The sequence below is a fragment of the Uranotaenia lowii genome, chromosome 2 (assembly GCF_029784155.1).
Source record: "Uranotaenia lowii strain MFRU-FL chromosome 2, ASM2978415v1, whole genome shotgun sequence".
Taxonomy (NCBI): Eukaryota; Metazoa; Arthropoda; class Insecta; order Diptera; family Culicidae; genus Uranotaenia; species Uranotaenia lowii.
Window position 1 is genome coordinate 106,404,042 of NC_073692.1, and position 72,089 is coordinate 106,476,130.

The window sequence follows — 72,089 nt, forward strand, 5'->3', positions numbered from 1 at the left end:
CATCATTATCAATCAACAAATGTCAACAGGTTATATCAACCGGAAAGAAACGAGTCACACCTTCTTTTTAACAGCAAAAGTTGAAGGAAAAAATTCCTTCGTAACTAACAATTACCACCTGGCTTAGGGGATAACTTTCTAACTTTCTTACTTTTAATGCCACTACCTGCTTCCGGACCGGAGAGAAATACACTTATGCCTATGCAAGAAAACGGTGATTTGTTTGTCTGAATCGTCATCCGTCTTGTCATGCCTATAGCGACTTCTTGTTTTCCTTCCATCAAACCTGATGGAGTTGCCAGTAGCATGGTGATGAAATAATTCTTCCATAAAGCGAGCTCCTAATTGGCTTGTTAAGAAGAACTTTTCCACCCGATGAAGCGCACTGCCTAGCCATCCGACTGTAACGTAGAAGGTACCAACTGGAGCCAGCTGGGGTCGGGTTGTGAAAATAGCTTTCTTTTGATTTGTTTCTTTTTTCACCTACATCTTTCTTTCATTCGTTTTGAGAGATTACGAACTCAAATAAGGCGACAAGTTTATTAAAATAAATTCATGTAATAACTCCGAGCAAACATCGCAAATGCTGGTAAACGATTGAACAGATAAAAAATATAATGGCCATTATAGGCAAAGCAACAGTCCTTAGAAGATAATTAATCACCTGTATGCTTTTCATGTGAAAAATTATATTGCCTGCGTTAGATATTGTCTGTTCACAACATAATGGGGTGACAAAAATGACGAAAATAACAAAAAATGAGAAACAAGACAAAACGGAAAAAGAAAAAACAAAAAAAAATTTAAAACGACAAAAATAATAAGAATGACAGAAATGACAAAAATGAGAAAAACGACCAAAATGATAAAAATGACAAAATTTCCTAAAATGTCTAAATGACAAAAATTTAAAAAAAAACACGAAGATGACTAACAAAATTATAAAAACGACAAACTAGAAGAAAATCATAAAAATCAAAACATGATAAAAATGACGAAAAGAAAAAAAAACCAAATTGCCAACAATGCCAAAAATGACAAAAATCATTAAAATAGCAAATTATGACAAAATTTTTATCAATGTCAAAAATGACAAAAATTTAAAAAAAAAATCACTAAAATGACAAAAAAACTATAAACGACAAACTAGACAAAAATGACAAAAATGAATAACATGATAAAAGTGACGAAAATGAAAATAAAACAAAAATACAAAATTTCAAACAATGCAAAAATTAAAAAAATTACAACAATCATAAAAATTACAAAAAAAATTAAAAAAAAAATTTATACAAACGACAAAAATGACAAAAAATCTTAAATATGACATGAATGACAAAAATGAAAACAATGACAAAAATGACAAAAAAATACATAAATGACAAAATCATAAAAATGACAAGAATGACAAAAATGACAAAATTGCCAATCATGCCAATAATCACCAAAATTACAAAAAAAAATCACAAAAATTACTGAAAAATTATAAAAACGACAAAAATAGCAAAAATTATAACAATGACCAGAATAACAAAAAGACGAACAAGATAAAAATGTCAAAAATAATAAAAATGGCTAAACGACAAAAATTGGAAAAATTGCCAAATATGCCAAAAATAAAAAAAATCACAAAAATCACCAAAATAACAAAAAATTTTAAAAAAAATTAAAAACCACAATAATGACCATCATAAATATGACAAGAATGACAACAATGACGAAAAGGAAAATAATGACAAAAATAACAAAATATCAATGACAAAAATAAAAAAAAAACAAAAAAAAATAAGAATGACAAGAATGAAAAAAGTGCCGATCATAATAAAAATGACGAAAATGACAAAAACGACAAAAATGACAAAATTGTAAACCATGCCAAAAATGACAAAAATCACTAGAATTACAAAAAAAAAATAAATCTCAAATATTACTAAAAAATTATAAAAGCATCAAAAACAGCAAAAAGCATAAAATGATAAGAAAGAAAAACATGAGAAAAATGGCAAAAATTACAAATTTCCAACAATGGCAAAAACGACAAAATGACAAAAATCATCAAAATGACAAAAATTATACATATGACATGAATGGCAACAATGACGAACATAAATATAATGACAAAAACAGCAATGTCAAAAAATACAACATAAAAAAATGGCATAAATGACAAATGACAAAAATTAAGAACACAATTAAAATGACGAACATGACAAAAATGACAAAAATTACAAAAAAAAACCATTATAAAAATGACAAAAAATGACATAAATTATAAATAAGAGAAGAATGACAACAATGACAAAAATGAAAATAATGATAGAAAAAACAAAATCGCAAAAATTAAAAAATATATGAAAACGACAAAAATTATTAAAATGACAAAAATGACGAATATGATAAAAACGACGAAAATGACAAAAATGACAAAATTGCCAACAATGCCAAAAAATGACAAAAATTACCAAAATTAAAAAAAAAACTGAAAAAAATGTAAAAAATACAAAAATTACAAAAATTACAAAAAAAATTACAATGACCAAAATGAAAATAATGACAAAAATGATAAAGATTACAAAAACGACAAAAAATGACGAAAGTTTTTGTAATTTGGTTATTTTTGTCAATTTACACTTTTTTTTATAATTCTTGGAATTTTCGATGATCTTGGTAGTTTTGATCAAATTTGTCATTTTTGTCATTATTTTAAATTTAATAACTTTTGTCACTTTTATAACTTTTGAAACTATGTATTGTCATTTTTGTCTGTTTAGGGGAATATTTTTTATTAACTGACGGGATTGTGCCGGGGGTCTCCAGATCTTAACCCAAAATTGAAAATTTAGTTCATTTTTACGACTTAAAAACACGTTTAATTATTCAGTTGAGTGATTTAATGTCATTTTATCTTTCATAACTCTCAAAGACCTACTTTGGTGTCTTCAGATGAAATTAGCATCATAAATTAGGCTATACAATTGTATTTTTTGCAGATTATTCGGTGATGTCATGCCGGTGATGACACCATTTGAAGCGTATTTACAATTTTTCACGTTAAAGGTCATAACTTAAAACTTTTGGAATATTTTATTTGAAAAGTTGATAAAATTTCAATGCGTTTTGATATGCTTGTTATGATTTCCAAAGAAAAATAACAGAGTTATGTAGCTTTGAAAAACGGTTTAATTTGAATTACAAAAATCTTACCGAATCTATCATAAAAATTTAAAAAAATTATAAATCTGAAAAATACATGTGTTTAAGTCGTAAAAATGAACTAAATTTTCAATTTTGGGGAAGATCTAAAGACCGCCGGCGCAAATTGTCAGATAATAAAAAAGTCCTTTTGTTATTCATGGTATTGTTGTCGGTTTTTGGTAAAAGTGTGGTTTGGAGTGTTTTTTTTTTCTTTTCTAAAGACTGCTCTGAAACATTTCATAGAAAGTCACCGGTTTCGAATAAACAACTAAGTGTCAAAAAGTCCCCTTCGATCTTTTTTTTTTAGATAACACCAGATCTCTATGTTTTGAGCATTTTTTTGTCATTCAGCATCAACATTAAAATTTCGATTTCCCCAATTTCCTTTGGTCTCCCTTAGGAAATTTGAGAGGGGTCAAAATATCAAATCCGATTGTGCTAAAATTTTACACAGGTCACAATTTTCGAAATTCGACATAACCCTTTTCGCTGTCTCCCTTATAAGTCGAGCTCAGACGGCTCTTTTTTTAAAGTATTTTTTACGTGCATTCGAGCAAAAAAGCATTCTTGAGAAATAAACCTTCGCTTTAAGAATTTTTGTATCCTAGCCATTTAATGGCTGCTCAAGTGCAAGGTTAGGACACTAAGCTAGCCACAGCTGAAAACCCCGAACCAATGTTCGTGCTGAAATTTCCGAACGATTTAACCTTTCTCGCAAACAAAATCAAGAAGGTAAACGAACTTCAAATGAAACGTAACATTTGGTAATTCGTCAAACCAGGTCAACTGATTCAAACTAGTAACCTTCTATGGCCCATTCATTTCTGACTTTTAGAATGGTTGAACTGCTTCAATTTCTTCAACGACAAGTGTGCACTTGAAATGAACAACAGTTTTCGCTCCTTCCAGTGAAAATGGCATTTGATGTGACTCCTTCCCTGAACTCATTTCACCATAACGGTATGAAAACTTGAAAATGGCTAGCAAAAAAAAAAAATATCCGCCAGTAGAAAAGCTCTCGGCTGCGCGATGGCATTTTCACTCATTTAATCCTTGAAGCCGCTCATCGAAACAGACCCGCACGTGCCTCATTGTGGCCGGAATTTATTGTTATTTATACAGCATCATCGGCATGAACCCATTTTTCAAAAGGTTACGCTCATCTGTAGTGTTTTATTCATTAGGGAAGTCAAACGTAACACTGTAGTAAAATGTCTTCGCCTTAACGCTGACTGTTGATCTAATAATCTTACAGACAGCTTTGAATTCTCAAAGAAACTTACCAATACATCCCCCTTTATTCGAGGAAAGCTTCATTAACAGATTCTAGCTAGTTCAAACACAGTTCTTATCGGTGGATCCGACGACGGTTGAATGGCTCGAAAGCCCGCCCCATCATGACGTCATGGAAAACTCTAAACCAAACGAATGACCCCCGGGTCCCAGGCCAAACGCCACCCACTGTCTTTGGGGAGTTGATACCTACTCCAAAATAACAGCAAAACAACAACACAAAACAAACTATGTGCACGTCCATCAGTAGAGGTGTTTACTGAACTCAGAATTTTCTTCAGACTTTGCACTTGCTGCGGGTTTACACCGAGAAAATGCGTGGGCGCTTTCGGTTGCCAACATACATTAAGGTGGGGTGGGATGCTTCTTTGTGGACAAGTTTGGTAGGTTGTGAATAATTGATATCGTTTGCACCAGTTTTTTTTTTCTTGTCAGGCACTGCCCACTGATTTGTTGGACAAACCATGGAATGGGTGAGATTTCATGACGTCATTAAATTGTAAAGCTGTTCTCAATGTTTCAATACATGGTAATACAATCGCTCGACTCTGAAAAAGCTGACTGAAACTGACTGAAAAACTAACAACTATATCAATCATAGTTAGTAGGTTGAAGAGAAAATAATTTCGCTGTACACATTATAGATAAAAAAATTAAGATGTTGACGTCGAAACTTCGTGCTTAATGAAAAATTTCATTTAATATTGATTTTTGATCTTGATCAATAAAACAGTTATGTTGAATTTATTGCATAAATGCTGAAAGTTTATACTTGATTGACATTGAGGTTCTTTCTAGACCACCTTTTACCTAACGCTTATAATCTAAAAAAAATCAGATGATAGTGCATTAATTTAGGCCAAATCAATTTTTTTGTTTAAAAGGCCAATACGTTTTTGGAGGCCCTAAACCCTAGAAACCCTAGATATGTTCATCCTATTTTCCCATCGAAGGATGTCGTACGAAACCTGAACTAGGATAGAAAACCACATCAGGCTGAAGTTCACTGGAGAAAATATCAACTCCCACTTGAAAGGATGGTGTAAATAGGAGGGTTCTAAGGACGGTGAAGCTCCTCTCATCAAGAGATACGCGCGTCTCCATTCATTAGTGTGGAATCCACCCACCAGAACCAGCAGCAGCATCAGTGCTGGAACGTGCTTTTCGAAAGAATGAATTCTAGGAGGATCACTAATTCAGTGAAACTTGAAACACTCGCTTCTGCCTAAATTGGGTCAGCCTCAAATTTGAGCTTCAAAGGAAACACCTCCGAAGTTTAGGTTCTCCTTGTGTGTGAGTTGATTAGTAGTTGCTCTTCTAATAGTATGGATAAGGTTCTGTGAAAGAAATGTAAAACCAATTAATGCCATAAGACCAATTTTGCATTTCTGTGGAAAGGCATTTTTGAAAGCATTTTTAGTTAAACCGACTCAGAACAAGAATTCAATCATTTTCTGGCAAATTTAGCCATCTACCGTCGATATTGCGAACCTGCGGAATTGAAAAATCAGCACTGAATCCACTTGTTTTGCCCGATTCTATCGAAATTGCTCATTTTTCCGTAAAAGTCGAGTGGCACTTCCAACTGGTATAACATTTCATAAAAATTGATCGATGACACTCTGGTATCGACATTTCACACTGCTGGAAAGCTTAGCCTCTCTTTCGAATCATAAATATACGGCGATTAAAATCTTATAGCAAACATCAGGAATTTGATTAAATCCTATGTAATCAAGGGAAATAAAATAACTGATTTTTTTTGCTCGGTATATCGAAAAATTTGAAAAATGGTGTACTGACATTTCAGAAAAGAAGCAACAAATTATCGGCAACAATAATTTTCACACTCAAGGAAGCTCACTCATGGCTCGTCGTCGTTGTTATGATAAACGTCATCTCATGTGATGACGATTCGACTGGTGCCAGGAGCGATGTCAGTTCAGTTCAGCTGTTGGGGAGAAATTAAACTCAAGTTAAGGTTTATTTTTTGATTTTCATTTTCGCATTCGAGAATCCACCGTCATGATGTGTAGACTCGTAAAATTCCTTCAGATATTCTTCCACCCTTTTCACTTTGTGGGAAATAGTTTCTGAGAAAGTTTGTTTCTTGATTTCGTTTTGAAATTTTCGTAATATCATTGTGGTGGATGAACCAGTACGTGTAGCTAGGAGGGGAAGGGGATTAAATTTATGTTGTTTTAATTGCTTGGCATTTCTCAAGCCAGTCTGTTTCTGTAGCAAATTCTTGTGATTGACTATCTTTTGAATTCAAGTCAGCTCAGTTGAGTTGTATTTGGGATATGAATTATCGTATGTGTCCTGATTTTAAGATTCTTAAAAATTTCAATTCAGAGATTCACTTAGACACGTCTCTCGATCACAAGAATAGATGAATGACTGACTTTGTTTTTTTTTATTTGTCTTGTGTTGCCAAAATAACAAACGTTGCAATAGAAATTTATTTTATTTTATCAATCTTCAGTGTTCGAAACAAAAAAAAAATCTTCAGTATTCCGAATACAATTATTATTTTATTATATATTTTTTTATTTCCTTAATTATCTGCATATCCTTCAGCTCATCTCTACGTTCCTTCTCACATCCATTCTTAATCGAAACTTTTATTTAGCGATTTTTGTTTTTCTCTCAAACAAAGTACTATTTTTCAAATACCCTTCATTACAAATCTGCGCCAATCTGTCTTTTTACATCGGAAAGCCAAATTAAAACAAACAATCATCAGCAATAGTCTTAAAAATCTGCACTTCCCACGAAAATTCCGTCTTTTTCCTCCGGAAGGCCAAATCAAAACAAACAATCAACAGTAACAGCCTTGAAAATCTGCGCTTCATAAGCCATTTCCGTCTTTTTCCACCGGTAGGCCATATCAAAACAAACAATTAGCAGAAGCTGCCTTAAAAATATGAGCTTTCTGACAGAATCCGTTTTTTTTCCTCCGGAAGGTCAATTCTCAGCAAGAAATCAACAGCTGCAGCATAGAAAATCTGCTCCAATCCGTCTTTTTCCAACGTAAATTAAAACAAACAATCATCAGCAAAGGCCAATTCGTCTTTTTCCACAGGAAGGCCAAATCAAAACAAACAATCAACAGAAGCTGCCTAAAAAATCTGGCCAAAACTTAAAAAGCAATCAACAGCAGCTGCTTTAAAAATCTGCTCTTCCTGAGTCATTTTTTTCCACCGAAAGGCCAAATCAAAACAAAATTCAGTAGAAGCTGCCTTTACAATCTGCGATTCCTAAGCCAATCCGTCTTTTCCTTCGGAAGTGCAAATCTTAACGAGCAATCAACAGCAGCAGCTTAAAAAATCAGCGCTTTCTGAGCCAATTCCTTATTTTTCTACCGGGAGGCCAAATCAAAACAAACAATCAGCAGAAGTTGCCTTAAAAAGTTGCGCTTCCTGAGGCAATCCGTCTTTTTCCTCCGGAAGGCCAAATTAAAAGAAAAATCAGCAGAAGCTGCCTCAAAAATCTACGCTTTCTGAGCCAATCCGTCTTTTTCCACCGGGAGGCCAAATCAAAACAGACAATCAACAGCAACAGCCTTTGAAACCTGCGCTTCCTAAGCCAATTCCATCTTCACCGGAAGGCCAAATTAAAACAAACAATCAGTGGCGACAGCCTTCAAAATCTGCGCTTCCTAGTCTAATTTCGTGTTTTTCCACCGGAAGGCAAAATCAAAACAAAAATCAGCAGAAGCTGCCTTAAAAAATCTGCGCTTCCTAAGCCAATCCGTCTTTTTCCTCCGGAAGGCCAAATCTTAACAAGCTATCAACAGCAACAGCCTTTAAAGTTTGCGCTTCCTAAGCCAATTCCATCTTTTTCCACCGGAAGGCCAAATTAAAACAAACAATCAGCGGAAGCTGCTTAAAACATCTTAGATTCCTAAGCCGATCCGTCTTTTTTTCCTCCAGAAGGACAAATCTTAACAAGTTATCAACAGCAGCAGCTTTAAAAACCTGCGCTTCCTGAGCCAATCCGTCTTTTCCACGGGGAGGCCAAATAAAAAAAAAACAATCAGCAAAAGCTGCCTTAGTCATCTGCGCCTCCTTAGCCAATTCGTCTTTTTCCACCGGAAGGCTAAATCAAAAGAAAAATCAGCAAAAGCTGCCTTAAAAATCTGCGATTTCTTAGCCAATCCGTCTTTTTTCACCGGGAGGCCAAATCAAAACAAGTAATCAACGGCAGCAGCTTTAAAAATCTGCGCTTCCTGAGCCAATCCGTTTTTTTTCCTTCGGGACGCCAAATGAAAACAAACAATCAGTGGCGACAGCCTTCAAAATCTGCGCTTCCAAGTCCAATTCCGTGTTTTTCCACCGGAAGGCCAAATCGAAAGAAAAATCAGCAGAAGCTGCCTTAAAAATCTGCGATTTCTAAGCCAATCCACCTTTTTTCCGGAGGCCGAATCGAAAAAAACTTTCCTAATAACAGCAAATACTTAGCAAAAAGCCAATTTTAGTCTAGGAGACTGTCATAGTTATTTATAATCCTTTTTATCTACATAGTTATAATCCTTTTTAATTCCATCCACTGTTTTTAATCTACTTCTAAAAAGGGAAACGGGTACCACAAACATGTGCCTCGATTCGTTTCGAAGAAAAAAAGGGCAATTAATCGCATATGTAACGTGTGATTTTTTCCCTCCCACGCAAATGCGTGGAATGTTTCTACTTGTTTCAAATGTTTCTTGTGAAAGCTGATATCAGCGTCAAAAGTAGTCTTCGCTGAATTTTGAAGGTAAAGAGGGGAAATCTGTTCACTGTCACCAGCACACGAAATTAATACTGCTCTACCGCAGCACGTGATAACCGCATATCAAATTTCGAATCTACGCATCAAACGTGCCACGTCGGCCCAATCTAGTATGGCTGCTGGGAAGCAGCACAGATTTTCCGGATCCGATCAGTAGCGCAAACCACAGTAAAGTGTACCGATTCTTGGATGAGCGAACATCCGGCGAACGCCTCCCACTCCTTCCGGCCAGCCAGGAGCCAGGTGGGTTTTTGTGTTCTCCTCACTCACGTTGTCGGTTTGAAAATTGTGGTATGTCTTTTGTTTATCTATCTTATCTCACATGATTCTGGTTGTCGTTTAGGTGGGGCACGTGCCCTGGGGGAGCAGGTCTCCCCAGATTGAATTAATTGGCATCATGTAACGATTTCCCTAGAAAACCCTGGATGAAACTGAAAGAAAACTCACAATAAGGCAGCAAACGAATGCACTTGTAGAGAATAGTTGCGAGGTCTCATCGGAATCCAAGTATAAGAGCGAAAGCACTGGCTTAGAAAGTTCAAACGTACCTATCTTAAATTCTTGCAAATTGGATTTGGTATAAGCAGGAAATTCAACGTTTGGAAAGCATTTATTCAGTGCTGATCCAGGTTGTTTCAATGATTATCTGGAAACAAAAGATGAAAGAACTTCTGCTGCTTATCAATTTCCCAAAAGCACGTGCTCATCTTCTACAGTCTTTCAGATAAATTGATTCTTCGTCGGAAAACACGAAGAAAGGAAATTTACATACATTCTAACGAACAAAGCTGTTTAATTTAATCACTTAAATCAAACTTTGAATATCGGTTCAATCAAGGAGCATTTTTTTTTTCGAACCATGTCCCATCAATCGGTTGATCAAATTTTCGCATTCCACCTACACATTTACTCTAAAAGCTGTCGTTCACCGAATGGGAGAAAAGGGTGTTGGCTGCCTACGTAAAACGGCTCCCGATGACAGGAGGCAACCAATCTCAATGAATCTCGCTGCTCAATGAACAAAACGGCAGCAGCATCAGTAGCTCAATTTTCATCACGTGCTATTTGTATGTTTGCTCCGAGTCTGACACGTTCTACTCCATGGTGAGCCACTGCTGCTACTGACTAATGAAATCGTTTCTGGCACTGGCACTGGAAAAAGCGGATTTATGAATGTGATTGTTTTTTCTAACGAATCCATTTTATGCTCGTTTCAATGAGACGTAGTTAACGGATTATTATCAAAAATTTATTTGAAAATATGTTTCAGTAGAAAGCAAAAATTAAAAAAAACCTATGAAATACCATAAGAAATTGATACCTACTAAATTTGATAACCAAGCTAGGAACCGTAAGCTTCCACCGTCCGTTTATGCTGATTCAATTGAACCTTCTTAGAAACAAATCTTCAATCATCTCCCCTTGTGATTGGAGTCAGTTCTATTGGCCAAGTCAAAAGTTTTTCTCAGTAGAGGCGTTTTTTTTCACTAGCCTGACGTAAAGAGCCCAATTTTCATATCGTCATCAACCGCTTATCAATTGCTGACCATTAAAAGAAAAAGCCTGGACGGCAACAAAACGTAATTTCCGGAAAACTTCGTATGTCCAAAAATTTTCGTGGGATTTACTGGGTGTTTTCTACGTCAATTTGAACAATTTTCATAATTTGTCACCTACTCTAAATATTATCATTGCAGTCAATCCTTCTAGAAGTCGACAATCCAAAAGCATCAGTCTCAAGAAAGTAGAAATCACTTATCAAAAATACATTTTAATGAAAACACAGCTTGTTCACCGTAATTTTCTAAATCACCGTCGAAAATTCTAGAAAATTACAACTACCTACCTATAGTCTATGAATAAATTTGTCATAAGCTAAACTTATCGATCAATGTTTTCATAAGCAGTAACATGAGTAGTATTTTATTATTATCTTACGGATTTGTGCCGGGGGGTATCAAATTTCCTCCAATTTTTTCCAGAACTTGATTAAGGTGTTTTATGAAAAAAATTTTAAAGAAAGATTACACGGTATTGAAACAATCAATATTTTTGTTTTAAAAATTTCTGTTTGAAAGTATTGTCAATGGAGCTTTAAAAAATATATACTAGTATATGTTATGGAAACACTTGTAAAAAACATTTATTGCACAACTTTTGAATGAAGACATTAACATAGGTAATTTACTACTTCAAGAATTATGTATAATTTTTTTTTTAAACAATGCGCCTCTCTGAAAAAAAATGTTTCATCAAACACGCATTATGCAACAAGAGATTGTTGATCATTGTCTATGTTATACAAAGAGTTAAAGGAAACTTTTTCTTTAATTTTTTTTATCGAATACCTAAACTAAACTCTGGTGAAATTTTGAGAAAATCCGGGACCCGCCGGCGCAAATTGCAAGATTGGAAAAAGAAATTCCAATTCTATGCATCGAACCATCGTCAAAATGAGTCTAGTTTTACTTAACCTTCCCAAAAGTTGAAGAGGTTTTTGAATACATTAAACCATTTCTTTATGACAACTCGGGTTGTGCGCCCAATCTTGTCATGTCAAAATTTGCCAATTTTGTGGAAGTCAGTCAAAAATTGATCGAAAAGTTTTAGGTTGATTTTCTATGGGAGTTTCTTACTAACATTTTAACTGGAAGAGGTCTCAGTTGATGAAAGCACTTGGAAATCGATTCAGTTGTGTTATATTTATAAATTAATTTTATATTAGAACCGCTATTAAGAAGTTTGAAGATAATTTTGTATGGGAGCCTCGTCCAATGAGGATATGACAAATTGCAACTTTTTTCGAATTTCAAAACGCCTGTAGTTTAGAAAGTTTTCTTCTTGGTCAAAACGAATGACAGGTTTTTTTTTATTTTAAAAATGAGATTAAGGTATACGTTTTTTGAAACTTTGTATGGAAAAACGCGAAAATTTGTTCAGAGAATGTCACTTTTGGTTTTTTTTAAATATTTTGTTCTCATGCAATGCAAATGATACTCCAATATATGGAGCTTATTTGAAAATTCTCTGGCTATAATATAATTTTGGGCGGATGCATAGATTTTTATTGAATAAAATTTTGTAGAGTACTTTTAGGAGAAATACCTAATCAGAGATGAGAAACGAACCAGCTAGATGCTAGTTTCTGGTATAGTTTTAGAGTTTTTTTATGATCATTCTATGATAATTTTTGTATAAAAAACGGACATTTTTTATGAGAGATCCTGTATAGAACAAATGGGTAAAAACCCTATCAAAGGTAAATTTTGAATAAAAAAAGAACATAGGAACAGTGGGAGGATCTAGGGAATTACATGAAGGCAACATTTCATTTGTTTTTAAGGTAAAAAAATATTAAGAAATGTTTATATTTTTGCCCCTATATGCAGCAACATTGTCCATCTTTTAAGTATATTTGTTTTTGATAGAAAACGTTGAAAACTTTTTATAGAACTAGCAACTTTTCAAATTGAAGAACTAGATAAAAAGTTTGAGCATGGCCGTGTTCAATATTGCAAACATATTTGAAAGTAGGATAATAGGTTCTGAAGTTCATCGACATCCAGCCTCAGGAGCGTGGCAAGTTTCAGCTTTCAAGTGTTTTCTTCCCAGGCTCCATGGCAGCTATGCAGCTCGATAGCTTGGAGAGACAGGTAGGACCTACTTCGTTCCTGCAATCATTAATCTATCGGACCGGAAAAGGAAAACCTCTATCCTATTACCTGCTTCCGGGTAAAGGGGGCACTTCAAAGCGCAAGAACCGTTTCACGTGCAATGGATTGCAGTTGTTGTTTTCCTCCTTTCCTGAAGGCAGCTAAAGGAACCGAATGGAGAATGGCAAAATCAAAGGACCAAAGCTGAATTCCGGGATAAAGTTATTTTTTCAATTTTCCCTAGGCTCATGTCAATGCCATTTATTGGTTTTGAACTGAAGTGAAATTTATGCTGGTTTTTTGAGGTTCCAGTTGAGTTCGTTCCAAATTTTCTAAAATTTGTGTTTTAGCAGACCCTTCAAAGATTTAGTCATTCCACAAAAAAAAAAAAATCGTGAATAATACAAAATATCTCTCAATTTTCTCTCTCCACAAATCCACAGATATCGTTCCGCAGCAAATCCATCCCCAAGGACTCCTCCTGTCCCCCCGGAACCTCTTCCTGTGCGTCCTCATCAACGGCCCAGGCCAGTGGCAGTAGCGGCAGTCCAGGAGCTGTGGCCACCAACGGCAGTGGCGGCATGAAGACGGAGGAGAAAACGAACGTCCCCCGGGTGCGGATAGCAGTCCTCGGCAACATGAACGTGGGAAAGTCAGGTTAGTAAATCTATCTATGAATATGTTCATTCATACATTTACAAATATTGGGGGAAGAGAAAACAAAATTCGAAAAAATAAACTAGTGCTGTGAGTTATTCCAGTCCAGCAGCCAGACCACACCGCACGATTGGCAATGTTTCAAATCGCAAACGATTCCCTATAAATATCTCTATGTAGGCACGTTACCCAAATTCCAGTAGTGGAATTTCGCGCCGATAAGCAGCTCGGCGTACGCATTCTTCCGTAAATTCGGGGTCTGGAATGTTGGCTGATTCATAGCCTAGATATGTTACGCAATTCGAACTGATTTGAATTGAACTCTAGAGCACACATTCACACACCTAATTTTAATCAATTATTTTCTAAGTTGACAAGAGCGACATATGTACCTTTTTAAACATTTAGATTAGTACACAGGTTTTTGCAACTAGCAGGGGTTTTTTTTTTTCAATCAACACATTATTAGAGAAAAAGTAGGTAAAAGGGTAAGTTTTGTAAAAAATAAGCTTGGACTGATCACAGACTATAAAACTTTAACACGAAGCAGGAACTCTGTTTTAACCCTCTAGAACCCAATTTTTTTTTTGCAGAAAAATTCATAGAAGCTTAGTTTTATGATTACAAACAATTTCCGTTCTACGAAAAAAATATAGATAGGGAGAAAAAATTCAATTTTTCCTAAAATTTTATAACCACAAGGGCTAAGAAACTTGGCTTTCAGTACCTTTTCAATTGTAGTTTTTATAATTTTCCTTCCTAGTTTTTCCTTAATTTTAAAACATATTAAAACTGATTCATAGCTATACTTTTGAGTAGTTTTTGTTAAAATTGTTCCACAAATACCTGAGATATTTCTTCTTATATGAAAAGTAAATATTGTCCATATTTTTCGAGTGGTTGTCGAACTTCCCCAACTCTGCCTTTACAAGGTGTCTACTCATATCTGGTAATAAAATTCCCTGATTTTCCCGGATTTTCCAGTCGTTTTTCCAGAAAACTCCAGGTTTGAAAAACAACCTGAGGAAGCAACTTATATAAACGCACAGAAAGCTTTGAGTCGAGTATACTAATTTATTAAGATAATTTTTATGGAAGTATTATTTGTGATATTAAGATAAGTCAACCAGTTCGGATCCACTTGTAGAAATTCTTATGATTTCAGCATAAAAATTTTCTTTTGCAAGCTATCAGCCTTCTTCTGTGCGTCTTCCAAAATTTTCCTCCGTTTCACCTCAAGCGATTTTGCTTCCGCTTCTCGATTACGCTTCATCAGCTTTGTTTGATATGATTCAAGAGCTTCCTTTTTGCGGCGATCTTTGTCTTCCAAATACAGAGCATGTGAATTTCGAACTCTCTGAATAAGTTTGTTGGAAATTTGGACTGATTTTATCCCTCCAGCATAAAGAAGAGCATCATAGATTTGTCGTTTAGCCACCACTGATTCATCACGCATATTTTCGAAGAGACATTCGGAATTTACTGAAAACATTCGCGTTGCCATGCGAAAGACAGCAGATCATCTTGACGATGTTGAAGAATTCAGGACACTTGACATTTGCTAACACTCCACTCCAAAAATGATCCAGCCTTTCTTTGCTACGGTCATAATTATCAAATTTATCGCCTCTGGCAATCACTCCGGAATACTGCCGTATTGCTAAATCTGCCGAGGATCCACTAACGCGATCCACTAACAGTATCTGTCAATATAGTCAAAGTCTTCACAAATCGTGTTTTGGCCAATTTGGTATCGCTGCTGATAACTGCCGGATCAAGGCAAAAGGCGGCCTTGGTTAGAGGATAAGTTAATGGCAATCGCTTCATTAACTTATTAATGATTATATTATTTTTTCTCTGATTGGTGGAAAAATTCCCTGATGTTCCCTGATTTTCTCTGATGCAAATTGAATTCCCTGATTTTCCCTGATTTTCCAGGTTTTTCCAGGTAGTCGATACCCTGCTTTAGACGGGATTTATGTTTCATCGCTCCTACCTAACTTAGAAAAAAAATCTCAAATGATCAATCCATAACGGTGGTAGCTGGCTCTTTGACCTTACTGATAATAATTTTTTTAGATCGTAAAACTCATTGATCAAGGATATCTGAGGCTACCAAATTGATCAGTTTTCGAAAAATAGGTCGAATTTCAGTTTTCTCATGTTTTTAAGCTTCTTTTAACTGTAGCTGTAACTGCTCGTCAAACAGTTTTCATTAGTATGGATTGTTAGTTTACCATTAAATATTTGAAATATTCTGCGCAAAAAGTAAATAAAAATTGTCTTTGGTGTTAGTAGTATTTTTAGATTACCAGGATTTGGAAGAAGTTCGGTCCAGCTCTGTTGCCCGGATTTCATTAAAAATGGACCAGATTTTGCCTGGATTTATTTACTTTATTCATCAAAACCAAATTAAAATAACAAATTTTGTTATAAATTTTTTATTCATGTATTCAAAATTATATTTTTTGAGCGAGCTTAAAACAAATTATCATGGAAGTATTTTTGAAGCCTAAAACAGATTTAGAAAATCATTAATTATGATACCTATATTAATTTTTATGAAAAAAAAAACAAATTGCTTCAAGTTTTTTCTTCTTGATTTTTGTTGAGAATTTGCCTGAATTTTTTGTCGAAAATTTTGAAATCAAATGCCCGGATTTTCCAGATTTTTATATCAAATATCCCGGATTTGTCCGGCCCGGATACGTGAGGAAAAAAATCTGGCAACCTTGCCCTAGAGCAGGGGTGGCCAAGATTTTCAACAGGCGGGCCAAATTTTAGTATCGAGACTTGCTTGCGGGCCACACAACAACGTGGGCTTGTGATATAGCTCAGTTGGCAAGTCGATTGCTTCCTGAGCCGATGTCCGTGAGTTCGAGCCCAAGAGTAAACATCGATCACAGTTGTACCGGATAAGTTTTTCAATGACTTGTCCGCCAACTACATCGTTGATATAAGTCGCGAATGACGTAAAGATGTTAAAACGACTATAATCGAAAAAAAAAGGGCCACACAACAAATTTTTCTTTAGTATTAAACGCAAACAAATTGCAGTGGTTTACCTTAAGTATAAATTGAGCCTTTTTTTTTTAAAGACATACACCGTCTTAGCCGATTTAGGCTTTACAGACTGAATAAATGACGTGGACAACTTAAGATTAACATTTAACACCCAGTACCGAGATGGGAATCGAACCCATGCCATCAGTGGACCAGCGATTACCGTCTTACCACGCTAACCACTCGACCACCGAGACGTACGTGTTTAAAAAATAAATATTTTCGGGATTCAGTACAGATTTTTACCAGTTCTTCTTTTTTTGCTCAAAACATAAATTTACAAGTGTTTAATATACTTTTAACAAGCTAAAAGGCAAGATTATACCTTCCAATTCATACTCAATACATAGGTTATGAATTAAACTTAATTTCTTCGGGAATACTTCACACACAGCGTTATTAGAGATTTTTAACTTTCTGGACTTATTCATCCCATAAAGATCACTCTGCAGAACGGGATTGTTCAAAACAAAATTCCCTTCCTAAGCTTTTCACATTTCAGATGAAATTTTCTTAAGCTCTCCAATTATAATAATAAAAAATAATATAAAAAGAGTTCTTCCTTGTTATATTTTTGTGCTGTTCTTTGGGAAACTTTTAAAATTTGCTCAAATCTAATCTAAAAGTTTCAAATTTTAACGATCGTTTATAATTTTGATCAAATTTATTTTCAATAAGTGGGAAAGCCGTTCATAAAAAGGAAAGAAAATAAGATTTTTTTTTCAAATTATCATTGTCATTTTATTTTTTTGTAATGAAAAAATGAAAAGGAAAAACAAATAATTAGGGAAAAATATATTTTTATTAAAGTCCCCCTTCTCCGTGATATGCAAGTACCAATTAAGTTCAAGTTGAAATTTAGATAAATTTTACCTAACTGAATATTCTCATTGCAGAGTCTGGCTTTAAAAATATGACCACTTACTAGGTCGCTGATTTTAGATTTTCTAAATTATTTTCTTTCTCAATTTTTGGTGAACTGACAGATAAAAAAGTTCCACAATCTGAGCGAAACTTTATATCGGTCATCTTGCTTGTCAAATTATCTTTGGTGGTGCTTGTTTACCACTAATTTGGAAAAAAAATAATTTTCTAACAAAAAACAAAGCACATTAATTTGCGATCAGCGTTTTAATGCCCAAGACTTACTATTAGTGTATATACCTACTATTGCCCGTTAATTAAAAATACGTTACTAAAACCAAGATATATCATTTCGATTTAATTTAAAAAATGTTACCTTTTTCTGTTGAAGTTAAGTACAAATAAAGTGCAGAGTTTCTATATTTTTAAAATCAATTTTAACAAGCTGAATAATTTTCGTTGGTGAACAAAGTTTCGAAAATAGAATTCGAATTACAAATAGTAGAAGTTTTGTACCAATATACTCTGATCATGGTGGGATTACAATATAATGTGATTATTGAACAAACTAGATTTCAATTATTTTGAGTTTGAGTTTTTCTTTTTTATTTGTTTCAATCGAAGTTGACAAATGAAATTTCGGACAACAAAGTCTAATAAATAATAAATTGAAGTTTTGAAAAAATCTTGTGAGTGATTTTGAAAAACCGTGAGTTTCCAGCTCAAAATAAACATACATAAATTTTTTTTTACTTTTTCATCATCATTTTAGTGTACTGAGTTATTCGAATTATTTCGTAATATATGAGCATATCTTCCTGACGCCTTTCAAACTCTTCAAAATTTCGCTTGAAGACTCTCAACGCTCCCAGAAAAGTGGAGGCCACTTTCAATACCACTTGTATGAAGTAACTAAATAACAAATATTTATTGCATAATACGTGAATGCAAAGTACAAGTACAAACATGAAACAATATGTAAAATGTTGTAAAAATTGAAGATCTTTTAAATGTTTAGCTTCTGCTTGATATAGTCGGTTCTTTTAAATGATTTAGAAGGAAAGCATTAAATTCTGAAAAAAGCTTCGCGGGCCACAAAAAGTCCGACGCGGGCCACATGTGGCCCGCGGGCCATGGTTTGGCCACCCATGCCCTAGAGGGTATTTAAAACGCTCGCTACCAAACAGTGTCCCGAAACTCACTCAAATGAAACGCGTATGAAATGTTTCCAGTTGGAAAAAATTCAAGTCGCTATAACTGCTATAGCCTGTCGCCCCCAAGAGAGTCGGGAGAGCGATGTGCGATATCCATTTTAACAAGATTTATAAACGAGAGATGACTGCTGAGACGCATCGAAATCGATCACTCCCACGCAGAGATGCCAAAGTGCCTGATTTTTCAAAATTTGCCTGATTTTTGAAGGTCCATCCTGATAACCAGAAACAATTGATTCGCAAAACTGACGCATATGCATTTTCATAATTCTCGTTTTGTCCCTGATTTTCGGAAATAACCTGATTTTGCCTGATTTTTTTGGTTTTCACATAAAATTTGTACATATCCGTTCAAAACTTTACAGAAATTCGGTACTGTCGTCACTCCAACCTTGAACTCAATAACTTCACACTCTTTTGGATTCAAATCTTCTATCAATGTTTTATAGAAGATTTTGGCGTCCTGAACTTGAAGTTTTTGTCAGATTCTGTCTATCGCCTCCAGTTTTACTGATAAGGCATTTAAAGAAAAATAGTTTTATGATAAATCATTCATTGATATCTTTTTATTATTTGTTACTTTTTTGTTGTAGACTGCAAAGCGTTTTAACTTATACTTTGAAAAATATTAATAATTCATTTTGGTTTGAAATTTCACTGGAATTCCATTTAAACGGAAAAAAAAAGATTAATGAGTTTCTATAACTTTGAAGTCGAAATAACTTGCAGTATTCGCGAAAGTTGATAAGTGCGTAAAAATTTTAATTTTTAAAATCATGTTTTATTCTACAGTTTTGCTGCTAAAGTGCACAAATTTTTTAATGAATTTTTACCTACTTTCAAAAGTTATTTCGAAAACCAGAGCTGGTAGAAAAACATACGTAAATAACTGCATATCTACTTAAATTGTATCTCCAAATTAATCAAAACCTATTATTAAATTTTTGGCACCTCGGGAAAACTGGAATTTTGATGCCATTTGTTATCGCACCTTTATCTGAGTAAATTGGCATTTCTAAAATATACGTGACATTATACGTAACAGTACTTGTAAGAAAATTAAAATTCACTCAAACTGAAAAATATTTTTCTTAGATGTTGCGAAAATCCTTATAAAAAGCTGGACCTTTTACGGAAAAACATATCATGTTTTCACCCAACAATCAGCCAATTGCATAATGTTCAAATAATAAGTGTGTTTTAAAGTCAGCAACTCAGGCAAATGTACTTTTTATTAAAATTATTTGACTAGACGATTAATGACAGGAAAATATGATTGTCGTATGCAAACATTCTTTCACATTTGTATTGAAATCGGAATAATTGTTTATAGAACTGTTCATGCCTCTATTTTGGTGAGATTTTTTTTTTAATTTGCCACATTTAAGCTTAACTTCGCGAGAGCTACTATGCAAATGGATGTGGTCAGTATCTCAAATATTAAAATTTGAATAAAACAAGTCCAAAAAAGTAAATTCTTAATAACAGAGTTTCATTATAAAAATTATAGCTTTTGAATTATGCTTCTGAGAGAAGCGCATTTGCGGCAAGCTAAAAAACGAGAACTCTCGTATTTGATACGCAATGTGTTAAGAATGACTCTTAACTGCTTCTACTAAAAAATTTAAAGGCAACGTCCAATGAACATTTTTTTACAGTTTTTCTAGTGATTTATTTTCATGTCAAGCACCCTTTTTTGTGATTTGATATTCTTATGTATTACATTTCAAAATATTGTTCTCTCACGTCTCACGTCTTCACGGTCTAAAATCTCACCTGCCTGTACTCAGACTTACATTGCACCTCTCACATCGCCTAACTTTCTCACGTCTCAAGTTTTTCGCCCTCACTCGTCTCAAGTCTTATGTCGCGCTCTTCTCGTTTTATCTTCTTCGTTTCTTCTCACGTGGCAGAATGAATATTTTATGACATGATACTTTTAACTGGTAAATGTTCGATTTTTCAAACAGCGTATCACAAAAACCAGAAATGATAGTAAAAATCTGACAAAAAATTCGAATGCAAATTTCCAAATTAAAGATCCATCCAAAATCAGGATTCAACATAAAAATAATGTTCATTCGTTTTATTAGAAGAAAAAAAAGTAAGACTTTGGATCTCTTTCAACTTTTTACATTAAGGCAGTTTTGATGTAAAATTGCGCCTTGAATGTGCAAAATAATATCTTCGATGTGTAGTACGATTCAAAATACATTCATTTTAGTGTTATTTTAATTAACATTTTTTTTTTGAAAAAAAAAAAGATTCCAACCAAATTTTGTCAAAACAAATCATGAATTTTAACCATTAACAGCAATAAATGGTGAAAATTTTTCTTTCTGTCCATTACTTAAATTTCTGCCGAGTGAAGCAATACTGAGAAAAAAAATATAGACATTGTATAAAGGTTTATGTTAGCATAAATTTCTTCGGTGGCTTGTGATATAGCTCAGTTGGCAAGTCTGTTGTCTCCTGAGCCGATGTCCGCGAGTTCGAGCCCAAGAGTAAACATCGAACACAGTTGTACCGGATGAGTTTTTCAATAACGATCCGCCAACTGTAACGTTGATAAAGTCGCGAATGCCATAAAGATGGTAAAACGACTATAATCGAAACAAAAAAAAATTTCTTCAAATTCAGCATTATTTTTTTTAAATATAAATAAATTCTGGAAACAATCCCCCCAGATAGAAATTGCCCTATTAACCTTAAAAGTCCGTAGCAGGTCATGGTCAATCAAATAAGCTATTAGAGAAAGGATACTTACCTTGGAAACAGTTTGCACCAAAGCACGAATTTCCCTCGACGGATAGACAAAATATTTCCTTCGTTAAAAAGTTGCCCAGAAGCGAACGTCTTCCACATAAATAAAGTTTGCTTAATGGCATTGTCCACCCGCGCGCTTTTCGTGTTTGCCGAAGTGCGACCACAGCACAGCCACCAGCCAGGGATCATTGCAAATACGCGAGAGCACGTGCTCCCGGATAAGCGGCACACAATGAATGAAGGTGGGTGCCGCGGAAATACGGGAAAACCACACCAACCACGCTCTGGGATCCACTCGGTCCGCTTGCCGGTCTCTGGTATGATCTGTTTGGTTTGGGATAGTACACGTTTAAAACACAAAAATAACAGGAAAAACACACCTTCCGCTACACTTTTACACAATCAAATAAGCGCACACATTCAAAATTAGTTAACCCACACGTGTTGGACACGGTTCGAATGATGAATAAATGGCAAGTATGGAAAGACGCACCGGAAGTATGAGGGTGGATTGGGGATTCGTACGTGCTGACAGCGGGTTCCAGCTTTGACCCGGTCGCTGTGCCCTGGCTAGTCCCGTGGATTTGTGGGGGTTATGCTGGCTGGTGCAGCTTTTGTGTGGCAGCATGTGTTGTGAATAAAAGGCGGAATTATTTATAATTTACAGTCATAGGTCGGGAGATGAATCATCTCGTTCCATGACATGAGATGCAATGAATGGGTTGAATTTTATTGTGTTGTTTGGAAACAGACTGGGCAGCAGTGGACAACATTAAAAAACCAGAATTGAAAACTCAAATTTTGCAATATTACGAACTTGCCTCTTTCCTACACCCACAAATCAGATTCTACTCCAATACTGACCTTTGCATGGAGGTGGAATTATCGGCATAAGATTCCATGCCGAACCGGCATTAACAAGCTTTCTAATAACTGGTGTTCCTAAAATTTACTCGGTCTCCAATTTTTCGGACATCCCACAATCGCCAGATCACGCTCCATCTGGTCTAACCACTTCGCTCGTTGCGCCCCTCCTCTTTTCCTAGCGATCACCCGTTTTTCAGGACAGTTCAGAAACTTCGCCATCTTTTGGATACTGGGTTCGCCGTAGAGTCGCGAGAGCTCGTGGTTCATCCTTCGCCTCTACACTCCGTTATCCTGCTAGTCGACAAAGATGATTCTTAACACTCGTCACTCAAATACTCCGAGTGTACGCAGGTCCTCCTCGAGCAATATCCATGTCTCGTGCCCGTAGAGAACAACCGGTCTAATGAGCATCAGAGTACAGGTTACACTTCGTTCGAGAGCTAAGTCTTCTCGACCGCAGTTGCTTGTGGAGTCCATAGTAAGCACGACTTCCGCTGATCAATAGCCGCCGGATCTCACACCTCATGTCGTTGTCTGAGGTCACCAGTGACTCAAGATAGACGAAAAATTCTTCGAAAATCTCCGCAACCCAGTATATTCTTCGTCTTGAACGTATTCATCATCAACCCAATTCTTGCTGCTTTGAGTTTCCTTTTGCGACCTCCTCCACCGCCACAGATGATCTGCGGACTATGTCAATGTCGTCGGTAAAACAGATAAGTTGCTGCAACCTCGGGTTGCTTCAGTCGTGCGATGTTTATCCTAGGCGGGCGTCGGTTTCGTATCTTGTTCACTACGGAAAGTTTTGGGCGCATCTTTATCATCACCATTTGATGTTGGCCCCTCGGCAGGGTCGGACGTCGATGATTTCCGAGAAGTGCCGACTGTCTACCCTGTTACTCAGCTGATTTCTTAGACAAAATCCATCTGTAAATATACAGTTAGTCTCAAAATTGATCGTACACTCAAGCGCTGTGTCTTTAACTTTGCACTTCCATCACTTATTACTACTGCAAATGATATTTTATCATCAAACTTTCTATTAAAGTAAGAACTTGTGTGAAATTTTTTCTGCAACACACTGACAACCTCACGTCATTTTTCTATAACTGACAGTTGACAGCAGATGGTTTTTTGAAACACGAAGTTCTCCAAGTTCCACAGTAAGTAGTCGAGGAGTGAGCGGGGCTCTCAATGAGTTTGTTTACAAATATAAGATTATTTGCTTAGCTTTTCTGTGGTTCGTTGGTAAAAAAACTCCATGAGTTCCGCAGTTGCATAGCCTAAATGGCTGAATCGGGAATTTGTTATACGGTAACACCTCCTATATATACACACCTTGGACGCCATCAATTCATATTATGTAAACAATGCACGCTAAGTATTTTCACTCAAAATTGTTATTTAAATTAACCAACTAATGAACAGTTGTAACAGTTCGAGCACATCACGAGCTGAAATCATCGTGAATCCTTCGACAGAAAAAAAAAGTATCGGATCTAAGTTCAAGTACCCAACCCACGAAACCAAAAGAATGTTCATCTAAACATAAACTCAACCACCTGTCGTTGTAGTGATACCTTCCTATTATTTTTATATCACTCAACAATCCATAACTCAATCTATCCGGCCATACCAAGCAGAAAAAGTTCAACATCCGTAAAAAAACACCTGCTCGGTGCCATTCCGCATAAATTGATGGACTCAGGAAGAAGAAAAAACTCTGCCTTCGTGCGAAAGGCATTACAACATCCCAGGCTCTCCACAGCGTGATTCCCTCTAGAGTCTAGAGTGGCATTTCCCCGATCTCGATTTCTCAACCTAATAAAGTTCATTACTCCACCGACAGAGAAGATGTCTTCTGTAAAAAGCGGTTCATCACACCTTTGTTGTTTTTCTGCTGCAACCGGAAGACAAGAAAAAAGCCGCAATGCTGCTGCTTCTAGCTTCAAGCAAGACACGTGCACAGGTTGTTGGCACCCTTTAGGCCCACATAGTCACTGAGATAGAATTGCGACCATGTCCGACAAGCGAACGATGCAAGACGACGGAGATTGACTCACATGTCGGCCGATGTGGCATTGTGACACTTTACATCTGGCAAGTTAGATTAGTTCCAACTAAACCAACTTCTCGTCACTGCACTAGAGCGAGGTGTGTATGTTAAAATGGGTTGGTTTTGGTTTTTTTCACATTTTTTTTTTATTTTCCGAGAGTTGGTGAATTTTAATTTCCTACTTTTTGGTTACTAACACATGGCAGGAAAATAAAAAACCGTTGCCCGTGTGGGACTTTTTCCTACTTTGAAAAAGAAAAAACTTCAAAGAATAAACATAAAATTCTATTACTTCGAATATTATATCAATCATAAATTGTTAGGTTCCACATGACATCCATTTGGAACTTCTATGTGCCTTGCCTAGTGTAGTGTAACTACGGTCGCGATTTTCTAGGATTGACTTCAACTTGAAATTTCTATGTAACTTGAGTGCTGTAGTTTCTCAGACAGGCTAACCTGGCTCACCTATATGGCACTTCTATGTACTTTGGATGGTTCAGATATTGTTGAACTTAAGGGTTCCGGATCCTGCGCTAAATCTGTTTTTTTCCAGCAGAAGAAGATTCTGCTGCTTCGCTGTCGAAACCAAAACATTGTTTGTTTTGGTACCCACTTGTTTCATGCAATTCGCATTTGCAAACAAAGGAATCGATGATTGCTGGTGATGGTGAACCAGAGGTGCCATGTGTCGTGATTTTTCAGGATTTGTCCTGATTTTCGAGAGGCCGGCCTAATTTTTCAAAAACCCTTAAATTGCCCTGATTTTTGAAAAATGGTTCGTTAAATGTCCTGATTTGTCCTGATTTTCAAAAAATATCTAAATTATAACTGAATTTATAATAGAATGATGAAAACATCAAACAAATTTGTAATAAAATAGTTGAACCAGAACACATTTAAATTGTGTTTGTGATATAAACTGGGGGCTAGTCAAGGTTTTGCTCGCTTCACTTGCATAATTTGAGGCGTCTTCAGTACTTGTATTTCGCCTTTATTTATACAATCTAAGCAGAGCTGCATGTTACATCAATTTAGTGATGTCCTGATAAATTTCGATTTTTTTCTTCGCAGTGTCCTGATTTTTGACAAAACCACCTGTTACCCCTGTACAAATGTTTACATCATCAAACTGTGAAGCCAAAGAACTCAAACTAGGTTCGTGGTAACTCATTAATAAGTGAGGATATCTAATCAGTGTAAGAGTGATAAATAGCTATTGCTAATATGATACGTTGTAGTTGTCAGATTATTTGTCAGATTGACTCGCCTGACATCAATATACCTATTACCGATTTGGAACTTCTATGTACCTCGGTAAGTGCAATTCTATTTAGAGAGTTTTTAGAATTTCCAACTTCAATCGACCCAGCCTACGCAGCTACGGTTGCCAAGAATAGAGCTTCCATTTCCTGGCCGGCCGGATCCATGGAGGTTCACATACCTACCGACGCCGTATGGAGGTGCAAAACACAAGATGTGTTTGTTTTGCGCTGAAAGGAGTCCACAGCAATTTGATGGGCTGCTGCTAAATGATTTGTTGCAAGCAAGGCCGTAAAAAAACCATATAACAACAACACTTAACGACGACTATTATCGATTACGGGGTTGTTGACTTCGTCGTGGTGTCGTTGGATAAATATTACAAGAGCAAAAACTTGGTGCCGTGAGTGCACTTTATGGGTGGGCACATGCAAGTGCGACAAAGTTACTAGCCCATCAAGGTTGGAAGTGAATTGTTGATTTTTTTTTCAATGGCACTGGATATGTTTGCAGTTGACCTAGCACCAGAGGATCAAAGATTAGAAATCAACGACGTTTGACCGCGGAAGCGTTTCTAGATGGGTGTGTTTTGTGTGCCCATTAAGGGTCGAAAACGAAGCAGGTACAAGCAAAAATTAAGAAAAAAGTCATCACACATTAAAAATTGTGTGAAAAAATTACACGGTGTGAGCATCATACTTCCGGTACTACCCTTGACATAGCTGTCATATTTCCTATTTTAAATTTCTGAACAACACTTTTCCGTAAACGACAATTTTTCTCACTCTCTGGAGCCACTATCGAATCATCAACTATAATCTCTCAGCCAAGCTTAACCTTCTGCATCCGGCCAGTCATCGACCTATTCACTAGGCCAATTAGTTTGATTAATTTGAACGATTTGTAGTTGTTTTTTTTTTCTTCAAACTTAGCACCAAAATTCCAATTCAAGTTTTGCTATCGTATCTAAACAAACAAATACGGAACCACTCCTATCGAGAAGACGAACAACATCTGTCTCTAAGTAGAGTGGAAGAAAAAGGGAAATATCGTGAAAAAAAAACAGCCAAAAACCATGTCATTGGGAATTAGCTGGGCAAGGTGAGGATGCCAACAACGGTACAAGCGCCAAAACATAGCAGATTGTTTGAGTTTTTTCGCCTGTTCATCCCTTTTTCTTGTGGACTTCGGGTAAGCGAGTTCAGTCGGAAGTGTACCGGGTAACCGGGTGATCTGTTTTGACATAATTCAAGTGAAACGAGAATGGCAAATGCCGTAACTTTATCGTAAATCGGTAGCAACTCAGGGTTTGTTGCTTGAAAAAAATACCCTTAGTGGAATATAAGTGACAAAAACCTTCTTGTGTATACAGCTAGGCTAGTAGGACGAACTAGAAATCATAAACAGGAAATAAGCCGAATATGTTTTTGTGGAGGTCAAATTTACGTTGACAGGGCTGCGCTTCTCTGAAGCCGGTTTTCACACGTAAAATGTTAGTGATATTTAAGCAAAAGTTAATGAGAATTACAATGTGGAACTTGAAATATATTTTTGTACTGGATTGATATTGATAATAATGAAAATCTCGCATAACGCTATATCGATTAACAGCTAGTTTAATCAGAAACTGTACGCTGAGCATGGTTGCCGAAATCACAAAAAAATTTATAATTTCACAGAATTTTGAGCCAATTTTCATCACAGAATCTGTGTCACAGAACACAGAATTTTGGCAATATTCACAGATTTCACAGAATTTTGAAATTTTGGACGTTTTTTCAAAATTTATGTTTTTATGTCCATATAAATTTTGGATAATTATCTTTGAATTGGAAAAATATTAAAAAATTGGTAATGTTAATTGATTTTCTTAAGTAAAATGTAAAAAAGACAAAATTGACATGACTTTCGAATGAAATTAATGAGTAAAGCATCACAGAAAACTATCACAGAATTTTTGGGTAAAATCACAGAAAGTCAAAATTTTTTTCCGTCAAAACACAGAATTTTTTTTGGCAACCTTGACGCTGAGGCCTCAGTTGAAGTTAACTTTTGCTGGTTCTTCGAACATATCATTTGGTTTATAATCCTGAAAAACAAAAAAAAACAATTCAGTTAAAATTATGAAATCTAGAAGAAGTCCTCTAGGGTTGTTTGTCTACTTTCAAGTACCGTTTTCCTTTATGTCGTCCCACTCAATTCAGAACGAATGAGTTTTTTGGCAGCTTCAGGAATGTATGGTCATTGTGTGTAGCGTTTGGCAGCAACTTTCGAGAAACAAAAAAAAATCCTAAAGTGCAATGTTTTCTCATTCGTGAGCGTCTTCCCAGCAACGCCATAGTCTAGAAATCCATATGAAAACACACCCCCTTAATGCACTGACTCACTCACTTATGCGCTCGAAAGGCAGATCGTTCCAATCGAAACTTGAAAAAAAAAACTGTGAATGATGAACTCTGGGTGGGTGAGTGTAATACTAACTTATTTTGCCAAGTTGATAGATTTCGCACGTTCGTTGCGGAAAACTCTCCCCCGGATAATTAGCTAGCGCAGCCATTATTGTGAATGAAAATGTTTTTCTTTCTCTTTTTTTTTCAAAATAAAAACTGCGCCAGCAATTGCGCCGCTGCGCGCTGGTCGCCATCAAAAGGAACACTCCTGGCGATTAATATGGAAAACTAATCGAATTGCGCGCTCGCCCCTGACAGCAAAGTTTGCGGAAGTTGTGGCTTCGCAGAGATGGTGTTTTGTATAATATTATATCGCCCTGGGACGAAATTCATCCCCCACCTAGCACGCAATCGTTTGAAATCAGTCGGAGCGCGGTCAAGCGTTTAATTGGCATCGTGCGATCGCACATCAAATGGGTTGAATTAGATACTCAAACATGGACGTCAATAAATTTGCCCACGTGCTCAGCAGTTTGCAACAATTTGTACGAATTTTGACTGACAGCCGAAAGCATAATAAACAAAATGTTAGCCTTCTTTGTTCTACAGCTGGGTTCAAAATAAGAAATCTAAGAGCAAGTTCACTGGTGTTGGGAAAAAGTGGTAGAAATTTTGTCACTTTTTGCACATTTTGAAAATTTTGCCATGCAAAAACATTTTCAAGATCTGTGGCCTTCTAGTTTTTTTACAACACGTGTTTTATTTTCGCATGCTGTGATGCAAAAATAGCAATATTTCTATCACATACGGCTGAAATAGAAACAGTGTTGTAAAAAAATACAACGTCCCACGATCTTGAAAACATTTTTGCATGGTAAAATTTTCAAAATGCCAAAATTTCAACCACTTTTTCCCAACACCAGCTCTAAAGCAAAGCAAAATGAGTTAATTTAACTCGAATTTTACTTCACATTCAAATTTGTTAGTAAATAGGGCGTTTGCATAGTGCATTAGTATAAGTAAGCCGTTGGGCAAACAAATGTGACAGCCCCATGTTAAATGAATACAAATCGACTAAAGAAAGATATTTTTAGAAGAATTAATGAAAATTATTGAAAGTTTCTGTAGTGACCGGGCCGGGATGTTTCTCATCGCACGCCACGTTTTCAATTCGGCTTTGCGGAGCCGAGAAATTCGCGTCCGTACTCGTCAAAACTGTTTTCTTAACTGCCGTTTTCTGCTGAGCATCACGCATGACACGAGCATTGATGTCAACCTTCCAGATTTTGTCTGGATCTTCCAGACTTTTTGGACTTCTGCCAGACATTTTTTCAGGTTTCCAGACTTCCAGACTTTTGTCATTTCTTCCAGACAATTCCAGACTTTTGTGTTAGGACGTAATTTATTCTTAGAAACTATGAAAATTCAAAATGGTCATGGTAGAATATGACAGGAAATCATTAGAATTTATGAATTATGCATTCAGGAGTGGTTGAAAAAGCTATTAATTGTCAAGGAATATTTAAAGAAGGTAGTGTCAAGGCAGCCCTGGTTTAGTATTAGTACATACGCGACGTCACAATCACGAAAAATCTGTTAATTTACTAGGAAATTTACATTTTTTGTTGATAACTCGGAGAATTTGCTGGAAATTTTCCACTTTTAAAACATGTTATTCTAGAAGGATACTTGCTCTTCAAAATCGGTACGAAAAAGTTGGATTATCGAGTTAGTTTTATATAACAGAGACCATCGAAGTTCGAAAAAGTGGTGTAATTTCCCTACTCAAATTTGCTTAACTTAAAATTTATTTCAAATTTTTCCATGAAAATGATCAAGTCAGTGCAGTTTAAGATCCTTATTACAATAAAGTTATCAAAAAACAAACTTTCATACAAAACCACAATTATTTATTGGCATTTTAGTAAATCGAGTTAACAATCTTTAATTGATGTCAGTTGTTCTTCAGTTCTTCAGTCAGAATTGAATGTTTGATTAAAATCAGAACAATCAGTTGAACTCTCAATAACTACCAGCTAGACCTTTTTAAAGCTGATTTTTTCTTCGTTTTTGCACGTTTTAGCTTCAAGATGACATTGCATACATTATTAAAATGAGAAAAAAACATAATGCGATCTTCAAAGGACCAAAAAAATTCATAACATAGTGAAATGGAGGCCTTACAACACAATTAAAAAGAAATTGGAATTCATTTTCTTTCTAAAACGTGTTTTTCTTCGAAATTTCTGCCATTCGCATATAAATTTTTGATACATTCGTTTTTGCGACGTCACAAAAAATCCAATATGGCTCTCGATACTACCTTATTTGAATATCCCTTGATTATTATGGCAAATGCTTCAAGATGTAGTCCAACAGAACATGTAACTGATGATAGTTACAGAAACAAACGATTTGTGGCTATCTGCAACATGGAGATCTGGCGACCAAAAAAAAAAGGTCACCACCTTCAAAAGTAAGCTACCCAGACATTTTCAGACATTTCCAGACATTTTTGCAAAATCTTCCAGACTTTTTCGAAAAACAGTTGGCAACCCTGGACACGAGACCCGCATACAATCAGTTCACCAACACAATCATAACGCGGGTAACAGTTTAGCTCAGAGTGCCTCCAGTAGGGTGGGTGCATATTGAGGAAAAGTAGGCAAGGGGTACCAAAAGTTTTGGTGGGGGTGGAGACGGTGCGCTTTTTGACAGCGAATTGTTCGCCTACCATGCCTACGATTACGATTGCCTGTCACAAGATGGACGATTCCGTGCATTGGTATAAGAACACACCTGAAGCTTTACCCGCCTTGGTTTAGCTCTTTCAACCGCCTTCACTATACATACATACGATCGTTTTCTCAGTATCGACAGTAATCACAAACACGCTTAAGCTACGCTCTCTCAATCTCATTTCGTCAAACGACGCGTAACGCTCACGCTTATTTCTATTGAGGCATATTCTAACTGTTTCAACCTACTTCGACTATGGGCTCAATTTCTTTTATATTTCTTACTCTATCCTGATCCCTACAGTTTCTTATGAACAACACATTGTTCAGAAGCTAGATCATTTTTTGACTTGTTTGTGTTTTTTTTTTCTAATTTTGAGTGAAGTTCTTTATCAAAAATGAAGACTTTGTACAGGATATAAGCGTTTTTTGTGAAAGCAGGACAAATATTGCTCAAGTTTATTAATCAATTTCGTGACGAAAACTCTTAACATCATCTTCCTGGTTTCAAATTTTATATGATAGACCCAAAAATGTGTTTTACAATGATGGTTGGCTTGTTTTTCATTTTTTGTTTTGCTAGGTTTCCCACTGATATCCAATAAAATAATCGCAGAATCGTTTCCACTTGTTAGCAAATGATCGAAATATACTTTTTGAATGTTTTTATAGAGAAATTGAGCATTCTTTTAAGGGAAAACCAACATTTTGGTTGAATTTTGCTTTTTTCGCATATAAAAACCTCTAATGTGTGCCCAACAGACCTCTTGTATGTGTGTGTAGCAAACGCTCTATTGGTAAAATTTCCCACCCAAGTCAAAACAAACAAAAATTCGAGAAGGTTCCCGTGTCATTCAAAGGGCATCGCTCAAGTAAGTGAACGCTTACAAACAATAATAAATGCAAAATACATCAGAGTGAAGAGATGATGAATTCCTGCTTACCTACATATAAAATCTTCAAAACGTCAAAACGAAAATAAATAAAAAAAAAACCGTAGGTAGGAGGTGTTTATGAATTTTAAGGGACCATGTGTCCATCGTCAATGGGTGCGCATTTTGGCACAGTACCTGACTCAATAACGCGACTTGGTGATGAATTACTCATGTCCCAGTGAAGGAAGTGGAGGTTTGCTAGTTGTTTCGAACAACAGAATCGAATGTTCCCTATTTGATTAATTTAATTAACGGTAGACAGACACATTCATTATCATTAATTTCTAATTTGATTCGTTTTTAGGTTTGGATTGAGCTGGTATTTGGTCAGTTACTTGAATATGTTGGTCTCATTTTGGCTAAGATTTCTACTGCTCATTTTTTTTTCAGAAGGTTTCAGTTCAAATTTTAAAACAATGCCATTCATATCACGCTTACGAAATTTGAAATTTATTTATTTTTGTGATTTACGTGTTACGAAACTGTGACTCTATAAAAGACATCCCTTTGAAAAGACATCTGACCAAATTAAATTTTTGTTCGAATCTTCAAACTTCAAACTTATATGGGAGATTTGGCACTTCTTTTTTTATTAACACGAACATCTCTTCCGAAAAAATAATGATTTAAATGGTTCAATAGTGATTAACTGCCTTCAGCAGATATCGTGAAGTAAATAAAAGAGTTTGAATTCAATGCAGTTATTTTGTTTTAGTAGACCCTGATTACGATTCGGAATCTGTTACTGAGAGTAATCCAGGACCTGGTACTAATCCAAAAGATGAATTTAAAAAGTTAATTAAATTTTATTCTGATATTTACTGATTCTGATCCTGATTGTGTAAAAACGAACCAGGTTACGGATCAGAATAGAAAGTTCCATACAACTAACTATTATTCCTACTAAGGTTTCCAGATTGCCCGGATTTTGCCCGAATGTTTTTACTTTTTTTGCAAAATCAACGAAAAATTTAAATTTCGTAATCACAATTATTTAATTTGTGTCCAAAACGATTTTTTGTGCAAATTTTATTTCAAATAATCTGGCTGATGTGTTTTGATGAACGAAAAAACAATTTTTCGAGTTTTTTCTTCTTGATTATATTTGAAGAATTTCCGAATTTGCCTGAATATTGCCTAAATTTTGGTTTCTGAACTTGGAAATCGAGTGTCCGGATAGCCCGGATTCGCTCTGTCCGGAAAATATCTTGTAAGCTTGTGTTTGAATCATTTCCGATGTTGTGGTTCCAAATTTAAAAAAAAATATCAAAATTTGTTGCCTGTGGTCGTATTCTGGAATCTGTATCCATTTTATTATTCTTGATTTTCATTGGGAGAAAATCCTGATTCGAATCTTGGTTTTGCATTTGAAACCAAAAAGATTCATTTTCATTGTTCGAAACTCAATATACCGGAATAGTGGAAGAAAACATTTAAAATTACAAACCCTTTTTAAGATTTGGATTTGAAATTTTTACTCTTAATTCTTATGCAGAATTGATGCTTAAGAAAGTTCCATAACGGAGATCCAGATTTTAAATATCAGAGTTTCATGTTTCGGGATTTTCACGAATAAAAAATTGAAGAATAGAACATAGAAAATCAAATATTCATAATTCATATGGAATGAGGATTGTTTTCGAAAAATAGCAATTGTTTGTTTTTTGGATAACATTTGAATTTATGGATGGAAATTGATGGAATTCTTACTATTCTAACTCCCTTTTTTCCAAATAAAGGCTTATTTAATTACTTTTTTTGTTTTCTGAAGCTTGATTATCAAAACTACTCAAAACTTTTAATTTGATCAATGTTATGACAATTTTAGCAGATTGTCCTCCTTCGCTACAAAAACAACATATTTAACTTTCAATCACTCCATCTCTGTTTTCGAGTAATTGCACCTTTCCAGATCCAACCAAAACATAGTATCAACTTTGTAGAATCTACGGAAGTGTTATTCAGGGAAAAAGTTCGCATTTGAAGGCAACCTTCTCTGTATATTTAGCCATCCATAGTGTCCATTGTTATGTAACACTGGCTAATTTGCAGCTTTCACCTCAAATGCTAGACATAAAATTGTTCAATATTTTCTCTTTGTTCATCTCTGGAACAACCAGGCAAGACTTGTCGACGCAAAGTTGGCTGGAAACCTGCTAGGTACCGCTAAAGAATACGTTTAGCTGTCATTTACATAATTTTTCACAATATCTTCACGCTAGCGGTTCCAATATTTTGCGCACGATTTGACCACCGTGTTTTGAATCGAAATTTTTGATTTGCACTTGATAAAACCTCTAATATTCCCTACCTTCATGGGATCAATCATATTCACTTCATGAATAGTGAAAATTATAAAGAACTAGCACATTTTTATATCCTCTAGGACTCCTTAAACGATTTACCATATGAATTTTAGTCGAGTAGTTGATTTCCAGCTGTTTTTAAATCTTCAACTGGAGCTTTCCTGAATTTTTCGTGATCCTGCCCAATAAATATATTCAATGACCTTCTGTATTGGACCACTTTACAGAACGTCACAAAAAATGCACATGTAAACATTATAATAGTCGGTAGCTTCACTAGAAATTTCATAAGTTTCATTCATACATGCATTAGTTATTAACAAAACAAAGTGATGCACTGTTTATAAGAGATTTCTGGTTAAGAATTCTGTTATAAAATTCTTTTCGGTTCATAATTATTGGAATTTTTGTTTAGAACTAAGATTCGGAAATCAATTTCAAATGAGGAATCCAAAATTTTGATTCTGGTTCAAAATGCAGGATTCAGATTCAGAATTAGAATTCAAACAAAAAACACAAAACAACTATTATAAAATAAGTTTTGAACTAACAAAATTTTAATTCATTTTAATAGTATTTCAATAATGAAATAAATATCAATCATAATTCTTGTTGATAAAATAACTTGTTCTCAATCTTCAGGTTCAGGAAAATTCAGCTGGAAATATATTTTATTGGTTTGATACTTCAAAAACAAAGATTAAAACTAAAATCTGAATGTATCAATTTTTGGTTTTATAGATTCTTTATACTAAGTTGTAGAACGAAAACATATGTTTTATCAAATTAAATTTTTAACCAGTTTATATTAAATAATAAACATTTATTTTCTTACTCAATCTGATCCACTTTTCCAATTTAGATCGTGTAAAATTTTAGTAGTTAAGTACTTTTTATTGGCTTTTGTTTTGTTATTTTGTTATTTACGGGAAATCCCGGGTAGGATACTCGATTTGTAACTAACTTTGAGGTTTTTACACAACAACAAATAAGACTCTACTCCAATAATGGCCATCCTTGGATGTGGAATTATCGGCATAAGATTCTATGCCGGATCGGCACTTACAACTTACAAGCTTCTCTTCACTGGCATTGTCCTCCCAGAGCAACCGCATTGCATATGTCTGAAAGAAACCAAATAAAACTTAACCAGAATCACATCACATCACAAAACAGGATGGAAACAATCAGCCAGCAAGGGTATTGTCGAATTATGTATCGAATGCACTCGTTTCTCGTTTCCCATTCCCATTTCATTCCCATCTCTTTCTCACCCCATTGCCATCCCATTTCCATCCCATTGCCATCCCATTCTCACCCCATTGCCATCCCATTCCCATCCCACTCCCATCCCATTCCCATTCCATTCCCATCCCATTCCCATCCCATTGCCATCCCATTGCCATCCCATTCCCATCCCATTCCCATCCCATTCCCATCCCATTCCCATCCCATTCCCATCCCATTCCCATCCCATTCCCATCCCATTCCCATCCCATTCCCATCCCATTCCCATCCCATTCCCATCCCATTCCCATCCCATTCCCATCCCATTCCCATCCCATTCCCATCCCATTCCCATCCCATTCCCATCCCATTCCCATCCCATTCCCATCCCATTCCCATCCCATTCCCATCCCATTCCCATCCCATTCCCATCCCATTCCCATCCCATTCCCATCCCATTTCCATCAAAGACAATGGAGGATGAAAAAACCATAGGCTAAACGCAGTGGGTTTTTTGACGATCAGGCGTGGCAAAAGACTACGACAATAAACCTTCGTTTGCGAACTGACTCAGTTGGTGCACTGGTTAAGTTATCGGCCTGGCAAGTCGAAATAAGAATGTTGCGTTGGGTTCGATTCTCACTTAATATTTTTTTCTTTATTTTTTTGATAAGTTATCCAATAGGATGAAAATCCCACAAAATGTTTTTCTTGTTTCGATTGAATGTAGTGCTTGGGAGCTCGAGTCTCTATGCCAGTTGTGCTTTACCAATCATATTATCTTTGGTACAGTACACTTTTTTGGCATAGAGTTAGAGTTCTTAAGGTGTACCGCCTTCGAATTGCGGAGTTTAAACAAATAGATGAGTCAGAATGCAAAAGTAGCCGCTGCACCACCCAAGGTGTGTAGAAGTTCCAAATTGGTGCGCCGTATGTAATTTCAAAGCTGAATAATGGAGCTGAAGTTGACCAAATGTGTTGAAAATTTGTATGGTGCTTCTGACAGATAAAGAAAAAATTTCAACAACAACAGATTCCACAGCACCATTTTTTTTCGTCCTTCTGAAAACGAATATCAGATTCATCTTTATTCATAGTTGAAATCTATCAAACTAATAAGAATAAGTTGAAATTATAGTAAAATTTGTAAATTTAATCAGCATAATTCGCTTTTGTGGGTAAAGTTTAGTCTTCAACTTAAAGACTTAAGGTTTTGAACATGGTCCAAGTTAAATTAGCAACAACAAAAAAATCCCGTTCAAAATTATTCCCATCGCTTCGCCAGCCTTAAACGGTTCCATTTGTCTGCAGTAGATGGAGGGCAACTCATTTTTCATTTTCCTGTCTAGTGACTTCCTGCGAGCGGGCAGCAAACATCTTCGATCCAATCGGATGACCTCTCTTGAACTGCTTTTAAGTAGTAGCTAGCTAGCTAGTCCTTCATTTTCGACTGCTTCCGAATGATGCTGGTCGTGAAGTAGGTACCTAGCTAAGAGGTTTTCGCTACAACAACCTCCGGCGGCGATTGAAATGGTTCCTCAGTCCTCCTCAGTCAGTACTATGCAAATCTGGCAAATGTTCCCATAAACTTTTGGAAAATTAAGCACTCTCCAAGCATATTAAATATACTTCCTTGGGACCGTTTTGCACCAGACATATCAGCAAGAGGCCCTCGAACCCCGCCCCCTTATTTGTGTGTTAGGATGGAGGGACTTTTGTGTGGAGCTTCAGTTGTTGCTGAGGAAGTCACGGGGGGGAAGCCGAAGATAATTTCATTTTCGACATTTCGTATACAGATTTTTGCCGGTAGCATTATCATTACTATCGCAGGCATTGACATTCTCCCCCGGTTTGAGCACACGAAGCCAAGTCGAGGGTCGTCGGCGTAATTTGAACGAAAAGATGCCAATCAGATTTGGGTCATAGCGAAAAAAGGTATACTGTTGTAAAGAAGAAGCAAACGAAAATATGTATAAATTTTTGATGCTTTTTTCGCGCTGCTCCTACTGTGAGTCGAGAGCTGAATGCAAAAAGGTGATTCAGAATGACGGAAGTAAGAATTTGTCTGTTGTAAAAATTCCGAAAATTTTGGAAATAGTAAAGTTGAACAATTTCCTGTTTTTAATCTCGAAATTTTCACCGATATAAAAAAATTTCAAAAATTTACAACAAAAAAACCACCTTACGGAACGGCACATGAGCCGAGAGGAGCAAACAAAGCACTTATTTGCAGATTATCAACTTACATGCTAATAGGATGTATGAAAAGCTTTTCCTCGATTCTGGTTCCGTTCTATTGCGTTGGAGTTTTGCTTTTTCGTGCATGAGGCGCTTCCCGGGGTGTGTTTCGTACACACGCGTGTAGTGAAAATTGATCCTCTAGCCTCTGAGCTACTTCAGTGCACTGATGTTGATTGGTTTTCCGGGAAAAGTTCAGACTCCGTGAGACAAGTAACAAACAAACGCTGAACTGAATTGAATGGATTAAGGGCGTAGATGTAACAGACTGGTTGGGTTGGCGGCTCAGTAGGAAATTCAATGGTTTTGATAATTGAAACCTCGAAAATATAAACGCGCTTGGTTGACTTTTGAACCAGTTAGTTAGTTGATTATTGAGAGGAAAAGTAATCAATTTTAATAACCTACAAGGAACTGTCTGAAAAAAAAAGGAGAAGCACAACATACCATTCCACCCATTTATAGAGAGTGTTCCACATAAAAAGACATCACAGAATAAATTTTAAGAAAATTACCCATTGGGTTTATTTGGGTATTGAACATTCAAACTCACTACAACCAATAGCTGTGCCATTAGGGCACTAAATATTTCGGGTCTTGAAACAACCAGCCATGATTTTTTTTTAGATTTTTCAGATGAAATTAAACTCAATCTGTTAACGGCATTAAAACTCGTTTCTTTCAATTGGCATCACTTTAATGTCTTCCACAAAGTTGTAGCTAGGAATTTTTAGATCATGTCATTAAAATGTGGAATAAAAAATAATGAAAAATGATAAACAATAAAAAAAAATTCTATAGACTCAAAAACTACTTTGTACCGATCAATTTAAAATTTGGTATGTAAGATTGATTGAGGTCGGAGATGGTTTCTAAAATACTTTGAAACTGCTCCGAGAAGAGGGGGTGGGGCTCCCGTACGAAATCAATGCAAAATTAATGAAAATATGAAACAATTAGGACAATTTTCGTAAACTACTGAGCCGATCTACGTGAAGTTTGGTGTGTAGCCGTTATCAAGACCGGAAACAGTTTCTATAATACTTAAAAACTCCTGCAAATTAAGGAAGGGGGGGGGGGCTCCCATACAAAGCTAATTAAAAAAAACACAAGTTGAACAATTTCGGAAGGCTCTGAACAGATCAACATGAGATTTGGCGTATGGCCGTTTTTAAGACCGGGAATGGTTTTCATAATATTTAAATTTCAGTAGTTTATTTAAGACAATACTAAATAACTTCAAAGTTCTGAGCATTACAGAAAGATTCTGATTCAGTAAGGTGTTCGTGGAGCACGTTCAACCAATGCAATGTAAATAACTTTTGTAGGAGAAAATGTTGTTCAATATGATTATAGATTTTTATTTTTCCGACGGAATCTTAATTAAATTGACTTATGTTATACACCACCTTTCCCGACTTTACGAATTTGAAATATGTTTATTATTTTACAATGATTTTTGACGCGTCGTTTACATGTAGGACTTAAATATTTTCTCTCAAATCACGTTTTAATTCACGAGAACCGTTGAAAATAACCGTGCTTATGTCAAAAAAAAACGTCTAAATAGAAGCCATGTAAGAAAAACTGATCAAAATTAATCCGCGTTAAAAAGCCTTACAGTATTTTCTATGAACAGCTTTGGCAAATAGAGCGTATAATTTCGGCTATATACAATTAAGCTCTTTTAAGAGTTTCTTAAAAGTCCCGCTTTTTCGGCTGTGTCCCGCTTTTTTCGTGAAACTTTCCGCTTTATATGGAAGTATCTGCCAAGCTTTAGTTAATGTTCTATGCATATTTATTGATTTAAGTTCCATAAAAGTGTTTTCAGATTGGAAAATGTATTGCTACGTGCAGTGTTGCCAGATATACTGACTTTCTTGTGAATAGTTTTATAAATTTTTATGGGATCCAGGAATTCCAAATATTCCGTAAATTTTCATGTTATGTTCTCCAATTCAACATAAAAATATATTTGGAAGTGTTGTTATGAAAATGCACATAAATTAAAACATATATGATTTATTTCGAATTCTAAAATTTTTACACCTCCCATAACTTTTTTGTGGTAGTTTTTGCTGCTAGAAATAACAATAAAATTTTGGGAAGCGAACCATCCAGTCCTGAATAAGCGCAACGAGTTTTAAATTTGTAAGGAAATTTGTATGGGAAAACGAAATTTTTCATTCAAAAATCGCCAGAGATGTACTGGATGTTCCAAAAAATAAAACTTTGTATGAAAAATATTCCTTGATTCTAGCAGTACAATTCATGTGAACAAAGCACCAACCTAACTTGTACCCCAGAAAAGATATTCAAAATTTTATATAATTTTTTTTTCAATTTTTTTTAAATTTAAGCGTTGTTGACAGCTTATTTAAAAGCTGTATAACCGTAGGATGAGAATAAGAAATCTCAAAAAACTGCTTTGCATAGCCAGGGAATTTATTGATTTATATAGATAACTAGCTGACCTGGTGTGCTTTGCTTCACCTTCCAAAATTCAATTAAATTTGTTAAAATAATTAAAATTCAGTTTTATTGCCTAGACAGCGTTTCAAACCAAATTTCAACATAATTTAGAAGCGAATGCTTTAAAAAAAAGAGCAGCACCTGAAGTTTCCAACTACAGTTCAAAGATGTTTTAATAATATTTTCTTAAAATTGATCTCTAGATTTGTTTTTCAAGATCTGAAAATTTTACTCTGTTTTTATAAGCTTCAGGAAGTTCATAATGATGTCAAAATGTATGTTTTAATGATATAGACTTCCAGTCCTTTCCCTCTTGCAATGTAAGAAGTGCTACTATTAAATCATTTTTTTGTATCTAAATGACGCACATTTTGCTTTATTTGTCTCGTTTCAAATCATGCCGAATATGATATGGGAAGCTCAAGTAGGCGCTGCCTTGTAAGGACGTCAAAATTTGCGCTCCGTGAATTTTTTTTTCAGAAATAAGAAAATTGTTTAAAATAAATATTAAAAGAACAGGGTTTCGGTACAGAGATTTTTTCATCAAATTGGTGAAGCAGTCGAAGTGAATACCCAAAATTTCGGTGTTTATGAACAACGCAAAGTTCCTGTTTAACCTTGGAAGATTGCACTCAATGGCCGGTAATGCAACAATCCGTTAGAATAACTCAAAGCTCGCAGCAGAATACATTACCCGGAACACCCTAGACTGGACACTTCAGATGAGGGAGCAAGCATCAAATTTGTGAAATTCGCCAGTCGAGAAGATTCAAAGCTAAGTACCCACCCATTTGTATTTGATTACATATTCTCAAGAATGATTCAGTTGCTCACGAGAAAAATTCATTGTGCATATGCATAAAAAGTTTTGTTTAGCTTCTGTATTTTTTGTAGTTTTTATGATTAACTTCCGTAATCTTATAGACCTGAAATTTTACAAAAAATGGGAGCCTATGAAAATTGAGTTTAAATAACGAAAGATACAACGATTTCAAAATACTAACTTTCGCTTCTCGTGATTAGGATAACAACGAGACCCATTTGTGGTAACGTTTTATAAAAGAAATACATGCTATAACTTTTCAATTTTTTTAAGTGTCTTATTCTCTTTTAATAAAATAATTGGATCATAGATTTAAAAATTTTGATTATAATATTCAAATTAAATTATTCAGCGATATTAAAAGACAAGTTATCAGATTCGCCTTTATAAAATCTTATATATTATTGCACCCTTGAGGATCTTGATATTTAAAAAAGTTTTAGCATATCAGTACAAAATGATAGGGAAGAAACTTTTTTTTATTTTTGGAAAAAGGGCATCGATGCAAAGTTCAATATCGATTAATAGTAGAACTTTTTTGTTTTTGTATTCAATTTGACTATTCCCAATTATTTTTAAAGTTTTTAATTAAAGTGTTTTTGATATTAAATATTAGCAGTTTCCTTAGGAAATGTCTAGGAGCATAGGAGGTGTAGGTCCACCGAAGATCGCACCATTTTCCAAAAATGGCTCCTGATCCAAACCTCTCCCTTACTAAAAAACCCTTCCTGAGATACTTGAATATCTATAGATTCGCAGACGTATATACGGTTTCTATAGCTGGTGACACTGACTTATCGTTGTTTCAAAGTTTTTCAAAACAAGCTTCTGAAGAAAACTGTAATAACAGATTTATAGTTGATCCTAAAAAGTATCTTATTAACAATCCTTCCTCATTCCTCTTTGACTACTAGGACGTGGCCGGCGCCGTTATTGATAATTTTTTAAAGAGAGAATGAGTTGCTAATCCCAAGCTGCATTCTTTTGGCCCTTGTACAAAATTGATGGCCTCGATCAATCACGGAGTAGCAACCATTGGCGATGTGGAACTAGTTCTACTTAGCCACGCCAGCGATCATGAAATTCGAAATGCATTGAATGATTTGATACAATATAGTATTAAGTTTTTACAAAAACCATGAGAAAATAATGGTATTTTTGACGACTAATTAAAGCATTTCGGGCTTAATGATTTAAGGTGGATATGAGTAGTCAAACAAGCTAAGCTAAGCTAAATCATGCCGAATATGATATGAATAAAAATCGCCTTTCCAACTCTACCCAGAAAAAAAGGAAGGGTAGAAATTTTTCGTACCCAAACAACATCTCTTCATTTTGTTCGATAAATTCTCGATTCGTGCCAACAAACTTGTAAGGAAGCCCTGATAAGTTTTCAAGCTAATCAACGCAATTCATATGGAACTCCCTATGTTCCTGCAGACAAGTTTGTAAAACTCATTAAAACATATCTCGTACCCAAATACTTCCCCATGTTAAAATCATGTTAATAATGTTTTCGCCGTATACTAAATTTGTAGACATGACAGCTTAGAACTTGAAGTAATGCCATACAGCATCTGGCGACTGTTTTACTGCAAATTTCTTTACTTTAATTGTTTAAGCAAAAAGTGTAAATAAAATTCATATGGATAAGCTATAACCCAATGAATCAAGGAAAGGAATGGTTTTTAAAAAGGGAAGAAAACATATATTTTAATTTTGTCATTCAACTGACTGACTTTATACTTTCATTAAGAATCGATACCAAAGTAGATTTTCAAACATTGAATGGATCGAAAAAAATCTGTTCATGCTTCGATGGTAGTATGAATATTTTCTAGAAATCCATGCAAAAATCACAAAAAAAACCTTAAAATGTAGATTTTTGCGCTGAGAAGGTAAACAGTTATCAAAGTTTCTTTTGCTTCTATTTTTTAATTTCAATCTTCATTTTAATTCAGATACCTCGGGCAAGTGCAAACGGATTTTACCATAGTTGAACTTTTTTAAATCTAAGAAAAAATCATAATCCTTGAAAGAAATCAATTTTCGTTTGTTGCATAACTAAATCAGTTCTAAACACATTCTTGTTGAAAGTAAAATATGCAAACATATTGACAAAAATATATTTCTAAGCTAACATTTGTCCCGTTTATTGAGGACAATACCTTTTTTTTAACTTGTTCATAGATGCGAAACACAGTGCAAGGCTTTGAAATTGATTCAATACTTGCTCCTGTTTGTTTCATCAAATTTTGATGATAAATCTGTAGTTTTTTTTGCAGTATAAGTTTAGGTATGATTAGCCCAGCAATTTATAGATCCAGAAATGATTTATCATTTTATTGTAAACGTTGAAGGTTGTGTATTTTCTTAACTAAAAACTTTTCCGAAAAATGGATATCCTCATCTTTTTTATGATAAAGTGGTTTATTTTATTGATAACTTCCATTTATGCTTGCAAAAAATTAAAAAGTTCTCTGCATTCAGACTTTGAAAACATCAATACTCTATTTTAAAGGACAGGCTCTTGTTCAGCTCAGTGTCTGTTCATTTTCATCGGATTTTGTTGTTGTTCTGAAAATGTATAAGGCGCTTGATACATATTCAGTTAGGAACATGTTCAAAAAATGTTTTCGATCTATTTCTGTTGAAAACATCTTATTCCTTTTTGTTTGTTTTCGATATGCATCAAAACTAACCTTCTAGGCGTTTTGATTTTATAATTGTATGTTAATTATGTTTTCGACCGGGAATGATATATAGTAATTTAATTTTAGCTTTTTCGGTCTTGGATGTAGATCAAACAACGATAGTTTTTGAAATACCCGACGTTTCGACCAGTTTTGTTGGTCTTTTTCAAGGGAACTGGAAATTTTATTGCAAATTATTGTTTTGAGCGTTGTTAATGATTTGTGATATGTAGTGTTGTAACTCACTTTGCTGTCTGTTGTTTTTGTCGATTTCGTTTTAGTCCAACGGCTAGGAGTCCATTGATTGCAGCTCGTCTGTTATAAATGTACAATTGTTATCTGTTTCATGTTCATACATACATTGATTAAAATATCTTACATATTTCAACGGATGAAATGAAAAAGTTTTCATCCGTGTCACTATGATCACACTGTTAACGTTCGGTTTGAATTAAGATGGAGTGTGGATGATGTTGGGTTCATGTTAGTATAAAATGTGGAAACTGTGGGTATTGTTGATATTTGAGCTTTCTGATTGAGTTTGTGAAGGTGAAATCATGTTGTGGTTTATACTATCTAAGCTATGTGTATTGGTTCCTGTTCTATTGCTATTTTTTGTTTTTGTGTGTGTTTTAACTGCATGTAATATTCCGGCGTATGTTGAGCTGAGTTTGGCGGTGTCTGTTCTGAAGTTCACAGCGTTTTGGGTGTTGGTGATATGGCACATTTCCAATACACGTAGGGTTTGTTTATGTTGTGCTCTGTCGATGATCTTCGCTCTGCAATGTTCGAATCTGTGTGTTGTTGTTATGATATGATCCGTCATTGCCGTGGTGTCTCCGAGCTGTTTTTTTATGTCCATGGTGTTGGTGGTTCCATTCGCTAATACCTTTTCATATTTGTTTACATCGGATTTGTGTCCATACATTCTTTTTGTTAGAGTGTTTGTACTTAATCCGATGTAAACAGCTTCACAGTCTCGGCACGGTACACTGTAGATGATGTTCGACTGTTGGGCAGGCAAAACGACATCTTTGACGTTGGGATACAATTTTCCAACATTATTGATGGTTTTTTGGGCAATTCTACCGTGTACCGTGCCGAGACTGTGAAGCTGTTTACATCGGATTAAGTACAAACACTCTAACAAAAAGAATGTATGGACACAAATCCGATGTAAACAAATATGAAAAGGTATTAGCGAATGGAACCACCAACACCATGGACATAAAAAAACAGCTCGGACACACCACGGCAATGACGGATCATATCATAACAACAACACACAGATTCGAACATTGCAGAGCGAAGATCATCGACAGAGCACAACATAAACAAACCCTACGTGTATTGGAAATGTGCCATATCACCGACACCCAAAACGCTGTGAACTTCAGAACAGACACCGCCAAACTCAGCTCAACATACGCCGGAATATTACATGCAGTTAAAACACACACAAAAACAAAAAATAGCAATAGAACAGGAACCAATACACATAGCTTAGATAGTATAAACCACAACATGATTTCACCTTCACAAACTCAATCAGAAAGCTCAAATATCAACAATACCCACAGTTTCCACAATTCATACTAACATGAACCCAACATCATCCACACTCCATCTTAATTCAAACCGAACGTTAACAGTGTGATCATAGTGACACGGATGAAAACTTTTTCATTTCATCCGTTGAAATATGTAAGATATTTTAATCAATGTATGTATGAACATGAAACAGATAACAATTGTACATTTATAACAGACGAGCTGCAATCAATGGACTCCTAGCCGTTGGACTAAAACGAAATCGACAAAAACAACAGACAGCAAAGTGAGTTACAACACTACATTTCACAAATCATTAACAACGCTCAAAACAATAATTTGCAATAAAATTTCCAGTTCCCTTGAAAAAGACCAACAAAACTGGTCGAAACGTCGAGTATTTCAAAAACCATCGTTGTTTGATCTACTCCAAGACCGAAAAAGCCAAAATTAAATTACTATTGTATGTTAATCTTCACACTTTTTTATTCAAACGTCCGAAAACAGTCATACCATTATTTCATAGTTTTTAGACAACAATTGCTGCTTTAAATATCACGAAATCAGAATAGTTTTAATTTTTAAAATCGTTTAAGATGGTTTTGATTCGATTGGCAAAATATCAATCTGGGTCACATATAGGCGTCAGATAAGTATTAAGAAAAAAAAATCACATCTAGGCTTCATAGCGCCACTATGTGCATCGAAAATATGCTTGGTTGAGAAATACGCGCCCCAATGTTCCCACCGATCAGTATGCTATGCCATGGTTACTATCCTCTCGCGACGTTTGCTCGCGACGCCTCGACCTTTGAGACGAAAAACAAACCGCCCAATGTAAAGAAAATCTCGAAAAAATGGATGCCATATCTTTAATTTGATTCAAATAACTACAAATTTAATTATTACGGGCAATTGATGCGACTTTTTGTTATTTTTATTCAATATAAACCGATTCGCTTGCCTACAGAATATCTTTATCCTATGCCAGCAAACTGAATTATTCACTATTTTCGGCATTTTAGGACTTATGTAGGCTCTAGGTCCAAAGTAGGAGCACTCCCCCTAAAAAATATTTTTAGAGATAAAAAAACATTAGCATTAAGCCTGAAAATTAAAAAAAAAACCAGAATATTTCGAACATTTTACCAGTTTATCGTTTTTTTCTAATAATAGACACTTTATCACGAGTTTATCATAAATCTTTCTTTCTGTTCTACTTGCAGCCTTGACCGTGCGATACCTGACCCGAAGGTTCATCGGCGAGTACCGGTCCAATACGGATCTGCTGTACAAACAGACCGTCACCCTGGACAGCGGGGTGCTCGATGTGGAAATCGTCGACATCTCGGCCGAGAACGAAAATGATTTCCCGGTGGAGCAGATCCAGTGGGCCGATGCCTGTCTCATCGTGTACAGCATAACGGATCGGGCCAGCTACGAATATGCCCAGCGATCTCTGGCCGAACTCCGGCAGCTGCAGAGCAGCCCCTCGGCCTATCTGATTGGGAACAAGGCCGACCTGGACCACTTGAGAGAGGTGAGCCAACAATCCATATATCCTACATATTGCTGGGGAATGCAATGGTTGGGGGTTTATTTTTTGTTCTCTGTTCCGCACCACCTTCCGATTTCCCACGGGAGAACGACCCCTGAACGTTTATACTACCTACTACAAGTGGTTTTGAGATTGGGTTTGATAGTTAACAGATGGCACTTTCCGTAAGTGGGACAATGTCATCGTGATTAAGTCCTTAACATTGGCCCGACAAGTGAATTAGAGAACCGTAGTATGAATAATTGTGTGTGTTGTTAATGGCAAACGGTGTTAATTTTCTATTCTATTTCGCTCTAACTTCGGCAGATTTGTGTGAATTTTTATTTCTGGATAATCAACGTGAAGTTTTGATTAATTTTCAAATTTGCATTTTGAACTCAACTCAAGAGTGTGTTTCAATTTGATTCCACAAACAAATTTTGCAATCGTTAGTTTAATTTTTTTTAAGAAAACTGCAATTCAAGCATCATATTAAATAAAGTGGATAATTTGTATCACGAGAATAACATTGTAGAATATCTTCCAACGAATCACCACCGTCGGAAGGGAAAACAAAACTAAATATGTTCGCCCTTCTGCTTGCTGTGTTTGTGGGTGGTTTGGATGCTGCAGCATATTTTGGCCGCCGTTCAAATCTCGCTGTACCCAACTACTTAGATACCGCTTGATGATTTGTTTTTCACGCGTGATGATGAGCTCTGTTTTGGTGCGGTTTGCCGGTTGCGAAAACAGAAATCTTTCGAAAACGAGACGCACGCTCGCTCGATCAGCACCAGGCTAGCCAGACGCGTACCCTCTTCGGTATTTCACCAAACGGGCGACCTAAATTCGTCCCAGACAGACGCTAGCAACTATTGGGCCTTCCCTTAGAGTAATGGCAAGCGGCTTGTGTACCAACAAAATACAAGTATGTTGGGGGTATGTTAAAACTATCAAACCGAAAGGTGGTTGCGAGTGATTGAGATAGGAAGGGCCGGTCGGCAATTGGTCCAGTATTCTTCAACTTTTCGCAACTCAGCTCTACTCTGAGAGGATTAGCAATAGTGTGGCGCCAGCTTAGCGTAGCGCGCGCTATCATCATCGTAGGTCAGTAGCGCATGGCGCCAAACGGATTGAATAGTTGATGGTCTGTTTGTTTCGGTAGATTTGGAAAATATGTTCCAGTATTTGCCCTGGTTTGGAACAGAAAGCTGAATTTGTGCAGTCTAAATGTTTCATCCTATACAGCACGCTAACGTCAATTCAACGCTGTCGTTGACATTTTAAAACTAATTTTCAATCGATAGATATCGAAATAGATAGAGATTAAAAAAAGTTGTTAATTCCTAGATTTAATTTTTTTTTTCATTTTTAAGCTAAACTTGATGCCAGTTGTGGCATTTTACCGGAATGCCGTATTTGGCGCAAATTTTGATCTTATTACATAGAATAAGTTTTAATATTATACATTGTGCCAATTAGTTTAGAGCATTTATTGGAATAATCTCTTAAAGTTTTAAATTTGTCGGAGAATGAAAGGGGATATTACCAACAGTACGAATGATCATTCACATTTCTAGCACAGACAATGGTTCAAACGATCTTTTTAAAACTAGCTCTAGAATTCACTTAGATCTGAGGTTCGTACGGGAAACCTCCTTGAGTACTGTGTTTTTACAATTTTTATATTCGAAATAGCCCATCCGTGAGTATTGGTTATTCAAAATTTAACTCTGGAGTATGTTTAAAATTCATTTTCCAAATGAAACAATCGACCCACTTCCGAGATTTTAAATTTTCAAATTATGTTGAATGTTGAATAACAGTATTAACATTCAAAGTGCTTTTAAATTAAAATGTTTACATCTCAAGTTCGTTTCGCATAATAGAATCAGTTTTTTTTGTCCAAGCGAATTTTCTAAAACATTACATAGAAAAACAAGTTGAAAATATTGTGTATAAGGCACTAACGTAATATGAACGTAGAATTGTGCTGAATCAAAGCAATCGAAAGATTCCCTTTAATTCAACCACGGTATAAGAAAAGATCAGATACCGGTATTCCGATAGCAACTTACTATCTTCTTCAGAGCAAGTTCACTGGTGTTGGAAAAAAATGGTAGAAATTTTGACACTTAGGGGAAAAGTTCATATAACGCCCCATGTGGCTAAAACGCGCCACCCTTGTTTTGAAGAATCTGTAACATTTTAAGCCTGCAAAATATTATCAATTTGTTTTAAATGCTGTGATTGGTCATGGCAATTAAGATTTTTTTTCTTAAAATGCCCCTGTGTCGTGATAATTCCACAATTTAGGTTTTTCTTCATTTCGATCTAAATTTTAAAACACTTTCAATAAGGTGTCACCAAGCAAAGAAAAACGAATAAGACAATATTTTCTGCCACATCGATAGAGGAGAATCTAAACTATGATTTTATGCTAAAAAATCATACTGAACTCGCTAAGGTATGCTTTTTATGGGTATGTTCTATCACGGCCCATGCGCTCGTCATAACGCGCCAATCGTAGTAGGCTGAAAATAGCATTAATTTTTCAAAAAGGCCAATTTTCATTGAAAATGAACAAAAAGTCTAAAACCATATTTTGAGCATGAATTCAACCCAAAAAATCTACTTTTAGTTTTTTTTTCTAAATTTTGATTAGTCCATTTTGGTATACTTTTCATTCAAAGTGTCTGAAAGTATTGGTGTGTTTTCGGTCTTCGGCTGCTTTCGGGTGTGTTCGGCTTAGGATTGTTCGATCTTCTGGAAAAGATCGATTCCCGAGATCGATTCAGCTAAATGGTTCCAGGATCGATCCACCTAAAAAATCGAAGCAAAAGGATCGATCTCTGCAAGATCGATCTTTTAAATTTTCATGAGGGGTGTTGCCTGAGGGATGCTTTATGCTTAAGTAAATAGTGAAATTCGACAGGAAAGCCCATACATTTGGACATCAAATGTATGAACAGTGAAAAAAAATGTTTTCAATGTTAAACTTTCCATGAATTTGGTTGAGCATTTATGGCATATAAAAAACAGAATAAACATGATCCGTTTCTCTATACGACATACTTTCAAGTTCAAATTGTAACTATTGTAACTTGATTGTTTTTAATTCAACCATTAGATGACTTTGTAGAATGTTAATTTTGAAAAGGCTAAGGATTTTTATTTACACGAGTTCAGTTTTCATCAGGAAGGCACAAGGTTCAAGCATCCAATTTTTTCAAGAATAGTTTTTAATAAGAGTAGAGGCAATATTAAAATATTAATTTGAGGAATATAATAACTCAAATGTAGATGAAAATGAATGCATGATTTTTCTAGGAATTCTTTTTATTGCGGTCTCATTTGAAAGCTGAAGAGAAAAATGCTATAAAATATTTATGATTAATTTAAGGCTGAGTTAGCTTTTCAAGTAACCAGTTTATGGAATTTTTGATAACTTGAGCATTCTATAAAAGAGTATATAGGTAAAAAACGCTATTTTTGAAGTCGGTCTCAATTATATTGCTGGCATGGAAGCAACAACAATGGAAATCTTCTTCTTTTCTTTTTCTGGGATTTTCATCAATGGAAAACAGACTTAGGGATGGTATAGGTTTCAAAATTCTGCAAAAACTAAATCTCGAAATCTCCGGAAAAAATAAAAAAAAAATTCAAAAGATCGAAAGATCGGATCGAAAATAAACCGATTTAAACGATTTTTCCAAGGCTGAAGAATCGATCCAAAAAATCGAAAATTTGAGTTCAAAAGATCGATCTCGCAAAGATCGATCCAAGATCGACCAATCCTAGTTCGGCTGCTAGGCGCGTATTGAATACACAGCGGCGCGTATTTGCAACACAGTTTTGTCCTGTGGCTTCGAATATGGTTTTTAGAAATCAAGTTTTTGAAGCAAGTATAGCAATTTGAGTAATAAAAAATCATTGGCATTTGTAGAAAACACTTTTTTTCAATGATTTCACCCATTTTGAACACAATTTGAACGTGGAATGCATAGAAAATTAGCGATTCCCTTAGGTGGCGCATAATAGCGCATGTTCCCCTACGGCACATTTTGGAAATTTTGCCATGCAAAAACATTTTCAAGATCTGTGGCCTTCTAGTTTTTTTACAACAAGTGTTGTATTTTCGCATGCTGTGATGCAAAAATAGAAATATTTGTATCACATACGGCTGAAATAGAGACAGTGTTGTAAAAAAATAGAAAGCCCCAAGATCTTGAAAACATTTTTGCATGGTAAAATTTTCAAAATGTCAAAATTTCTACCACTTTTTCCCAAAACCAGTGAACTTGTTCTCAGCTTTTTCGATTGATTATCAACCGTGGTTGAATTAAAGAGAATTTTTCGGTTGCTACAATCCAGTAGAATTATTCAACTAAGTAGGCTCAAAACCAGAGATGCCAACTGTTTTTCAAAAAAAGTCTGGAAGATTTTTAAACATGTCTAGAAAAGTCTGGATGGCGAACTTTGAACCGTTTTTTTTTGGACGCCAGATCGCAATATTGCGGATCCTCATTACTTGATAAATAATCATACATTCTATGCACCACCAATGACTAAGACCATTGTGGAAATAGCGGCAGAACGTTTAATGCTTTACTCCCTGTTTGAGCTCCATCTTCGTATAATTCCTCACTATACAATTACTAATTCAATTATTTCCTGCCATTTTATCACAAAAGTTTAGAATTTTGTCTGTGTTGTAAAACATTTAATGTCTTAACTCAAAAGTCTGGAATTGTCTGGAAGAAATGACAAAAGTCTGGAGGTTGTGAAACCTTATAAAATGTTTTGCGGTAGGCCAAAAAGTCTGGAAGATCCAGACAAAATCGGGAAGGATGACATCACTCGCAATACATATGAGAGTAGAATTGTGAATACACCTTTCTAAACATAACCTTTATCTTTATCAAAATCTGACACTTTTCTAGATGTACGTACATAGATCACGAACAATGCTCCTTTTCTCGATCCAGATCCTTATCTTGACCTGAACCAAATTCTGATCATGATCCTGATTCCAATCCTGATCCAAATCTAAATCAAGACCTGGATTTAATTTCAGGTCCTCATCCCAATACTGATACTCATAAGAGTGACCCTAATGAACCGAATATTCAAAATCATATTCGCACTGCAAGCTAAAACTGATCCTAGGTCTAACACAAGATTCCATGCCAAATTTGAGCCATATCGGACAACGGGGAGAGGGCTCAAAGTTTCATTTTTCCATACTAATTTGGGCCACTTTAGTCCTCATCCTGATCATAACTTTCATGATCCTAAACCCAATTCTTATCCTTATCCTGGTATCAAGTGGATTAAATAAAATCGAATTGAAAAATTCATGAAAAACAGTTCCACAGGGAATAGCATAAAATCTTTTTTGAAATGAGTCAGAACGGATTGTTGGCATGACCCTCTCAGAATGAAACTTTGCGAACATAAAGATCTTACCTAGTAAAGCAACTTGGCATACTTCGATTTCCCAAAAATTATCTAGACGTACATTTGAAGAGGGCCAAACTTTTCAGGCAATAATTTTATAAACATTTTAAGCTCGAAAATTACAATTCCCATACAAATGTCATTCAAGAAAGGGTTTTAGAAAATTTATTGAGTTTTAAAGAAAAAAAAATTTTTTTTTTCAATACTACACTGAGAAAAATGCATAATAATAAGGCTTACAAGTCGTCCATACATAGCAACTTGTGCACATTCAAGGTTAGGTAGTTTTTCTACCCAAAACATTTTTCATGATTTTTTTTTGAAAATCATGTATTTTAATTTTTCAGCGTAGATTTTCAACATATAATTCAAAAACTGCTTCATTGAATTGATTGTACTGATTTCGAAGAAATGAGAGCTTCAATTGTAATAATAGAAGTAAGTGGAAACCCCACACTGAAAAAAATGCAAACTTAAAAATTAAAGTTGATTAAAAAAATGGCCATCTCAGAATTCGATGATTTGTTTGTGTTGAGGAACAACTACAACTCTCCCAAACATCGCAAAGTAAGCACTCTTATAGGAAAATAGTTTTTCTAACTAAGACTGTTTTAGGTTTTTATTTTTCATGAAAAAAGTTAGTCCATTCAAGAAGCCTAATAACTTTTTTTTATCTTAACTCGAATTGAAATGCAGTCTTCGGATGAAATATTGGTCATAATTGAGGCTTTAAGAAAAACCGCATTCAAAAGAAATCGGCCGAAGGGGACCAAAGTTATTGATGAAAAACTGGATTTTCATGTTTTTCCCGAACAAAATGTCTCGAAATCCCATACAAACTTCAGGCTCGTTGAGCGACTCCTTCCGATCCGACCCAAATTTGGCATGAGATCTTGTACTTGGACTTGGATCAATTTTAGCTTGAAGCGTATAACGTTTCATAAGTTTGAAATTTTCCATACAAATTTGGGGCAGTCTTCTGTTCAGGTTTGACTTTTTCGAATTTATAATTTATAATTTGAGCATTTACAGACATTAGGTACAAACAAGTGCATTTAGATATAATGTATAAGTGCAATTTAAAAACTAAAAAAAAACAAGATGTTGGCAGAAAGAAAGCTAAGTCAATTCCCGTATTTAGGTAGACAATAATAATATTTTCATTCCTAGGATGATGAAACTGTGCAATGAATTGAATATCATATACTATAGAAACAAGCTTCAGGTAATCTAAAATATTTATTTTGTTTCAAAACTACACCAATGCAATAAACTACACTGAGGTTTTCTTTTACGCGGTTTTTTTACACGGTATTTTTTTACGCGGATTTTCGAATTAACATGGTTTTTTTACACGGATTTCGCGAATTAACACGGTTTTTGAGAGAAAATATTCGAAGACTTTTTCAAAGAAAACACTTAGAATCTTTTTGTAGTTGGGAAAATCTTAGCTCTGAAACTAAGAACGTGATACAGGAGACCTGAGACCTGAGACCTGAGACCTAAGACTTGAGACCGGATATTTGAGACCTGAAATATGAGACCTGAGATCTGAGACACGAAACATGAGACCTGAGACTTGAGACCTGAGACTTGAGGCCTGAGACTTGAGACCTAAGACTTGAGACCTGAGACTTGAGACCTGAAATATGAGACTCGAGATCTGAGACATGAGACCTGAGACTTGAGACCTCAGACCTGAGACCTGAGACATGAGACCTGAGACTTGAGACCTGAAATATGAGACCTGAAATCTAAGATATGAGACATGAGACCTGAGACATTAGACATGAGACATGAGACAGGAGACGATCTGAATTCCACAATGTCAAATAAGCTTCACTATATTCCACTATTCTATTTATCTAATTGATTTTGTTTTTTATCTTAAAAATAAACGATCATTGTATGCAAATTTTTAAATAATCATGGTTCTACGCGTTCTTTTAGTAACGTGCTTTTTTTGCGCGGATTTTTTAATTAAAATGGATTTTTTATGGGGATTTTCGAATTACGGGTTTTTTTTAAGCGGATTTTCGAATTAGCGCGGTTTTTTTACGCAGTTTTTTTTTACGCGGTACGAAACTTCGCGTAAAAAAAAACCTCGGGGTATTAGTTTTGAATTAAAATTATACACTTAGAAAAGTATTTTTTTCTGTATTGACTTGAAAAAGTTTTTATTAGAAAAACTTTTTCCCCTCAAATATGCATAAGTTGCAATGTGTGGACGACTTGTAGGCATCATTACTACCCATCTTAGAATGAAAATTCATCAAATTCCGAGATGGCGTTTTTTTTATTGGAAAATTGAGTATTATTTTTTAAAATGCAATTTTCTCAGTACATATTTTTCAAATATTTTTTGTCAATAATTTTTTTTCTAAAAATTCGATCATACTTCTGAAACTCTCCCGTAGACATTTGTGTAGGGGTTGTATTTTAGAGCTAAACAATTTCATAAAAAATTGGCATAAAAAGTTTGCCCCTTTTCAAATGTTAGTCAAGACCTTTTTCGGGAAAACTATGCCAAAGTCTGCCAAGTGCCTTAACTACGTGAGGACTATACACACACAAAGTTTCTGAGAGATATTCGGCATTCTATATCTCAAAACTTGCTGAACAAAATTTTATGACATTAGTAACTTTAGGTTACCGAAAGTGTTGTGTTCAATTTTGTAGAATAAAGTTTCAATTTAAAATGACAAATTTATAATAAGAAATTAGTCCATCAGGAAAGGTTCGAATGACGGAGAAGTTAAAAAAAAATGGAAACAAAACTTTTCATATAATATAAATCGAAAAAAAATTCTGACTACATTACATGATTTGAATCCGCAATCAGCAGCTTTCTAGGCATTACCTACTATGCTACAGGAGTCTGTAGTATACCAAGAGAATTTGGGGCAGAGCGGCAGTTTAAGTCGTTGAATAACATATAGAAAATTTAGACGGTGTCTCCCACCGAACTGGTTCTGCTTGATGATTAAGGTTGCCAGATTGTCCAGTTTTAACCGGCTTTTCACCGATATTTAATATAATATTTGAGAACAGTCTGGCCAAACCCGGTTGCCCGGATTCCATTGAGAAAGTTCGGATTTTGCCCAGATTTATTCACTTTATATGGAAAATCAAACAAAAAAAAAAAACAATTTGTGTTGTATTTTTTTTTATTTATGCCTTCAAAACGAAATTTTTTAGCAATTATTATAAAAATAATCATGAAAGGTTTGTTGGAAGCCTACAAAACGATTTAAAATCTGTCAATAAATTTTGATGAAAAAAATTTTTTTTCATATTTTTTCTTGATTTTTGATGAATAATATCTGGGTTTTGACAAAATTTGGCCCGATATTGCCCGGATTGGTCGTCAGTTAAGAAATCAAATGCCCGAATTTATCCAGGGTTTTGAATGCTGAATTTTTGAATTTTGCGTGCTGAAAAAATTCTGGCAACCTTATTGATAATCCAGTGCGGCTAAAAGCGAGCACTTGTGGTGACATTGCAATATGCAATGAACTGCAAGCCTGCAACGCATACGAGTCGTGCCTCAGAAAATTCACGCATGATCGGCAGAAAGTAAATCGGAGAAATGGAAATAACGTGGACGGTGACGAAACAACTCTTTCTGCCTGGACGAGATTGACGCTCTACCCCGAATTCACTGGGTATACTACAAACTCCTGTAGTCGTCCTGTAGTCGGAATACGTTGGCTAAGAAAGCCGGAGATTGAGGGTTAAAATCCTGTACACTTTTTTCGACATTTTCCAAATAAAAAGTTTTTTTTTTATTTTCTTTAACTCATGTATCAATCTTAACTTTCCAGATGGACTCATTTCCAATAAAAAATACTAGGAATTAAATAAAATATTAAAATTTATAACATTAGAGTTATGCTTCTAACAGTAGCACATAAACGGCAAACGGAAAAACGAGAATTCTCGTATTTTGCCCGCAATGTGTTAAGACTGTTCTAGGATTTGTAGGATTGAATACATGAGAGCGGATTGAGACTTCTGCTCATGCAAATTTATATCTTGTTACAGGATTGAGACATCTTCTAAGCAAATGAGACTTCTCTCTTTATTTAAAATTGCTAGTTGGTTAAATGAAAACTCTTGATTGTGAGAAAAAGTTACGGCGCATTAGAACTGTTTTTGGGTAAAATGAAAGTGAATTGAAACTTCTGCTAGTTTAAGAAGTTTGAGACTTCTGCAAGTTGAGTTTAAAGGAATGAATTTGGCTTTCGTATGTTGAGTTGTAAAAAAAAGAATCTGAAATATCAATCAAATTCTCTTTTAAAAATATAATCCCGATGTTCGTTTGAACCGATAACCAGTTTTTGGTTATTCAAACAAAACTAATTCTTGAATAAATACTCACTTTGGTTGTCCGAACATAACATGTTCTGGCAAAAATTCTGGGAAAATAAAGCACCCAGCTACCAGCCACAAAAACCAAAGTGGCATTGGCGAGATCTATTTTCCGAGACGACAGACAACCCAGACTTATCGAAATTAATGCATATTACCTTGAAACTGCAATTACGTTTACACAATCCAGAAGCCTCCTGCACCAATCCTGGTCCTATTGCGGGGACCACAGACAACGAACGCACGTTTTCTCCCCCAGGGCGGGGGGACCGACTACGACTTGACCCAAATACGTTTCTTTGGGCGCGTGTCCTAAATGCACACGAACCATCCCCGGATTAGATCAAAATCAACCATCAGATTCAGCTCAAAGGATTGGAGAACTCCCACCAGCAGCAATCACCCACTGCTTGGAGCAAATCGATTCATGACATTTTTTTTGTGCAGACAGTAGTATTTTCATCAAAATAGAAACAGCTCTCCGGACGTCACGCATTGGTAGAATATTTTCCAACTCAATTCCGTAATATGGTTTCGTTCGGGTGAGTAATCTGAACGCTGGATGCTGGAAAGCCGGTGGGAGGGTATGAATTTAATCCCAAACCAGTGGAATTCATCATGCTCGAATGCAGTTGCTTCAGGTGCAAAAATGCAGCTACAAGTACTTCAGGTGGCAAAAATCGAGAGCTCTATTTATAGTTTTGCGTACCACAGTCAGTCAGCAGATCAATCAAATGACGGCAGAGCGGGGGGATATTACATTCATTTTTATCCCCAATAATCTTTCTCTTTGCTTAGAGTCAGATCGGAAGCCGAACCATGAACTTGAGTTATTGACACATTTCTGAAAAATAAGCACAAAACTATTTCTACATTGAGAGTTTTCAATAACCATTCATTCCGATCCCGGCAAATTAATCTCTTGCTACAAGTTTTCCCAATAAAAATGAACCATCTCGAAAGCTACAAATCACTAAAACGAAGAAAAATCTTTCCCATCTCTTTCCATGTTCGGATCGCCAGGTCCAGGAAACGGAAGGCGCCACCCTCGCCGCATCGCACGCGATCGGATTCTGCGAGGTTTCCGTCGCGGACAATTCCCCTGCCCTGTACAAAGCCTTCGAGCGGCTGCTGATAGAGAGTCGAGCCCGCCCGGTCAAACCGCGGAAGTTTTCCGTCAGCAAAATGTTTGGTGAGTATCTTTGGCGAGGTTTGAAATTGTGTGGAGTTTTTATTTTCTATCGGTTTCTATTACTAGGAATTTGAGGTTGTGAGTGCTTCCAAGTTTTCAACGGACATCATTTTTTTCGTTAAAACAACAACAAGGCATGTGTTCTATGTGGTACATAGAAGTAAGAAATTAATAATCTCATCATTGGAAAGCCTTTTAATTTTGAGTGGCTCTGGAGAATTCATCAATCAAGAGTGGCTCCAGAGAGTATACAACTTTCGACAACTTAGACTTTATTCTGTCAGCTAGTTTGATTATAAATGTTGTTTTATATTTATTTTGTAGTCATTGGGATTTGATTCCTAGCCTTCGCACCAGAGAACCCATTTTTTTGTTCCAGAGTACTAAAACGGCCCACTTCTTTCTTTCAATTACAGGTACCCTCATCGGCAGCAACGGCACCCGCCAGACGCCCCCGACGGCCGTTAGCCAAGGCACCGTAGTGCCCTGCCACAAAGGAGAACTCCATAAGTCCCGGGTCATGAAGCGCCGCCAGGCATTTACAGCGACGGCATCGCTATGACCGACATCGACGACAGCCGAAGACAGCAACTGAATTCTTGCGTTAGTTGCCCCGTTTGATTGGTGAATCGTGAATCGTGAATTATCGTGAGCAATCTACAAAATAATCCCGGGTGGAATTTTGTTCTACTTCTACCATCGCGATAATTTTTGATAGAATATAAAATATTCAATCGGAGCAGTAAGCTGTTTAGGACATAAGTCACCTTAGCCACCGATTTCATTGACCGTCTGATGATAATGGCAAGGTAGAGGGACGCTGTCTCAAGCCAACAGAAAATTTACAAAAAAAAGAGAGAAAACAAAAAATAACCCCTAAGCCGAGAGAAGACGACGCCCGGCGGAATGAACCAAAAATGTGATTTAAATTTAGCATTCTCGTCTAACGAAACAATCTTGAAGAAAGAAAAAAAAGCGGTACCGATGCTGAAGCGATGTGGTTTAGAAACTATCGTAACATACTACTAACACACTCTGGTTAAGAAATTGTTAGGGAACTTGTCCCAAAATGAGAGGGAAAAAAAGGAATTGAAAGTAAATGTACCTACTGTTTCCCCCTCTTTCGGAATCAAATATCATGTTTTGGAACATGAATCGGTTGAAAAAGAATGTATCAACCTTTGCAAAGCCTAAATATTACTTAAAATAACCCATAAATGTTAAGATATTTTTCTTGAAGCAAAGTTGTAGGTACCATTTGTTGAAAAGGAAAACAAAAAATTCATTCTCACTTTTTAGTAAATTATTTGTGGACTACATCGACTTTCAACTATACTGTTAAAAAAAGGCTCAATTTTGATCTTTACCACATTTCAGAGGAAATTTAAGAATGTAATTTGAACAACTGGTATAATATTACCAGATTGCGGACCAAACACGAGATATGTATCTCGTACTTTCTTCTCTGCAAATGTGCTACACTCAGAAGCATAACTCAAATGTTATAATAGAATCATGAAACTAAATTCAACCAAATTAAACACAACATTTTCAGAAGGATCCAAAGAAATTAATTTCGAAAAAAAAAATACACTTTACGGTCAGAATTCAGATTTGAGAATAAAACTTAAATACCAGAATGATCACATTTTGAACGAAACATTTAAAAAAACAAATTAGGAAATCAACTTTTAAAAACAAAACAAAAAATAAGTTTAAAGTATTTAAAAGAAAAAGTGCCAAATTCAAGAGAGCGCAATGAAATTTTATATTAATGGTACAGACCTCAAATTTGAAAATTCAGAATACAGCGTTCATTTGAAATTCAGACTGTTGAGTTTGAAGAACTCAGACTAAAAATTCAGGTTCAGAATTCAGATTCAGAATTCAGATTCAAAATTCAGATATAAAATTTAAACTCAGATTTGAGAATTCAGATTCAGATTCAGAATTAAGAATTCAGATGAAAAATTCAAATGAAAAATTCAGATTCAGAATTCAGATTCAGAATTCAGATTCAGAATTCAGATTCAGAGTTCAGATTCAGAATTTAGATTCAGAATTCCGATTCAGAATTCAGATTCAGAATTCAGATTCAGAATTTGGATTCAGAATTCAAATTCAGAAATCAGATTCAGAATTCAGATTAAGAATACAGATTCAGAATTCAGATTCAGAATTCACTTTCAGAAATCAGATTCAGAATTCAGATTCAGAATTCAGATTCAGAATTCAAATTCAGATTCAGAATTCAGACTCAGAATTCAGAATTCATAATTCAGATTCAGAATTCAGATTCAGAATCCAGATTCAGAATTCAGATTCAGAATTTAGATTCAGATTCAGATTCAGAATTCAGATTCAGAATTCAGATTCAGAATTCAGATTCAGAATTCAGATTCAAAATTCTGATTCAGAATTCAGATTCAGAATTCAGAATCAGAATTCAGATTCAAAATTCAGAATCAGAATCCAGATTCAGAATTTTGATTCAGATTCAGAATTCAGATTCAGAATTCAGATTCAGAATTCAGATTCAGAATTCAGATTCAGAATTCAGATTCAGAATTCAGATTCAGAATTCAGATTCAGAATTCAGATTCAGAATTCAGATTCAGAATTCAGATTCAGAATTCAGATTCAGAATTCAGATTCAGAATTCAGATTCAGAATTCAGATTCAGAATTCAGAATTCAGATTCACATTCAGAATTCAGATTCAGAATTCAGATTCAGAATTCAGATTCAGAATTCAGATTCAGATTTCTTATTTCAGATTCAGATTTTAGATTCAGATTTCAGATTTCAGATTCAGAATTCAGATTTCAGATTTCAGATTCAGATTTCAGATTCAGATTTCAGATTCAGATTTCAGATTCAGATTTCAGATTCAGATTTCAGATTCAGATTTCAGATTCAGATTTCAGATTCAGATTTCAGATTCAGATTTCAGATTCAGATTTCAGATTCAGATTTCAGATTCAGATTTCTGATTCAGATTTCAGGTTCAAATTTCAGATTCAAATACCAATTTCAGTTTCAGAATTCAGATCTGAATTTAGAGTTAGAGATCTGAATCCGAAATCTGTGTTTAAACATGAATCTGAAAACACAAATCTGCATATGAAATCTTAATCTTAAATCCTATTCCCAAATCTGAAATTGATACTGAAGTCTGAATCTTAAATGTGAAACTGAAATCTGAAATATGAAATCTGAAATCCGAATCTGAACCTCAAATCTGAATCCCAAATCTGAAATCTGAATCTAAATTCTGATTTCGAAATCTGAAATCTAAATCTGGAATCGGAATCTAAAATCTGAATCTCAGATCTGAATATGAATTCTGAATCTAGAATCTGAAATCTGAAATCTGAATCTGAAATCTGAATCTGAAATCTTAAATCTTAATCTGATGATTGATTAAATTGAAATCTGATTCTGATATCAGAATCTGACATAACTGAAATCTGAAAATTTTAAATTAGAACTCTGAAATCTGAGAACTGAAATCTGGATTCTGAATCAAAACTGTAAATCCGATATCTGAATCTGAAATTCTAATTCGTATTCTCTTCAAAGTTCTGAACCTGAATTCTGTCCAAATCCATAAGTATCCACAAGGCTGAATCTGAATTCTATCCATAGTTCTGAATCTGGAAAGACTTTAATCTGAATCTGGAACCTGTAATCGGAATCGAAGAAAAAAAAATATATTTAGTACAAAGATTTCAATAATCCTAAAATTGGAATAATTTTCAAGACTGGATTAAAAAAATTCCGGTCATAGTTTTCCTCATAATTTAGAAAACAGATGTACATTTCAAATTTTATTGGAAATCATAAATTAAAAAGTTTTGAATTATAGGCATTTTCCGAAAACTACTATTCATTGAATTGAATATCTCAATTTCAACTATTTTTCAGAATGAAGTCAGGAAACCAACTTTGCTTCTCTGAAATTTGTACAGTGTAAAACTTTACTTAGCACACGTGCGCACGAAACCCTATCGTTTTAGATAGGACGAATAAAACTAGTCACACGGTAGATAGTGAGTGCCATAGAACAAATTTCTCGAAATTGAAAGTAATTTATACCAATATGGCATTTGGAAAATGGGGAAAAAACCGAATACGAGAAACACGTATCTAATATACCCTCGGGCGGAACACGTTCCTGGACAATAATCATCGTCATATCGAAGGCAGCGCAAAACTTTCCACTGCTAACCAATGTATCAACAAAAACAACAGCCCCGGCCCGGAAGAATTAATCATTAGAGATACCGCCAAGTTGCCACACCCCCTCGAGAGAGAGTTCAACCGGATGTCATCCATATAGACTATATTCGCTTTGATGAGGGAAATTTCCGTTGTCCTAATTATACCCCCGGATCCTGGCTCTTCCTACCGCATGCTGGGTGCCTCTATGATGCCTTTTTAACCGGTTCCCAGTCCAGCCAGCTAGCCGTCATCTCCAGAAATTGGAACATCGGCTTCGATGAGTCCATTTTTCTAGCCGGGATGTTAGTGCCAACATTGTATATCGAGAAACAGTAAGACATCCATGTTTCGACTATGAATTTGGTTAAAAATCAATGAAACATTAACTAATTTTGGAAGCAAAATTTTTATGAATTATATTTCTACTCCTTCTGACACAGTGAGGAAACGATTTTTTTTTTATAAAGGGTGGTTTTAAGTCACTTTACGGTACTTTAAACATCCCACTCGAAACATATGTACATATCCCATCATTGACTCTAGGAGGTGTTTTGCTAATGTGCCTGTAAACCTACATGCATATGTCTATATGACACCGGGAAAATTTTCCATTGACGCTTGGCGGCATTTCCTTTTCGAAACCTATAACAACAACAAAACAAAAAAAAAAGACTTCCTCAAAGGGTTTTGGTTTGAGAAGGAGCGATCGAAAGGAATTCCCCCCCACTCGAGAGAGGGTTGTTGTGGGTGGGTGAATCGCCATTGTTAAACAGCAATCACCCGACATATATGGCGACCGTGCCAAACCTCCATATGTGGGTGCTTGATGTACTGTTAACATTATCAATAGCGGCAGGCCTTCCAGGTTACATATTTGAAGTAGACTAAACAGTTCCCCTGGAATCGAACGACAGCGCGGGACGGAAATCAGGTGGGCGCCAATCGCTACGCGATCCGCTTTAAAGGTTGCAAAAGCCACATTGATTCGGGAACGGTTCATTAAATCTCTATCACCTATAGTACCTACGTAGTTGTTATTGTGCAAAGGCGAGCGCTAACATCCAACACTAGTTATGTTAACAAAATGAACCCGCCCCCAGCCCCCTATCATAAAATAATGAAATCATATTGAATCGAATCGATTGAGCCTAATTAATTGGATGATAAGGTTTAGAGTTTTGCTAACCGTTTATAACTACATAGTTGTACGTACCTACCTACATCGTTTGATAATGTCATTGTTATGTATTAGGAACAAATGTACCCTCCCCCAACGTATTATTAGCGGTTAAGATCTTTAAGAGTTAACAATGTTTTGAGACAGAAAAAAGAAGCGTTAATTATGATCAAAATATTACATTTTCGAATTGAATTAAAATCAAACGTGTTCTGATTATTCTATATCACAAAGTCCCCCTTTTTTTTTTACTTTATTCAGTGAAGATAAACCGTTTAAGTTTAAAAAACTGTTGTTGATCACTTAGTGGAGTATAAGGATTGTAGCGTATGTGTGTTTAGAAACGAGTGCTTAGATACTATTACTTAAAAATGACTAGATTTTATCGCCGATATAATTATTGATTATATTATTTTAATGGCATTGTGGTGAGATGAACTTCTAAAGTAGAAATTTTTAAGATATTGTGAAAAATATAGCTGGATAGATGAAGCGAGTTCGCTTCGTAGAAGAAGGGAAAATTTGGTAAAGATTGTAAGCGGACGGCAATTTGTGTAGAAAGCTCAAAACTGAACGAATAAACTTTTAGGCTAGGTTCACTGACTGACTATGTAGAGGAGGCGAAGCAATCGCAGATCCTCTTCACAGTCAGCCTAGAGTGGCTTAGATGTTTTCTCTACACACCTAAGCGAGCAAAAGAATACCCGACAGCCGCTTACAAGAGCAATCTGAGATGAGCGCAGAATCCAGCGATGTGTAATTTTTCGGGCTCTCGCTAAGGTAGTTTGCTACTTTTGCTTTTCGCATCTTATCTACCTGGCGTGCCTTAATTTCTGGAAGTGTCGCAAGACATTTTTTACTAACCCCATTACCCCCCCCCCCCCCTTTTGCCAATGAAATCTATGATTTAAGATTTTTATCACCGATATAATTATAAATAGAAAAATCATGAAAACCTACGATTTTCAAAATTATAAATCTCGAATTAAAAGCAAAACCTATCTCCAATTTTTTCAGCATCGAATATTCATATCTTAAGCTACCTTTTGCAATAAATTTAAGATTTTTAAGTTTGCACAAATCAGAGATATTGCAGCTCAAATATGGTCAAATTTGAACACAATTGTGCTCCTAACTTTTGCAAATGAAACAATAGCTCCTCACGGTCTTAGAAAAAAAACCTGCGCGTTGTTATGCTGATCAATTGTTTAGAATACATTAACACTGTACAACTTTACTAGAAAAAGTTATGGTCGAAAAACTGTTTTTTTCGACACGCTCTAATATGTAAATCTTAAAAAAAATTATAAAATGAAATCGTGACATCGTACGACTTTCATTTGTTCAGCAAAGTTTGTTGAAAAGGTTAAATCTACAACATTATAAAATATTTTTTTCTCTATCTAGCTTCTGAAAGAAATTAGCTTTACGAATTCTCAGGAGGATGACATGCCCTAAAAAGTTATTTTTTCAAAATACGGCCCTCAAAATTTTGAACAACTTTGCAGAAGACATCATATGTCTAAAACGTATATATTTTGCGTAATTAATTTTGTCACGATAAATGTTTGTTCTGGACCACTGTGCATTGGATTATGTTTCCATTTGGCATTTTTCTCGATTTTCAACACTGTGATTTCAGCATCGGTTAAATTATTCTGTTGTTTTAATGAATTAACAAAATCCAAATCATAAAAATGATCAATTTTATCAAATCCTACAATTTTTAGTTTAGGTTTAGTGGGTTGTTTAATGTCGATTATGTATTTCTTGCCCAAAATTTTCTGAGCATGTGTCATGAAACCTCGAGCTTTTTCTTTAGTCTAACACCTGACAAACACCTCTCCTGTTGAGTCAATGTAACGGACTTCTTTAACCTTCCAAAGTCGTTCGGGTCAATATGACCCGAAGCGCACATTCAAATCATCATAACTCTTCGAGAAAAAATCGCAAAAATTTGATTTTAAAAACCTCCCTGGGGAATCACGAAATACACAATCTGTAGTACCAGGCAACTTCCTGTGACCACCGGAAGTGGTCCCTCAAAAAAATCCGTAATTAGGCTGTTCGGGTCTATATGACCCGAGAGTTTGCGTAAGTTCCCCTGGCCGCAAATATTGACCGATTTCGATGTATTTTAATTCGTTGTATAGATAATTTATTCTAGTTTCTCAATATCGAAAAAATAAGTCGAAATATTTTACGAGATCACCAGTAGCTGATTCCGAATCAAAAAAAGTCCCGAAAAAGAGCTCTTTTTTGAATGCTTATAACTTGTGACAGATTGAAAATATTGCGCTGATTTAATAATATTTGAAATTGCCAAGAATAAATCTATCCATGGATGTATAAGTTTTTGGTGGTCCAAAGGAAGTTTTGGCCGCTATCCCGGAACTTCCGGTAGAAAAAATTCTTACTTCAAAAAAGTCACCCAATTTTGGCTTTGCATTGCTGTATTTCAGTTACCAATGGACCGATTCTTTAAATTAGAATTTTAGTTTTTTTTCGTTAACTTGATTATTATTTTCGTAGAACATAGTTGGTTTCTCAAAAATCTCAGTTGTTCAGTATGTGGTCATGAAACTCACATCTTTTTTGTCATTTTTCAAACTCCCCCTCATGTCGGTGGATTTACGGGATTTTGTTAGCGTGATTTCTCTAAAATTTGAACTCAAATTGGTCACTTTTTATATACCTAAAGATAGGGTTGCCATCCGTCCCGCAAAAGCGGGACATGTCCCGCTTTTTTGTTGAATGTCCCGCTGTCCCGCTTTTTCTTCAAAATGTCCCGCTTTTTTCTTGAAATTTTTTTACAAAGTTCACTGGCTTAAACTGGAAAAAATATAACATTAGTTTTAATTTGAATTCATTGGTTCCACACAGAAAATGTTTCAAATACGTCTTTTCTCGAAATAAGTAGCTTTTTTCAAAGTTTATATAAGATAATACAAAATAACTCCACAAACTATACACCAACTTTTTCGACTCAATTGCCCAAAGTATATTAAAATGGAAGCTTTCAAGAGTTTACAATTTCTTAACAAATCTACCAAACAAACAAATTTTTATACAAATTGCACAGAACTTCTTCATGCGGTATAAATTCCGCCGTTAACATGTACGACTTGAAATACTTTCCCTCAAAAAACGTGTCAATTCGTAAGAACCGCGGAAAATGGTGAAAACCGTGTAAATAAAAGTCATGTAAAAAAAACTGAGTGTAGTGTTCTTTCTATGACCAACTTTGGCTAATGGTATACGTATAAATTTAGATATACAATTAAGCTTTTTTAAGAATTTCTAAAATGTCCCGCTTTTTTCGGCTGTGTCCCGCTTTTTTTCGTGAAATGTCCCGCTTTTTTCTGAAAGTATCTGGCAAGCCTACCTAAAGATTCATTAGAATCTCCTCTTTCGATGGACATACTTTTTGTGTGGTGTTTTGAAAATTTGTAGCAACGTTTTTCGAATTTACTGAAAGCTGCCAGATTTCAACCAGTTTGGCCAACGTTTTCAGCAGGTTGGTGTACAAATCTCGCACCCCTCAAGTAGCCGCGGGAGAAACAAATCCTTTAGCTCTCTTTTTGTCGCTCACCAAATCTACCACCCAACCCAGCAGCAGGAGGAACTGCCGTCTCGTCGCGTGGTTTGTTGATTGATCTTACTGATGGTGATAACGAAATGAATGTTTTATTATGTAGGTATTGCTTGAATCTTTTTTAATATTTTATATTATAAATATTTAATGGATGGGCAACATTTCTAAAGTTCACGTCCATGATTCCAGATTCAGATTCAGATTCAGATTTCAGATTTCAGATTTCAGATTTCAGATTCCAGATTCCAGATTTCAGATTTCAGATTTTAGATTTCAGATTTTAGATCCAGATTTCAGATTCAGAATTCAGATTCAGATTTCAGATTTCAGATTCAGATTTCAGATTCTCATATTCAGAATTCAGATTCAGATTTCAGATTCAGATTTCAGATTCAGATTTCAGATTCGGTTTAAGATTCAGATTTCAGATTCAGATTTCAGATTTCAGATTTAGATTTCAGATTCAGATTGCAGATTCAGATTTCAGATTCAGATTTCAGATTTAGATTTCAGATTAAGATTTCAGATTCAGATTTCAGATTCAGATTTCTGATTCAGATTTCAGATTCAGATTTCAGATTCAGATTTCAGATTCAGATTTCAGATTCAGATTTCAGATTCAGATTTCAGATTCAGATTTTAGATTCAGATTTCAGATTCAGATTTCAGATTCAGATTTCAGATTCAGATTTCAGATTCAGATTTCAGATTCAGATTTCAGATTCAGATTTCAGATTCAGATTTCAGATTCAGATTTCAGATTCAGACTTCAGATTCAGATTCAGATTCAGATCTCAGATTCAGATTTCAGATTCAGATTTCAGATTCAGATTTCAGATTCAGATTTCAGATTCAGATTTCAGATTCTTATTTCTGATTAAAGTTTCTGAATAAAATTTCAGAATATTTGTTACTTAAATCATAGATTTTTTTTCTCTTGCAGTAGACACTGCTTGAAATAAAAGAAAAGAACCATGATAACATTCAAAACAAATGTGGGTATCACTGAAGAATTCTAATGATAAAATATCTAAAAAGATTCAAGAGGTTTATTTCAATTTGGAGAAATAATCTTTTTCTATTTTAAAATCAAAACATTTACTACGCAAAGAGGTATCAGCATGAGCACAATCAATCAACAAACCACGCGGCTGGCGAGTTGGGCAAATTTGCCCTAGCCATCAAAACCCGAAGAAAAAACACGCGACGAGACGGCAGTTCCCCCTGCTGCTGGGTTTGTTGGTAGATTTGGTGAGCGACAAAAAGAGAGCTAAAGGATTTGTTTCTCCCGCGGCTACTTGAGGGGTGCGAGATTTGTACACCAACCTGCTGAAAACGTTGGCCAAACTGGTTGAAATCTGGCAGCTTTCAGTAAATTCGAAAAACGTTGCTACAAATTTTCAAAACACCACACAAAAAGTATGTCCATCGAAAGAGGAGATTCTAATGAATCTTTAGGTATATAAAAAGTGACCAATTTGAGTTCAAATTTTAGAGAAATCACGCTAACAAAATCCCGTAAATCCACCGACATGAGGGGGAGTTTGAAAAATGACAAAAAAGATGTGAGTTTCATGACCACATACTGAACAACTGAGATTTTTGAGAAACCAACTATGTTCTACGAAAATAATAATCAAGTTAACGAAAAAAAACTAAAATTCTAATTTAAAGAATCGGTCCATTGGTAACTGAAATACAGCAATGCAAAGCCAAAATTGGGTGACTTTTTTGAAGTAAGAATTTTTTCTACCGGAAGTTCCGGGATAGCGGCCAAAACTTCCTTTGGACCACCAAAAACTTATACATCCATGGATAGATTTATTCTTGGCAATTTCAAATATTATTAAATCAGCGCAATATTTTCAATCTGTCACAAGTTATAAGCATTCAAAAAAGAGCTCTTTTTCGGGACTTTTTTCATTCGGAATCAGCTACTGGTGATCTCGTAAAATATTTCGACTTATTTTTTCGATATTGAGAAACTAAAATAAATTATCTATACAATGAATTAAAATACATCGAAATCGGTCAATATTTAAGGCCAGGAGAACGTACGTAAACAACAGGTCAAATTTATCTGAAATTGATTTGGACGGAAATTTTGCGAACGGCTTTGGAAGGTTAACTCCTAAAGCTTGCGTGTGACTTCGATATCCTGTTCAGAGAGTGGTTTCAAACGAACAGTTTCTTCCAGTTTTAATAACGAATTATTCATAACGTTGCTATCACTTTTCGCAGATTTATCTTTAATCGTCTCAATTTTTCTCGGTTGGACTAATTCACTATCTTTGCTACTGCCTGTATTCTGAGCAACCGTCGATTTCACTATATTGGCATAGGAAACTGTTGGCATTTTGTCGTTTGCATCCAGTTTGCGTTTCTTAGAATTTGAACGCAAGTAATACCGGACCTCATCATCTCTAACAACTATTTCTGGTCTAACAACTGATTGAATTTCATCACGCGCAATTTATTGTATTTGTTTTTTTTAGATCGCACGGAACAATTATTTTCTTATCCAGTCTATCAACTTTGGCATCAACAGCTTTTATCATTTTGTCCGGATTCAAAATCTGCGTTAAGATACTGAAGCCAAAATTTTTCAGTGCTTTAAAGCTTATAATATATCTTTTAGTTTTGTACGCTATTTATATTAACTTTTAAACACGATTTACTGAAAAAAGTGCTCAAAACATTTTGCAATGTCACCGTGAAATGGGTCTTAGACAGAAATGAAAGTGAAGGATGGAAAAAAATCGAACAGTAAGTGAAAATGTGCGCTAGAGCTTTTATGTTGTGGACTTTTTAAACTACTTATTGTAAACTGGGGGAACATTGATCACTTTTTTAATTAATTTTCGAATATTTTGGAAGGGATTGTTACAAAAAACACTTAAAAGTTTTAAAATACTTACTGAGGTAAGGAGTATAAAGCATAATCATTGATAGCAGAATGTTCAAACGATATTAGTGGCTATAACTAAATGTTCGTTACAAAACCATTATTTCATGTTTCGGGGTTTTGATGACTATGGTTTTAACGTATCTCAACATATTCAAAATTATTGTTTTGATGCCAATTACCACAGTGAAGGCGTAAAACATCAATAACAGTAATTTTTGTTACGGCTGCTTAATTGAATTTTTCAACGTTTTATTTCAAAAACAAATATACTAAAAAAGTGGACAATGTACTTGCATACATTTAGGGGCAAAAATTATAAACATTTCTCAATATTTTTTGGCTTAAAAAACTAATCAAATTTTACCTTCATTCAATTCCCTAGGTCCTGCCACTGTTCCTTTGTTTTTTTTTTCAAACGAACACAAACACATACAGGATCTCAATAAAACATGATGGTTCCTTGTAGAGATTCCTTTTTTCTTAACTCTAAGCGTACATCTTTCGAGGATATCATGGCTAGCATCTTCCAAATGCTAAAACCACTAACCCACCAAAAGTGTACTATGTACGCCGTGACCGGGATTCGATCTCATACCCCCTGGCTTAGAAGACTTGAAGGCTTCTAAGCGTAGATGATGCCACGGGCGGCATCTGTTCTTTTTTTATTCAAACTTGATCATCTGATAGGGTTTAAGCCATTTGTACTGAACAGGCTTTCTCATAGAAAATGTCCGTTTTTTTAATATACAAAAATATCGTATAATGACCCTATAAATAACTCCAAAACTACACTTATACAAAGGAAAAAAGTTAACCTTTCATATAAAACAAGTCATTTGCTTCTAAATGCTATCATTTTATCAGGAGAGGTGTTTGTATATGAGTCTTCGAAAAACAGATATTTTAAAACGTTGAAACTACATTTTAAGTAATATATAAAAATCTCCAACTTCAAACCAAATTTAGCTTATTTGAACTAAATGTAAAGGCTTTCAAACGTAGAAAACTGTTTTTAGATATTTTAACTTCGTACTTAGTTAATGATGATTATCTGCAAAAATTTCATGTTGATCAAAGTTCCCCTAGTTTACGGTACCTGTGTGGTTCTAAAATTTAAATGTATGTGCTGAATCTTGGTCTATTTAGTTTAATTATCAAAAGTGTCAAAATCGGGACTTGCAATTGAAAGTATATTAAAAAAATTTAGAAGTGAAATTTTTCTATTTTTCTATCTAAATCATGTTTCACAGGCAAACGGAAAATAATTTTAAAATTTTTTGTTGCCTTTCTATGTTACATATGTATATATGTCCGTATTCAATTATTATTTTAACTCACTTTTTGTGTATAATGTTTCAAAATATGGTAGGGTAAATGATCTTGAGCGGAACTAGTCAAAATCTGATCTTGAGCGGAACCATTTACTTTTCCTAAGATTTAGGCAATGATTGTTTATGAATCTTATCAAATTGTTGAAAAAACACTTTTTCAAGATCTTTTCATACAAGCATTGACATTTTTTATAAAATTTATTAACTGAAATTATGTTATTAGAAGATTTAAAAACATATCCATTTCTACTGCAATTTTCATCAATCTACGCTGACTTTTAACGTCAATTTTTATCACCCTTGACCGTTGTAAACTGATTCTCAATGAATAAAAAGGTACAAAAATTCATAAAAAAAGCATTATTCAGGTTTTTGTAACAAGTTTTCCATCAAAATATCAATTAATGGCGCAGTTTTTAAAAGTAAAATATGATCTTGAGTGGAACCATCTTTGATCTTGAGCGGAACTACTAGCTTCCGAAATAAACCGCTAGGTGCGCTGCCTTATGCCTAATTTCTTACACGCGGTTTTTACCCCTGAATGTATGCAGCACCTTTGTATATTTCTTATTATATCAGCTTTAGGGAATGAAAAGATGTAAAATTAAGTTCGAATAGAACAAAAACTAATTAATTGGTGCCACAGCTAACCAAACTAGGCACACAAAAAGTTTAATTTTTTGGGATACAAGAAATGTGTTCTTGATTCTTTTTTTTCAGAGGGACGAGGGGAGGAGGAAAGCTTTCATACATATTTTTTGGCATAATTCGAGTACTAATGCAGCCAATAAAGTTAAGTCATTATTTCAGAATAAGAATCACTCTTCATTGCCATTACTATTCGTACTTTAAGAAGTAGCTTTCTTTTTAAAGAGGTTTTTTTTAATGTTCAAAATCCAATTCAAAACGATATACTATCTAATAAACAAAAATTCCAATTTGTTTTTACACACATTCCTTCAGTTTTACAAAGTGTAGCAATGCACACCGGGTTAGCAATTTTATGATACTCCACGATTCAATTGGTGGCCTGATATTGAAAACCTATCCGATTCCCTTGTGTTTGACTTAACACTTGAGCTCGAACTGGAAATAGGTTTGAGAAATAATTGTTTTATCAATTGAGCTGAATAATTTATGATTCCATAAATTTTTAATATAAATAAATAGTAACGTGATTCATAAGAAACTGGAATTTATTATAAAATTTATTCTATGAAATTTACAGAATTTTACAGAGTTTTGAGGAAATTTTTAT

At 35.1% G+C, this 72,089-nt stretch overlaps 1 protein-coding gene across 1 annotated transcript; it reads left to right on the forward strand.

Moving 5' to 3' along the window:
* The first annotated feature begins 13,363 nt into the window (after positions 1-13,363).
* Positions 13,364-59,747, forward strand: LOC129747826 (ras-related and estrogen-regulated growth inhibitor-like protein). The gene is made up of 4 exons (XM_055742186.1): positions 13,364-13,571; positions 46,264-46,577; positions 57,429-57,597; positions 58,014-59,747. Exons 1-4 carry the CDS (start codon positions 13,496-13,498, stop codon positions 58,157-58,159), a joined length of 705 nt encoding a protein of 234 aa, XP_055598161.1. The 5' UTR covers positions 13,364-13,495; the 3' UTR covers positions 58,160-59,747.
* Positions 59,748-72,089: the final 12,342 nt, after the last annotated feature.

Bases quoted from the DNA above. Each gene is read 5' to 3' on its own strand.
- LOC129747826 (XM_055742186.1), top strand. From the start codon at position 13,496: ATGAAGACGGAGGAGAAAACGAACGTCCCCCGGGTGCGGATAGCAGTC. The intron at 13,572-46,263 runs GTTAGTAAATCT...TTCTACTTGCAG, and splicing joins CATGAACGTGGGAAAGTCAG to CCTTGACCGTGCGATACCTG. The intron at 57,598-58,013 runs GTGAGTATCTTT...TTTCAATTACAG, and splicing joins TTCCGTCAGCAAAATGTTTG to GTACCCTCATCGGCAGCAAC.